Consider the following 71,633-nt stretch of genomic DNA (forward strand, 5'->3'; position numbering starts at 1 on the left):
ATGAGAGAAAATAATGGCACATATATATAACCTCACATTTTCACAATAGTACATATTTTTAATTTAGTTTTACTACGATATAGGAGAAAAATGAGCAATACACTACTTTTTAGTATGTTTTAAATTTCGCTAGGGTATTAGATTTTATGTACTAAAAAAACAGTACTGAATTTGTGTGTGTATCATGACAGGATGTTATCATTTATTTGCTTTTTTTAAAACACACTAGTGTAAAAGACAGTCCAATATTTTCCATAAATCTGGTAGATTAACACGTTTTATAAACATTATAAAGAAGACATAAAATTTCGGTTTGTGATTATATGGTAAACATGAAATTTTTTTATTTTATTTTAGAAAAAAAATAAAAAGTCAGTTGAAATGATATTGTTTCAAGAATTGTCAACCAGAAAAAAATTTAATAAAATAAAAACAGTAAACCAACAAAAATACTCAGATTTTTATTTTATTTTTTATTTCAGAGTAGGTTGTGTGAATGTGAATGGCACATTATTCAATTATTCAATTTCTACATCAGATAACCCACTTTCTTATATAATGGATCTAAGGATCTAAGCACAAAGTATAGAATACGTTTATGCAACAACTCGTGTCAGATCCAAATTGACACGTATTTTTTGAAATTCTACCTTCTATTTGAGAACCATAAAGATTAACCAATGAGAGAGAATTTGGAGCTGTAATTTGAAACCAAGAGGGTGTAAGAGGAACAGAAAGTTTCACTTTACATAGAAATTCCTAGCTCTCATACTCAGGAATTGATTCTCCCAAAGAAGATGGTGATGCATCCAGCCTCGTTAAAACTTCGGGCATTCCAGAAGTATCCCTAATAATCTGCGTTTTAAAGAACTAAATGAATAAATAAAGCATAAACACTAAGATATATGCTAGATTTGATTTAATTGTAGGTCAATATGCCATTACATACATTACAGCTAAGTCTTGTTTTATTAGCTGGATTCAACTATATGAATAAAATGAAGACATAATTCCCTGTCATGAATCATATTTGTGCTTAAATTATTTAAACTTAAATCTCTTTTAAATTATTTCATCTCAAGTTCTCTTAGATTTTTCTTTACCACTAGTTACAAAACTAAGCATCATCTTATCCATCTGACAGAAGGTAGTTTTAAAGAAACACTAGAAACTAAAATACAACTATGTGAATCCTATTGTTTGTTTTTCTTCCATGTTGCATTCAAGACTCTACCTAATTTTACCAGAGATCTCCTGAAGAAAAACATATTCCAATCCAAATCACCCTCCAAAAGACTCAGGTTTTGAAGAATAAATTTGGTTTTGTATCAAATCTACCAAAGGTTTATATACTTGTAAAGAAGAAAATTAGAGAGGTACTACAGCAGCAAGAAAGATGCATATATGTTTATTAGCTGGGAAAATGCATGTAATAGGGTACCATGAGAGATCCTACGGAAGATATTGGGGAAGAAGGAAGGATGACATATTTTTATATAATTAAGAACATGTATGATGGGTTACAAGTTACAACTAGTATGAGAATCCAAGGTAGTTTAGCACAGGAATTTCCAAATGGTGTAGAATTACATCAAGGATGATCTTCAAGCCCATACATTTGCTCGCTATTCTTGGTGTTGTTTACTGAGCATATCCAATAACTCGTACCGTGATACATGAATTTTTTGATAATATTGTTCTTATAGGTGAATTAAGGAAAATTTTATATGATAAGTTAGATTTGTGGAGACAAAGTGTGAAAGTTAATGATTTACTCATAAGTCATAATAACACGAAGTAAATGGATGGTAAGTTTAACAAGGAATGGAGGAGCTCAAACATAAAACTGAAAATTGGAAAAAACATTATAGCACCAGTCAAGACTCAAGAGGTTTAAATATCTTGAATGTATTATTCAAGACAAAGGAGCACATAGATGATGATGTAACCTAAGTAGGTTAATCAAAGTAGCAGATTGTTTCGGATTTCGTATGCAACAAAAAAAAAAGTAGCTTCAAAGCTTATGGGTAAATTTTATCACACTATTGCTATATCAAACCATCTATGAAAAATAGTGTAGGACAACAAAGGGTAAATATGAACATAAGCTTAGTGTGGCTGCTATGAGGATGAGTACCTATACTCAAATGGACTGAAAAAGAGACAAAGTATATGAGAGGAAGTTAGAGTGACATCTATTGTGGAAAAGATATAGAATCTCGTCTTAAGTTGTTTGAACATTTAGAAGACCAATAGAATATACAGTCAGGACGGTAGATCATATGGGAGACAAACCTGATAAGGTGGTCAAGAGAGATCTAAATATAAATGCACTTACATCAGATATGATAAATGATAGGATGTTATGATGCCATTTGATTTATACAGTCAACTTCACTTAGTAAGACAAGGCTTTGTTGCTGCTGTTGGAATTTAAAAATACAAAAAATAATTATGTCCCAGTTTCATATTGAATCAACCTATCAGGTATAACATTGTCACATAGCCATGACAATCCGTGATTCTAGGTGCATGCATCAAACTTTGAGATGCCACATTTGATTCATCATTATTAATATTTCTAGTAGAAACAGCTGTTGAGACCATTTTTAAGGAGCTCAAACGCTGAAATTATCTAAACTTGATTCCTGAATAAGTATATACTAAAAACTTACAAGTATTTCCTCATCGAGATAAGATATCATGAAGAGTCTTTGAATGCTGTTACCTTCATAACACGAGCAAAGTTCAATGTTAATTTCATAACAAAGTTTTGCAAACGAAACTGAGTTTTACATTCGTAACATGCATATTATTGTCATATAAGTAAATCATTCCATTTCTTGGCTGGATTTCAGTTTCACAATGAAGTTTTTATAAAAAGTGCATATTGAATTCTTTATTACATGGCAATATAATAGAGAGGATTTCTTAGGGTATAAAAGAATTAGCAATAGCTTACTTAGAGGAACTTTTAGACCACTGGAAACAGCATCGCGTATAGGAACGGGAAGCTGTTGTACAGCATTAACTGCCTGCCCAAGTGCACCTTTAAGCTGTTCTGGAACTCTGTCTTCAATGATTGTTGGTGACACAAGAGTCCCCTCAACATACTCCTCTTTCATTCTAAGTGGCCCCTCCACAGATAACTTGGTTGAGATAATTAATTTGCTTTCTATCTAAAAGATTTTATCAGCAAGTTAACTGTGATTAAAACTAATTAATGATAATGCCTTAAATATATTCAACCTCAAGACAATTTTAAGAAATGTGGTACCGAGTTCAACAGGTTCATGTTTGCAGTAATGTTAGCATTTCCGTCCTTAATGAAGACATCCATCTTTGACAAACTAGCTATGCTTGAAGGAAAATTTCTGCCAAAACACAAAGCCCACAAGTGCATTAGAAACTCACCGGTGAAACAACCAAAATTTAGCGGGGTCTTCTTTAAAAATTAAAAATATCTTCTTATACTCGAAAGCACCCAACCCTCACAAATGCCAATCAGCTAAGAGATTACTCACTCAAATATTAATCGTGCAGCAAACAACCCTGGACTTCCGGAACCAAACCACTCAAAGTTCCATCGTCCTTCCAAAAAGGGTGACCTGTGGCACAAAATTGAATGAACATCTCATAAAGAAGTATAGACATGAGCATTCTTATTCACTAACGTGGTTGGACGGGGTGTCGGGTTGAGCCGCTCGAGACCAGTTATCCTTTCATTCACATCAATCCTTTGCATATCAGTTGTCTTCCCAGAGACCAGTGCCTCAAAACCTCCTGCATCTTTAAACTGAAATGGAATCTCCAAAATAAGTACTATTGAATCCAACTTCATGATTTGCATAACAAGATTATAGGTAAAAATCATAACAATATAGAAAAAAGCCAAATTCGAAAATGATTCCTCACAATGTTCAAGTTACAACCCCATACACTTTTTTTTTTGTTGTCTATATACTTCATACTTTTCCCTGTCTAACAGTACATGAAGCCTTAAAACAGTATAGCACTAAAAACATAATTAAGACTGTACTATGTCTTGGTCATTAAAAATAAAATGTGCTCTAAATTTCCACTAGTAGATCATATTTATGTCAAGATTTTCCCCTTTATGCATAAGCAGGCATGAAAGATAAAAAACACTAGAGTGTGTTCGGATGGAAAAATTAAAGGAAGAAAAGTAATGTTAGAGAGGGATTTTGGATATTAAAATTGTGAAATTTTAATTCTCAAAAAAAATAATAAAATCAACTATATATTTTATGAATAAAAGTAATCTAACTCTTTTATCCAACAAAGTATTTAAAAGTACAACTAACATAATTCAACCAAACAAAATATTATAAAATTAAAGTAAAAGAAAATGTAAAAATATCCCAACCAAACACACCCTAAAAGTCATGACAGCAACACAGCATTGCAGCAATGAAATCTGATAACGAACCTAGACAGCAATAAGAATGATTCATATTCCAATCAACTACCAACATAAATAGCAATCCTCCCTCCATTTTCATTAACAAAACAAAAAAAAGGGGGTAGTCAATCCAAGCAAAGTCATTAGCCACTGTTCTACATCAATTCTAACCCATACCCGTCATAAAGACAAATTACGATTTTTTTTCTTTAATTCTTCATTGAAAAACTTCAAAAGGAAAAACAGGTCCTCACATCCACTCAAATCCAAGCCCATTATCCAAAAAACACGAATAAATTTTGTTCCCGTGAGGGTCAAAACGACAGGGAAATTCCCAAAACGCATTCAAGCTCGGAACGAAAAAGAAACGGAAATTAAAGGAAAGAAGGTACCAATTGAAGATACTGACAGCGAGAAGAAGCGATTCTTTGGCTGAAAGGCGCTCCATTTCCTTGGCGTAAGCAGCAGGGGCACCCTGAACGGCTTGCTGAACCATTGCCCTGACGCACGTGCGCCTAACGTGGAGGCGACGCGCTTTAGTGCGTTGCGGAGGTGCTAGCGCGAGGAATGGAGACAGTGAAGAACTGAATTTGGAAGAAGAAGAAGAAGAAGGGATGGTGATTGAGGAAAGAGAGGTGTGTGAAGTAGCCATTGACATTGATGTAGTGATTTATTTGAATTTAATTTGAAAAAGAAGGGGGAAAGGACTAATTATGGTGGTAGTGGTTGATATTGAAGGAAGTTAAAAGAGACATGAGGTGGGAACTAAGAGGCTCCAGATTTAACAAGACACCGCTTCGCTGGTCAAGGGAGGAAGAAGAGGGGTGGACTGCGGAGTACGGAGTAGTGACTAGTGAGTGGAGGGCGTTTAATATTTGATTAATGAATAATTACAGTTTTTTTTTTTTTTAAGATAATAGGTTATATTTCATTAATTATTGAAAAATAAAATACAAAGATGTCTAAAAGCAGGACAACATAATAAAAGGTAGGAATTTTCCAAAACAATACATCGAAGATATTTATTCAACGGTGTATGGTCGAAAAACAAAGAAAAATCTTAAAGAAGAAAGAATGATAAATCAAATTGAATGAAACTAAGAGATTGCCTCACGGAGATGACGATCTAAATTGGAAGTTCTTTAGATTTTACGGAGCAACTTGACAAAGCTTGCTAGAATGGCAAACGGCATTAAAGTAGAACGTTCAAAAATTAACTGGTTGCGAGTTTTCCAACAATTCTAACAAATGATGGCAAGCAATTGAGGATTACGGTCAGCATTCTTCAACGGGTTAAGCATCTCTGTTGATGCAGTCCACCATGTCCAAAAGTCGTTAGGGCTCTGGGGGAAAGACAGTCACGAAGATAACTCTGAGATCATACTTCTTTGATTCTAGAGCAATTGATCAAACAATGAGTGATTGTTTCTGTTGCTTCATGACAGCAGGGGCATATTAACGATATAGATGGGATGCGGTGGTGAATTTGAGCAAGCACCGGAACTCGACTATGGAGAGCTTTCCAAATAAATAGCTTAATTTTGTGAGGCAAGTTCAACTTCCATAGATCAATTTACGGTTTTTTCTGTTGCATATAATTAGGGCAAAGTTCTAGAAGTGGATGGTGAAATAAATAGCCAATTCTGTAACCTGAAACTGTATCATATTGCTTGGATTTGATCAAATTCCATTGCAATTTGTTCCTATTCTGCTGAATTTTAACTGACAAAATCCTGTCTGTAACGTCTTGGGAAAATAATTCTTGAATGAGATTCTGATTCCAATTCATGTTTTCAGTAATTAGGTCTTTAACTCTTGGAACTAACTCAGAAATAGCCTGTCTATTTGGCATGTCAGAAATTATTAAAGGATACGGAGGAGGCAACCAATGATCGTCAAAGGTTCGAATATTCTCTCCAGTACCCACAGTCTAGTTAAGACCTTTTTTAACAATCTTTCAGCCATCCAATATGCTCCTCCATCTCCAAGAAGGTAAGACTCCAATTTCTGCAATTATAGCATTACCATTGCTAAAGTATTTACCTCTTACGATTTTGGATAATAGGGAAGTAGGCTGTGGTACGAGTCGCCAAAACTGTTTGCCTAAAAGCGCCAGATTTTGGATTCTGAATCTTTAAATCCAAGGCTTCCTTCTCTTCATGGGCGAGTCATAGTGTCCCAACTAATCCAACCCATCCGTCTTTCAGAACTTTTTTGTCCCCACCAGAACTAAAAAAGTAGAGAGTGAATTTCCGAAATTAAACCATCAGGCAACTTGAAGCAAGACAATGTATAAACAGGAATAGCTTCTTCTACTTCTTTAAGCAATACCTGTCTACTACCCGACGATAGAAGATTACGCTTCCACCCTTGGATTCTTTTCCGAACCTTCTCTTTGATCATACTAAAAGAAGTATTTTTTAATTTAGAGACTGTAGAAGGCAAACCAAGGTATATATCCTGGGCCCAATATGATTAATATTCATAGAGTTAGCCAGTAGTGTACGAGTAGTGGAGGGAGTGTTGTGGCTAAAGAATACAGCAGATTTATTAAGATATACCCTCTGGCCACTGATGCTTTCATAAGAATTCAATAAATGCAGGATGTTTGAACATGCTTCAGGATTATCCTTACAGAATAAGATGGAATCATCAGCAAAGAGGAGGTGGTTGACCTTGGGACATCGCCTATGTATCTGAAGACCCTGAATTAGTCTGTTTTGTTCTGCCTTGTGTATCAAGAAGGAGAGACCTTCTGCATAGAAAAAAAAAGATAGGGAGATAGAGGATCTCCTTGTCGAATACCTCTATTTGGTTTGAAGAAACCATAGGGTTGTCCTACCACAATGACAGAATAAGAAACAGTTGTCACTAATTCTCGAATCCACATGATCCACCGGGAGTCAAAACCAAACTTCTCTAATATAAACCAAAGAAAGTGTCATTCCACCCTATCATATGCCTTACTCATATCTAATTTTAGTGCCATTTTATTTTTGAGACACCTTTTTTTGTTCTTCAAGTAATGCATACACTCATGAGCAATTAAGATATTATCATAGATTAATCTGCCTTTAATAAAAGTACTCTGCGTAGGGTTAATTAGTCTATTCATCATACCCTGAAGTCTATGTACAAGTACTTTAGAGATAATCTTGTAAAAGACTGAGGATTAGTTTATTGGTCTTATTCGAGTCATATCTTTAGCATCAAATATCTTGGGAATAAGACAGATCTGAGTATGGTTAAAACTCTTCAAAATTCTGCCCCCTAAAAAGAAGCTCTTAACTGCTCAAAACACATCACCACTAAGTATGTTCCAGAAGTTTTGAAAAAATTTTGCTGTCATACCATCATCTCCTAGAGCACTTTGAGGATGAATGCTAAATGTTGCACGTTTCACTTCTTCCATAGTCACTAGTCTTTGAAGCCTACGGTTCATGTGAGCTGTAACCTTAGGTTCAAAATCAGTAAACAGAAGTTCAGGATTCTCATGACAAGTGGAGGAGAAGATGTCCTTGAAATAAGATTCAGCCACAGAAGCAATACCAGCATTTGAAGTAGCCACTTCACCATCACTGCTAGTTAGTTGCCAAATTTTATTCCTTCGAGTTCGATTTCTAAATTTCTGATGGAAGAAAGCTATATTTTGATCACCGGATTTGAGCCATTTGACTCTAGACATATCTTTCCAATAAGATTCCTCATTTTGCAATGCTTTCTCAAGTTTGTCCTCTATTTCTAAAATGATGCCGCCTTTGTGAATTCCTGCTAAACGAAGTTTCTCTAATTCAGACTGTAGTAAATCAATCTCCACATTCGAATTTAGATATATGTTCTTGCTGTCATCTGACAATACTTTATTTTTTGAGCTAGGATATACATGACAGAACCATCAATCTGTTCGTACCAAACCTCTCTAACAATCTGCCTTATTTCATCATTAGAACACCATCTTTCTTATAATTTGAATCACTGTTTAGATCTTCTAGTTCTCGAATTAGAGTCTAAGAGAAGAGGGGAGCGATCCAATCCTGATTCTTACAGTCTAAGAACTGATGCATTGGAATAGAGATGCTGCCAATCAACTCCTACCAGAAATTGGTCCAGTCTTTCCTATATCAACTCATCACCACTCCGCCTATTCGACCAAGTGAATGGTCTTCCGACCATACCAATATCAATCAGGGAATTATCATCAATAAAACTGTTAAAAGTTTCAATAGAAGAAGGAGATTTAACACCCCCACTTGCTTTCTTCAACTGATTAGAAATGACATTAAAATCACCCATTAACACAACCTTACCATCGAACTGTTGGGTGACTGAAGTTAATTCAGCAAACTGAGCCATTCTATGTTGATCATTTGAACTGAGATAAACACCTAGAACACCATAGGGATCATTAGAACCAGCTGTCAAAACTGATGCCGCAATGAAGAATCTACCATGCTGTAAAATCTAAACAGTGCAACCATCCCTCCATGCTATTGCTAAACCCCCAGATAATCCATCCGGATCCACAATAAACCATTCCTTGAAACCACAAGATATTAGTTTTCCTTCAACTTGTCGAGATTGATTTTTTGTTTCATAGATAAAACCAACTTCGGGGGAGTAGAATTTACAAATCCCTTTAAGATTGTGGATTGTCAGGGGTCTCCCCAAATCCCGACAATTCCACGAGAGAATATCATTGAGACAATATCATTGAGACAAATTTTCTTTGAAATATCTTTCGTAACGTTACCTCCACTCCTCCGTTTGAAACCTATCACAGACTTCTGGTAAGTTATTTCAGGTTTGATTTTTTATTCTCCTTTCTATGCTTGGACATGATGTTGTTATTGTGTTGGACATTATTCATGGAATAGGATATCTCCAATAAAGCATTAGAAGAAGAATTAGTATCAGTAGTCGTACCAGTGTTTTTTGATTCACCCTCATTTTCTACTCTAGAACTCGAATTAGCAGCACTTTTTTCATTATTCTGTTTTTTCTGATCATCTTACACACTCAATTTTGAGAAACTATCAAAAAGACAAGCAAGTGGAGATTTTTTCTTCGGTTGAGCTGGAACAGAACCATCCCGAGGTTGATTAGGATTGAAGGAAGCTCTCTTTTCAGTTAAACGCCTACCGACTTGATCTGCCTTAAGCCATTCACCAACTCTATCTTCCTTGATATTATTTTGGGCAGAATCATCAATAAAAAATTGGCAGTTCTTAGGTTCATTCCCCAATTTTGCACAATAAATACAGAAAACACCTATACGTTCATAGCGTACTCCAATTTCCAGCATTTTTTTATTAGGATCAAGCAATTTCAGTGCATCCCTCACTCTTTTATCACCGTTCAGTTTCACCTTAGCCTTCACTATGCGTATATCTTTGCCTCTAACTTCAAACAGAGCAACATCTTCAATTTAACCAAGTCTCCCACCCATTTTTTGGCCAACCTCAAGCGTATTGTATTGTTCAAATAATTCCCAAAATTGTGCCTATACAGGAAAAGAAGAGATGTGATTATCCTCCATGTTTACTGACTGCTTTCATCTACGAACGTGAAGAACAAAACTCTTGAATAACCAAGGCGAACCCCTCTCAATTCGAGTCACATCAAAGTCATTCTCAAAGAAAAATTGAAACTGGTTCCTGGATTTTTTGACTACTCTGAATCCTTCTGGTTTATTCCATATTGCATAGAGGGCTCTTTCCATGGTACCTACAGAAAAGATCCAATCTGAGAAAATCCTTCCAGAGAGGCTCTGTGGACAGGCTTGAATTCCTTCAGAAACATCTTCATCAGCTAAAACGATCAAATCATCCTCCTGATCACTGTCAATTATATGGGGGTTTTGAGTATCTGATTTGTTGCTCATGGTGTAGAAAAAATCAGAATTAGTATTTGATGATTCAGGAGATAAAAGATATATGGAATGAGTGAATTAGAAAACGGAGTGAATTAAAAGAGAAATCTAGCGTAGGGATGAATTAGGAGAGGAAACGAAAAATAGAGAACCAAGTGGGGGTGAATTAGAAACAGAAAGGAAATTAAGAGAAGAAAGTAGAAGAAGATGAAACAGACTTTGAGGAAGAAAAGACAAAGAAAGATGAAACCATGGAGGCGGCACAGTAAAACCCTAGCAGAGCGTGGACGAACCAAGGAGCGTTATGTGGTTGATAATAATTATTTAAAATATAGTTTACTAGGAATACTATTGGACTATCAAATTTATTATTTTTGATGATCAGAGTATCAATTAATCATTAATATTAAAAAATATAAGATAAAATATATCGTTAAACTATTAAATTAAAAAAATTAAATTAATAATTAAATAATTATAAAAAAATAAATTCTCATAACCTTTTATATATATAATTATTAGAGAGCATATAAAATTAAAAATAAAATATTATTTTCCAAAAAATTATGACATTAATAAAAATAACTTAAAAAATTGTGAAAGACAAATAATTTTTAAAAAACTAATAAGAACGTTTAGTTAAAAAAAATGACATGGCAAATTATTAAAATTCTTTAATTATTTGGCATTGATAATTATTTTAAAATTATACAACCTGAAAATAAATTTCCAAAACAAAAAATTAGAAATTCTAATTTTCCAATTATATGAAATTCTAAATTTATATCCTTTGCGATATCTACATACATGTTTCATTCGTCACTTGGTCTCCTCTCTCTCCATGATATTTAGTTAGTTACCGTAATCATATATCTGTTAGTAAAATAATATACTTTAAAAAATGTGTTTATGCAATTTAGAGGTAAATATCAAATCGGTCTCCAGCAGCTTCTGGCGTTGATAAAATGATATTTGACTTTTGTTATCAATAAAATAGTTCCTGAAAAATTTTAAAATTTGACAGAATCATCCAACCATAAAAAGATGATGTCACATGAACGGAAAACCCTGATATGACTATTGGAAGAGAGCTCCGATGATGGCAGAGAGTTTCAGCAACGTTTGCCAAAGTGGAAGGGGACGCAGCGGCGAAGTGCTGCCATGGCAGAGGGAACGCTTCTTCTTATTCTTCTCTGCCATGGCGGAAGGGGACACAGCGGCGAGGTGCTGCCATAGCAGAGGGGATGCAAAAGGGATGCAACGGCGTATTGAAGAAGAAGTAGCGAATACGAAAACGTGGCGAGGTACTGCCATGGTGAAAGGAGATGTAGCGGCGTGTTGAACAAGAAGTGGCGAACACAAAAAACACGGTGTGGCATGATGGTCTTCTTCAGTTGCCATGGCAGAAGGGAATGCAGCGGCGTGAAGAAGAAGGAGGTCACTGGAAATGTCGCAGGAGCTCTCTGCCATCATCAGAGCTCTCTTCCAACGGCCACATCAGCGTTTTGCGTTTTTTGTTCACTGTAACATCATCATTTTCACGATTGGATGATTTTGTCAAATTTTAAAATCTTTTTAGGGCTATTTTGTCAATAACAAAAATCAGGTACTATTTTGTTAGTGTCAAAATCTTTCGAGTACTGATTTGGTATTTACCTCTACAATTTATTAACAAATATATATGACTCTTACTAGAATTCTTTTAATAAAAAAAATATTATATTAAAACAAATCTCAATAAAAATAATAAGTTTCACAAATGTTATCAATATAATTTTTATTTAAAAAATAATTACTAATTGATATATATTATTTTTATCTCTAATATTTATATTTTATTTTTATTTTATTATTAACATTTAATTTTAATTTTACGTATATTTGTTTCGATATGTTTCAATTATATCACGAGTTAACATATGTGACAATCTTATGTTGATGTGTCACTATTACTCAAGAATATAATTAAAATATAATTAAAACATTAAAGACAAAATTAAAACCAATTATGCATTAAAAGAGTTTTTTTAAAATCTTTGAAAAACTTTGAAAACAAAATATATCCTTTATGCTATTATTTATTGTATTTAGTAATAAAATATATTTTGGAAGAAAAATTTATAATAAAAAATTCAAAATATGACACATAACATAAATAATAATTTCAAAGATGTATATGATTGCTTTTTCCAATTCTTGTATATTTAAAAGCTTTTCATGTTACTGTGATAGAATTATAGAAATAATCTGCATACGTTAGTTAAGAGAGTGCAAAAACAATTGAGATTTTATTTTAAGTGTATAGAATTGAGTGATGAAAAAATTTTCACTAAATTTGTAGAGAATATTGTATTACACATAATAAATTTTTATATTTGGTATTTTTCCTATTATAAAATAAAAGATTTCCTCTCTTCATTGAAAGGTACAATACATTGTAATATTGCCCCAATTAAATTGGAGATGTGGGTGATCGTACTAGAAAAAGAAATTCTGTCCCCAAAAAAAATAAAATAAAACTATAAAAGGAAACCGTTAAGAAACAAGAGAGGCCCTGATGTTGTCTCATGCAAGAATCTCAATTTAATCCGTGCGGGAAACATAGCCATCCAATAAATTGTTTCTTGAAGTTTCCTAGTCACGAGCATTTGATATGGGTTATTTCCAAAATGCTTGCAGCAATACTAAGTATCATGAAGTTTATCAAAATCATGGCAATTGGCAAAGGTTCTTCTCAATTAGAACTTCAATGTGAATATTTTCATCCTAGTAACTATAGCAGAACAAGATTTTTCCCCACACTCAAACCAATCAATACATTACATAGTACATACATACCAATTATCTCAGTATATGATGCCCCTAAATATGACCAAACATGGGAAGTAAGTTTGAGAGTCCTCATATGATTAACTGCAAGCAGGAAGAGCATAAAACAGTTCTAGTCATCAAGCGCGGACACCAGATAGAGCAATGCAGAGCGAACTGCAGAGCACGGAGAAACAAATGAAATAAAATGAGGAAATCTATTAGTATACCATGAATGTTTGATACTTTGAATCCATGCAGATAGCCAGACACTATGCTTTTTTGTGTGTGGTAAAAGATACAATGCTTTCTACCTGAGTTGCAAATTAAAAATAGCAGAGTAAGGCAAATGAAGTAAACAATTATTGCATCTGCACAAAATTCCATTCGACATACCGAAGCCAGTTTCACCAGATCAGTGATTGCCCTCAGGTGCTTGAGCATTTGCATTGTAACTATCATAACCTCCAGTTGCTGGTGCTGTTGGATTGGCTTGATACATGGCTGGTGGAGCAATAGAAGGAGCACCATTGGAAGCTGGTGGTGCAGCGCTTCCAGGAACTGTTGGTGTGGGAGCTAATGTAGGTGGCCGGGGTAGGGAACTCAGCTGACCTGGCACCTGGGGAGCTCCAGGAGGAGGTACCATTGGTTGCATGGGAGGTGCAGACATATATCCTGTAAGACCGAACAAAACCCACTTATATCATATATATATGCTGCCAAAAAGCAAATGGCTGGTATGAATTAATATATAAAAGATTTTCTTAATCGAATAAATAATAGGATTTGTTAATATAAGGAAGGGTCAATGGAAATAGTAGCAAGATGGAAATAATATCCAAATTATTTAGGGAAAATATGATAGTGGTGTAAGCCGACAATAGTTCCTGGTTAACAATCAATGTGTATATAACCGATGTCATTCTAAAGCCTAAACACCAAAGAACGACAAAAATCTGCATGCACCAATTCCGAATATTTTAAAGACTGCTCAAGCACGAACAAATGCATCATCGAAAGGAGCTGCTGTTTGATTGAAATCATGAAAAGGATGGGAGAAAGCATATTCACCTGGTGCACCAGGAATCGGCCTAGGCAAAAGGGGTCGCATTCCTGGCATTAGCGGTTGACTTCCAGGTATTTGGGGGGCACCAGGAATAGGCAATCTCGGAGGTGGCAATACAGGGGGCATGGCTGGCCTCTGAACTAGAGGATTATAAGCCACACCAACCTGCTGAAATGCTGCAGCTTGCCCAAGATGTTCTTTGATCCTTTGATCGATTAAACTTTGAGTTTGTTGTTCTTCAAATTGTTGGTAGTAGGACCTCACATTTGCCTGAAGGCACGAAGATATTAAACATCAAGAATATACCATGACATACATTGGTACGCACGTATTTAACAGGTTTGACAATTTCACAATACCTTGTGTTTGTAACCTGCATTATGCTGCTTTCTCACAGATGGCTGGAATATTTCAAAAATACAGTGAGCAACAATTAAATGTGTGTTTGCAGCTAATTAACTTTCAAGACATTATAATAACAAAAAATAGTTCCTCAAATAATAATCTAGACACTTCAAATTATGTTGTACCTTAATAGGTGGTGGTCTAAAAATCAAGAATAGGGAAAGATTAAGAAGAAAGATAACACCTTTCTAGACCCAGGATTAACAATTGACTTCGTTTTAAGACTTTTTTACCAAAAACTTTGGCCATCTTGTGCGTTATTGTAAATATTCACATAGCTAAAAAAGAGTAGGGCTATGTTAGGCAATCAGCACCAATAAAAGGTGTTGGGTTAAATCATCATGAATATTGTTCAACTATGTGATTTACTCGAGATTTTGTCAAGTCTTGATAAATGCCGTATCCAATTCATCAACTCATCTACAACTGATCTTTACAATATCGTAACATCTCCATTTGACAAATTTCGAACACCACCTAATCAGCAGAGTAGTGTTCTTATATGTTTTCACTACGACATAATGTGAATCACAATGCGCTATTTTCAAATACATTTTAATAAATGGGTAAAACAAAGAAAGCGATTTAATATACAAAAGAAAACCCTACTTTCTTTCCATTGCCCCACCAAATTTCAACAAGCAATATCTCCATTGACAACTTATTACGAAAGGTGGACTATAGCAATTCGAAACCATCAAAATGAGGTTCAAAACCACCATTCACCGATGAAATAAATGGGAGAAGAAACTTACAGAATCGTGGGTTAAGTAGGTATCACAGTAGTCACAGTAGTACCTGCAAAAAGAAGGAATTGTTAAACTCATTCACAAAATAAGTGAAAGTTGGAAAAAAAAAAAAAAAAAAAAAAGAGTATCTGCCAATTCTCAAATGATTAACCGTACCTCGGCATCGCTGATTCGATGCGAAAAGCTGCTTCACATAAAAGACCCTAGAAATTAAACCGAACATGCTTTAGGACACAAACATTCAAGCACAACAAGATAACAACGGAACAACTATTCACAGAAGATAGCGATGAGATCCACTAAGATGCACGAAAGGAAGATTAGATTCAACAAAGCATTGACAAGAAAAAAGCGAGAAACGGGGATCATCCAGCACACCTGGTCGGCGGTCGCTTCTACAACGGTGGAGCGAGGAGAAGGGGGCGGCGAGGACGGTGGTCGGTGGGAAGGAAATGGCGGCGGCAGCTATGGCTTACTGAGGTGAGGATGCGGGTGAGGGTTTTTTTTAGTGAATGTTTTTAATGTTTTTTTTTTTTCCTTTTTTTTTTGTTTTTGAACGGTGTAGGGGGTGGGGCTACTGATTAAGTTTCTGGAAGGAAGGTCTTTTTTTTTTCAAAGGAGACTTATAGTGGGCTTGGGGCTGGGCTGGTAGCATTTAAAGTTTAAACGTCGAGATTGGAGAACTCATTTCCAATACTTTCATTCTCACTTGGAAACACCAAAAAAATTTAAACAACTTGGTCAATTGGTTAGATTACTGGTCCGGTTAAATAAGTGTTTAAATTCTGTCTCGTAGCAATTTATAAGATAAAATTAAAATAAAATAAAACTTATGAGTATTTTTAAAATTTTTACTCAATTTTGTCACCCAAAAAAATTTTGGTGTTTGCTACGGTACGATCATAAATTCATTAGTACCGATACGTTTAAAATGTGGACAAATAACAATTAAACAAGTGGAATTTATTTTCCACGTCAGCATTTAATTTTTTCTTTTTTAAATATATAATATATCACCACTTTTACTAAAATACCCTTTTAATTAAATAAAAATAAAAAATAAATTTTATTTAATTTTAATGAAAAGATTTAAACATCCTTCCTTTATTTGATTAGACAAAAATACCCTTTAATACCCCTATGTTAACAGCTTCTCCCCTAAACCCTAGCTTCTCCACCACCGCCGCAAGGACTGCCGCCGTCCGACGCTCTCAGGCACTACCATCGTCGTCTGGTCGTCCGTGCTTCTTCCTCCTTCAAGAATCGCAGCTTCTTCTTCCTCGACCTCGGCGCGTCAGTTCCTGGTATTCATCTGCTCCATCGCGCTCCTGCCGCCGTCCGTCCGGCGCTCAGTCACCATCGTCTTCGTCTGGTCGTCACAGATTCTTCCAACCCACCACCGTCTTCTGAGTTGTGTTCGTCGCCTGGCCTCTGTCTCCGTCACGATTCTGCCCCCCTCTTCTCAGACTGCTCAGTAGAAAAACCCATCTCCATTCCAGTTTCCTTCCTTCGAGTTCAGAGAGCAGAAGCTCAACCAAGAAAAAAACCTACTTCGACGGTCAGTATGTACCCGAAGCCATGCATCATATCCCTCCAACTCCTTCCATGGCTGCTGCAAGAGAAGAAGCTGAGAATGTTATGTTTGGTGCTTTGGATAATCTCTCTGCTAATACAAAGATTAAGCCTAAGGATATTGGTGTTCTTGTTGTGAATTGCAGTTTGTTTAACCCAACTCCTTCACTTTCTGCTCTGATTGTGAACAAGTACAAGCTTAGGGGTAACATTAGAAGCTTCAATTTGGGTGGTATGGGTTGTAGTGCAGGAGTTATAGCCATTGATCTTGATAAGGACATGCTTCAAGTTCATAGGAACACTTATGCTGTTGTTGTTAGCACTGAGAACATTACTCAGAATTGGTACTTTGGGAACAAGAAATCTATGCTGATCCCAAATTGTTTGTTCCGTGTTGGTGGTTCTGCTGTTTTGTTGTCCAACAAAGGCTCTGTTAAGAGAAGAGCAAAGTACAAGCTTGTTCATGTTGTGAGGACTCATAAGGGTGCTGATGATAAAGCTTTCAGGTGTGTGTATCAAGAACAAGATGATGATGGCAAAACTGGTGTTTCTCTCTCAAAGGATCTTATGGCTATTGCTGGTGGGGCTTTGAAGACTAACATCACAACTTTGGGGCCTCTTGTTCTTCCAATAAGTGAACAGCTTCTGTTCTTTGCTACTTTGGTTGTTAAGAAGCTTCTGAATGCAAAATTGTAAGGAAGAAGGTAAGGTGGTGTCAGATAGAAACTTGAGAATCATTCTTATTTAAGTTGCGTATGTGATTTCACTTGTGCATTATTGACCCTTGGTGAGTGTGTATTTATTGCTATGAACTAGTGGTCTATTAGTAAAATTGATCCATCAATATGATGTAGTTTGATTCAGTTGCCAAATAATTTGACATCAACTTAATTCACTTCTCTTTCTTGTCTTATTGGCTCAAATATTAATATTTCTAGTCGTATTTCATAGCAAAGTAAAAAGCTCCTATTGTTCAGGTTTTGCTCTTTGGATTAATTGATCGACCAAAACATAGATGATGTACACCTATCCAAACAATCTTAGTATTGATGCTATTTGGATGTAGGATGATATATCCAATCAATCAACATCTTGGAGGCAACTTGAATTAATGCTGTTTAACTGTGGTTAATCTTGTCTAATTAAAAAGTCATTTGATGATAATTTAGGCACGTATGGAAGTGAGGGATAAAATTTTAGTATTGCTGGACTCATGGCAAGAGGCATTTGGCGGGCCTGGTGGAAAGTATCCTCAGTACTATTGGGCATATGAGGAATTGAAGGTAACTATATCAACAGAGTTTCTTGAAAAAGTCTTATCATGCCTCGTTATAGTTGTACATGCAGAGCATTAATGCTAGACTGAAAATTGATATTAACTTGACATTTTGGGGGTATTTCCTCTCTTCTATTTCCATCGCGCTCCTGCCGCCGCCGTCGGGCGCTCAGTCACCATCGTCTTCGTCTGGTCGTCGCAGATTCTTCCAACCCACCACCGTCTTCTGAGTTGTGTTCGTCGCCTGGCCTCTGTCTCCGTCACGATTCTGCCCCCCCTCTTCTCAGACTGCTCAGAAGAAAAACCCAGCTCCATTCCAGTTTCCTTCCTTCGAGTTCAGAGAGCAGAAGCTCAACCAAGAAAAAAACCTTAGACTTCGACGGTCAGTTCACTGCTAACTTCTTCTGCGTTTTTTATTTATGCCATGTTCAATGATTATTTGATTACTGAATATTTGAATGTTTTGTGTTTTAATTTTTTATTGAATGATTATTTGATTACCAATGAGCTCTAGTTCTGCTGTGTTGCTATTTTTGTGTGTTGTGATATTTTTTTGAATGATCTTCTGCTGTGGTGCTGTTTTGTGTGTTGCTGTGTTGCTTCTTTATGTGTTCTTTATTTTTTATTGACATGCATCTGAGAGATATCACCACTGTAACTTAACTACTTGCTCTGTTGATGTGCTTTTGATTTCTGAATGTCATGCCACTTGTTATGTTGCTACTGCTGTTTGTGTTTTTTAACTTCTGAATCTGCTGTTTTTGAAATCTTGTTGATAGATTTATTGATTTTAGGATTTAAGGTGATTATATGTTGCTGTATTCTAATCTTAGATGCTGATTGTTGTTGATTTCTGGCTCTGTTTAGTATGTTGTGCTGATTGTTCTTGATTTTTGGCTCTGTGAGTTTTGTTCTGTTTTTGGTCTGTATTTGATCTTGTTCAAATTTCATAATTTTGTTACTGTCTCCTGAAAGTTGGGTTTCTTTTTCTAATATGCTTAACATCAGAAAGATTTGGAAAAATTTGTTACTCTTTGTTAAGAATGTGCTGAAACTTTGTTAAAATTTGGCTGAAAATTTTGATATAAGATAGATAGCTTTTTGATATGAATATCCAGTGGTTCCTCTTAATCTTGTATGTTTATTACCAGATCCTTTCGGTATCATTTTGTCAAGATTACATTGCTTCAGTATATGAATTAATTTAGTACTATATTTTTTATAACTGTCGCATGTTATGTTCGAATAGGCTTTAAGGCTGGCAGATTTATCAGCTGAGATTTTTCACATTGTCTAGAGTGGCTTCTTTTTACGGTATTTGAAGCAGATATATCCAGGTACTTCTCAGAAAGGTTAATAATGTTATCTGTCTAATTTGTGAATTTCAACCTGTGGTTGTGCTTATGACTATATGGATCAAACAATGTATGTACTCTCGTGAACCATATTGTTACTTCAAACAAACTTTATGCCAAATTTTATGAGGAGAATCTCTTGTTCTTGCTGCTTCATTGAACCGACTTTGCATATAACAAGCTCTGTTAAGCTGCACTTAAGGGTGGCATGAGCTCATTACAAGTGAAATGAGGTTCTCCTCTCATTTAAAATGACAAAATGGGTGACATTTGGGCAAAATGTTAGGGAAAATTCTTAAAGCATAATTTTATACACTTCCTGGATCAAGATTTTAGTTTTCTTTCCAAACCAAACACAAAATTAGATGCAGAAGTGTACATCATCAATGGGATCTCTTCATGGTTCTATATTCACAATATGAAACTGAATATTTATCTGATGTTGAAACAACCTGGTATTTGCCTGTAGTTTCTTTGTCATTTTCCTTTGAAATTTCATGGTGCTTAAACTTGATTTTTTAGTGTTAGGATCACATTGGGCAGATTTGCTTTGAGCATTGGGATGGCTGAGAAGCGGAATTTGTGGAGAATAGGGAGAGGAAGTATCTAGGGTTTGAAGACAATCGACTGAAAACTGCATAATGAGATTTCAGGGTTTGCATCTGAAGTTTAGGATGGAGAATGTTCCAATTTTGCATAATTGACATTTGACAGTGACACTTTTAAGGATAATGATATACCCAGTCGTACTGCACTTTTAAGGATCACACTCATGTATTTTTATGGACCAAATAGCGAGCTTATTATCGACAGTATTTATTTATTTATGTACTTCAAATCGTCTAACAGTTTTTGGATGGAAGTTCAGAACACAACAATAATAAAAGGTCGAGTCCTTATATATTGGACTAAAATCTTCCCTACTTGTAAAGCTCACAAGATCACAACGTTTTCTTAATTTTCAATATATAACAAGGCACCAAAGCCATGATAATGATACATTAAAATAACATAAACAGTAATGGCAACTGAACATGCTTCAAATATACAACCAAACTTCTAGGAGGCTACCCAGTTCACGCATGATCAAAATATGTATCTCAACTCTAGAAGCAGACAAGACCCCAAATAGCATGAAAATAACTATAACCATAACCATCATATGGCAGTTTTTTGCCTTCTCTGAAGATCCACTGATGAGCAACATACTAATTGTATCCAATATGGTCTGCTCTTGGCTTTCCTCTTTTCCCTCTTCATTTCCGTAGGATATCTTGCCGGTGAGTTCCATTCTTTTGCATCGTCGTTTATCAGAGCTTGAGCTGAAGGTGATTCTTCAGTTCTATCAACACTCGTAGGAAGGATATTAGAATTAGTATTTTTTTCTTCCTTTTCAAGTAAAGTCTGAGCATCACTAGAATTAGAAAACTGAACATGAGCAGACTCTAACTGTACATCACGTATTGAAGCATTTGTTATTACAACAGAATTTGAACCAAGTGGGGAATCATCTTGGCCAAGCATAGAAGGGAACTCGGCACTGTCTTTTTCCTTCAGATTAACAGCTCCACCAGCCACTTGAGACAATCTAAATTAGAATTGCACCATGTTAAAGCCCCTAAAATTTCAGCAATATAATTTTCCAATAGTTCCCCCATCTTATGTCAGCAAACTTGATGAAAAAGGTGCCATCAATCATCTATTGAAGTCAACAAAGCAAAAATTTCCATCAATAAATGTTTCTTGTACTAGTGGTGGAGCAGGCACAGAGCTTTAACTTTTTTGGAAGTTACTTTTTGAAAGAAAAATTGCATAATTACTTGGTATGGGAGTTAAGGGTTAAATTGGGAAAAAAATTGGACACTAACTTCACCCAATTCCTTTTATATATAGTAGATATTATTGCATATGCTATCAAATCAAACACAGAAATTACATCTTACCTGATTTTCGATATTCATAGGCTCTGGTTGTGAAGGAATTGGAACACTCAGCTCACCACCTTTTATCTTATGTCTTTCATAATCAAGAAGTGCCTGCAGTAGTACATCAGAAATATTAAAAACGAATAACACATTTGAAAAAGAGCATGCCTACATTTATATGCACATTTTCTGGTAAATCTTTCAGAAATCTTGAAAATGGAATAGCTAATAACAAAATAAGCATATATGTCTAAGGTATTAAATAGATTATATATAAATTTGGACAATGCCACTACTTAAGAGCCAAAATTTTCTCTAATAAAGCCATAACTTGAACACTCATCATCTTGACATCTTACAGATCATACGGTATGCTAACATGAAAATTTCCAGGAAAGTGACATTATCTAAAATAAACCAAATGTTAATAATAGTAATGTCCACACAAATAGCCTAAACAGAGGCTTCAAAGAAACACTAAGCATGCATAGACATTTCAACAATTTGAAAACAGAATTTATTTTATAAAAGAATTTTTTTTTCAAAAGATGAAGTCTAACATTAATCTAAAACCACCTTCTCATAAAACCCACGGAAAGTCCATGAAACTGTGGTACATGTCCTGCATGTGTTAAAAACAGAACATTATAATCAGTCATAAGCAATTAATTCATCCAAAAAGCTGTCAAAATTTGGCAGCCCTTCTCCCCACACATACCCTCCAACCCCCTAAAACAACCAAAAAAATACCACTTATTATATAATGAAAATAATAGCTTGAAAAGTATACTTTCCCATGCATAAGGAAATCGAGAAACCATTCATAATACATGGAAACAGTTAATTGGTCTCATCATCATAACCAATACACACTACCATTACCATGACATTACTTAGAAAATTAGAAAGAATGCATATCACAGATTTGAAATCTAATAACACAGAGATACAAAGTACTATAACTTGTCCATTTGAGGAGACTCTTCAATGAGCCATGAACACAATCAAGACAAGATATGGGACGTTGGTTCTTACTTAGGAGGTTTGAAAGATTCTCCCACTTGCCGCCATAGCTTACACGAGGTTACCTTTCAACAAAAAATTGTCTAAACATCAATGTCAATATCTAAACAACAAAGATATCTTAAAAAATGCCAACTTGTAAAATTTATCCATGCCAGCAGAGTTTGGCATGTAATTACCATAGACATTTAATCCTAGCATCCTATAGCTACATCTTGTGGTTTCCTATAGCTATGTTACTCTGGATTTGAGGAAAAGAATGCCTGTAAATAAATTTATTTAGTTTGATTTGTGTATTACGACCTTCAACTTGGAACCTTTCCCTTCTTCACAGTAATTTAAAAATTTGGATCATCCTCAACAAAGTTTAATAAAAAACTCAAAGCTGAGGTCTTACAATCAAGTTTGGTTTGGGAAACCCTCTTCATCATTCGTGAAATGAGCCTTTTGAGCTGTGGAATGCTCTAACCGTCGCTGCGCTCAACAAAAAGCTGCTTAATAGACTGCAATCTTGTTGAAAGTTCAGTATCTGATATCGTGGTGTCTTCAAGACTGCTACCATGAACACTTTTATTTGTATCCGTTCCATGCAAATTCCCATAAGTTGATTGGGTTTGACTCTTGGATGGTAAAGGCTCTTGTCCTGACTTATCTTTTGCTATTTAAACCCAATTTTGAAAACTTCATATAATCAGTATTTGATTAAAGGAAAACAGTGAACGATCAATTGATAATTTGCAACCAAGCAACACGGAACCCAGCGTATTTATACGCATGCATACAGAAGTGGTAACCAAATACTAAAAGGGAGTAAATGGAATCCAGAAGTTCTACAGATTCGTCACTGATGTAACATTCATGATTATCATGCCTCAGGTCCACTCATGATGGCTAAAACACCATTAATATTAGGTACAATTTGAATGAGTTCCAGATATTATAATTTATTAATTTTACATTGGAACATAAATAACAAGCATACTGTAAATGAATCTATCCATACCTCCACGTGCAACATCAGAACTCTTCTTAGTGTGCTTCAATGCTTCATAGCTCTGATCCACACTAACCTCTGGTTCGACATTACGAAGTTGAGCACTCAATCTAGTGGCAGTTCCCAGTTGTACAACGGGAGTAGCAGGGAATGTAGACCCCCTTAATTCATTAGACAAATGAACCGGGCCACCTTGGGCAGCAATCTTGTCACAGTATGCAACTAATGCTGGATCCATCTGTGAGATCATCTCATGCACCTGACAAATGTAAAGAGGAGAAAAAAAGAAGCAAGGTGAGTCCACAACTGAACATTTATAGACACTGGTCATCAGCACAAAACTCCAGCTCAAAACTAATCATAAAAGGAAGTTCATTTATACCACATCACGGAGCTGACAAGCTCTACTCACAATCCAAGCACCGTTGTAATCCTCTCCATTGTAAACCTGTGGGGAAAATAAAAAGGATCAATTTCAGATAATAAAGCACTCTCAATCATTTTCAACTATGTCACATCACAAGAATGGACATTGGATAGGACCCAGCCAAGTTAAAGGCCACAAGATGCATACCTTTGCAATGGAAACAATAAGATCAATGTCCTGCAGGAATGCAGAACGTGTAATATACCAGCCATTATCAACACGCTGTAACATGGTTACCATGTCCATCGGGTTCTGGATAATTGAGTGATAGTTAGGAGCATCTTCGTCTGAGACTGGATAATGGAAGAGATTATATCGCTTGTCATATAATATCCCGCCACAGAAACAGAAGAGACAAAATCAGAGAGCCAGAGAGAGAAGCTTTATGTGTTCAATTAAATATGACAATGGCCCAAGTGAAGCCAAGAATTCATGAATTTAGAACATATTAGTTGCACTTGTCCTACTTGCAATGCTTATTCGTCACATACTCACATCAGTTATATCAATTTAAAACAATTTATAGATATTTTGGTTGGTGTATTTTAGATAGCATTCAGAGCTTGGTTAATAAAACAAAACCCATTAAGGACTTTAGGATCATTCTACAACAATGTCATTAGAAGTTTAAGACATCAATCAGACCAAGAACAGGCCAAAAGGTTAAGAAAAAAATGTTTTGAGAATTGCATAGACCTAGTAACAAATCTGGCATACTGAAGCATCCACAAGTATGTTAACCTAAGAATCGTTTAGGAGTCATGTAATTTGTTTACTTAAGGGAATCACACAAGCTAGTGTTAACCAAAACATCACCAATCATGTTCTTGTCACTCCTTTTCAAGACATAAGCATGAGCCCACAAACCCAAAGACAAAGCACCCAATCCAGCACAGGAACTAATCACACTTTGCATGGTGTAACCGTCAGGATCATGAATCCTCTGCATCTCACAGAACATTCTCAATGCAGTGTCATACTCACCAGCACTTGCATAAGAGTCAATCATGATGTTCCATGAAACCTCACTTCTTTCGGACATTTTCTCGAACACCTTGTGTGCCAAGTCTAGAAACCCACAAGTTGCATAAAAATGAATCAAACTGTTCCAAATATGAGTATCCGATTCAAACCCAAGTTTCAATACATGAGCATTCACCTGTTTCCCTTCAGAAAGAGAGAACAAGTAAGCACATGCCTTTAATACAAAACGGTATGTGTAATTATTAGGAATAACCGCTGCACTTTGTTGTTCTCGTTCCATCATTAACATTGTTTTATAAAGTTCCATGGACTTGTGTTTTTGGTCTGCGGTTCTAGCATAGGCTCTTATGAGTGTGTTCCACGTGAAGGAAAAAGGAACAGAGATAGCGCCAGCGACGATGGAACAGAGCTGCACGACGGAAAAAGGAGGCGAGCCCCGCGACGATGGAACCGAGCTGTGTGACGGTGCTTTCAAAGCTGAAACAGTAGCTGCACGATGATGGAACAGAGCCGCACGATAACGACGGTGGCTTCGAAGCTCGTTTCGGCGACGTCGGTGGGAGATGGACGGAGGTGAGGGAGTGAGATCGATGACGGAGAGAGGAAGGAGGAGCTCGAGGGTGATGGGAGGGATGGGTTCGCATTTAGCTGTCGTTGGAGTTAAGGTTACTGGGTTAGGTAATTGGCTAGGACATCTCAGCAGATAGGAAGAGGAGAGAAGAAGATGAAGAAGACAGAAACCTTTAAAGAGAGGTGTGAACGAGAAGGTTCTTGAACTCAGTAGAAGAACAATTTTAGTTTTTTGTTTTTTTAATATGTTTAAATGAAGAACAATTTTAATTTTTTGTTTTTTTAATATGTTTTTGTTTTGTTGTTCTAATTATTTAAAATTATAAAATTAGAATTAATTAAATTCTAAAATTTGATTAAGTTAAAAGAGTATTTTTGTCTAATCAAATAAAGGAAGGATGTTTAAGTCTTTTCATTAAAATTAAATAAAATTTATTTTTTATTTTTATTTAATTAAAAGGGTATTTTAGTAAAAGTGGTGATATATTATATATTTAAAAAAGAAAAAATTAAATGCTGACGTGGAAAATAAATTCCACTTGTTTAATTGTTATTTGTCCACATTTTAAACGTATCGGTACGTATTAATTTATGATCGTACCGTAGCAAACACCAAAAATTTTTTACTCAATTTTAGAGACAAAAATTATATTTTATCTTTTATTATATTATAACTTTTAAAATACAAAATATGGATGAAGACAAAATTTTCAACTATGAGAATAATACTACATGAACAACAAAACTAGAAAACTTCAATCACGTTAATGGCTTAATTGACAAATACGTTTCATGCCTGCACTCATGCCAATCGGCATTTGAAGCTGGAGGAGCTTAAACAGGGGTGTCACGTAGTAGGAGGACAGTGTTGCAATGGCACAACCGCTCTTAATGGTGTTATAGGTGGTGTAAGAAAAAAGTTCTGCCCGAGTTTGTGGATAACGATGCATTTTGATGTTTCAGCCATCTTTGCTCTCTGTGTATGCATGCAAATGTGAGACCAATAAATCCATTCTTAATTAAATGAACATTTAGTGTTTGTATGACATGAAAATATAGAAAAAGATATAGGAAACTTTTTTAATTAACCAACATTAACTAATATTAAGGTTTAGATTTATAATTTATAATTTAAGATGATTTATAACATGTAGTTTAGAATCTTATATAAACAAAATAAATTTTAAAAGAATTGACTGATGTTGACTAGAAAAAATTAATTTTTTAACCTTACTCAAAAATATGTGAATACTGTGTCTTTGAAATATTTAAAATTGAAACACATGGACAATACCCAAACTTGTGATGCTCTCCTACAATTACATATTGGCATAATGGCATGTTTCATTAATGCACTGTAATCACTTCCACAACGAGTTCTTAGTCTTGGCACCATTCTCATTTCTCTCTAAAACAACTTTTTTTTTTCTTCTTTTATTCTCTTGTTTGTTTTCCTCAAATTCTTTTCTTTTAATTTCTATATCATTTCCGTAATTTTTGAGGTCCAAACGGCTGAGATGTTTGATTTGCTTAGTCGTGTTGCCAAATTTGGTTAGAATTTCAAAATGTGTCAACTCGTTTAAGAGGTTCCCTCTACGCTGGGGTGGAGAGGGAGGGAAAGGGGTGCTCAAATGATGTATCCACCTCAGAGACGATGTTGGAGTAGGTTTTTGACTAAATTTTTAATGTGGTCATTTTAGATTCATGGTTTTCACTTTTTTTATTTCTTAAATTCAAAATTTACTATACTAGTATATGAGATCCAACTTTAAGTACTATATTGATTCTTAAACTCTTTCTAGCATTGAGTCAACAAATGAAGTGTTGAGCTGGCTATGACTTACTAAGTTGAACACAGGACTAAACGGTATCATTTCGTTTTAGCGCTTAAACAAAACAAAAATGAAAAGAAAAAGAAAAAAAAAAGAGTTTATATAATGTACAAACCATTTTATCTTCTTTTATTATCTAAAACGACCATGTTTTTGTCTTGTTTAAGCGTCAAAATGAAATAATGTTATTTAACCATTTAACGTGACAAGTCAGAAATAGTTCAGTAATTTGTTCATTGACTTAATACTAAAAAAGATCCAAAAACTAATATCATGTCTGGAGCTCGATCTTGATGACTAATATAATAAATTTTAAATTTAAGGGACTAAAATAATAAAAGTTAATCTCAAAAACCACTATAAAAATTTAGTCGTAGGTTTCTATTATCTAATGCCAGTTTCTCTTTGAATGTTGCTCAAAATGTATTGTTCTGATCTTGGAATCTTTTGAATCATTTTAAATTCCAAGGAATTAGGATTCATGCCATTGTACCAAGGACTTAGTTAAGACTTATAATGGTGTCATTGAGGAGAGATCAGTTTATACTATGTTGAGTTTTATTGTAGGCTTAAACAATCTTAAGATAATTAAGCATGCTTTTGTTTCCCGTCCAATTATGGACATTTCGGCTGATGATCAAATAGACGAGAATGTTATTTGGTGAGATACATTTTGGTGAATTAAAAGGACAATTTAAACGTTGGAACATATGTTGAGAGTTTAGTTTGCGTGTTGAACTAGAGGACATGTTATGTCTTTGGTCAGTTTACTTATGATAACATGGAACTTTCTATGATGAAAAAAATATATTCATGACCTCTAAACACTAGATATAATTTAAAATTATAAAAAATTATAGGGATAAATTTATAATATTAATTTAATTAATTAAAAAAACTGAAGAAGACAAGTGCTCTCGGTGCCTGTTGACGCCAACAACTTCTAGTTTCCATAGTGGTCGTCCTCTCCATCCTTTAGCATTAGGAATGGAAACATGTCAGTCCAGATTAGGTTTTACTCTTAAAAGATTAGGTCTGTAATAGAGTATATTGGCCTAAATCTAGCTTATAGCCTGTTATAAGCTTTTTAATGAGTACTGAGTCTGACTTGTTGTTAAAGTTGACCTGGTCTGAAGCCTATCAATAAGCCTGTTTTTTTTTTAATAATAATTAAATTTAAGATATAATTTAATTTTAAAATTATAAAATATAAAATAATAAATTTATGGACAATATTGATACAAAATAAAAATAAAATATCGATAAATAACTATCATTGATTAAAAAAATAATATATATGAATATATTCTCACTTGGCTACTTCTAAAATATGTAATATATCAAAATAAAAAACTTCATCAATATCAAGAGTTGTAACAAACCAACTAAACATAACATCAAATAAAAGCTAATAACTACTTAAATCAAAACAAAGTAAAGGGAATGTTGGACAATTAATCGATTAACCCCCCAAGCTTGAAAGTGATTTAATCTTTCTGTTCCAACACCTTGAAAAAAAAAAGCAAACATACACATATCATTAGATTTTTAAATAATATAAATGCAACAAATACTTTTTTTATTAGTACAAAAGAGAATATTCAAAATAAAATTGTGGTCATAATCTTAATATAAATTATATGATGGTGGATACTACAATGAAGATGGCAAGAATATCTTCTCATGAAGATACTTTGGTTAAAAGTGTGGTTTATTTATTTAGCCACACTTTAAACAAAAACAACACTTTTATAAATATCAAAATGTAACCATACAATCCATTATCCAAAGGTCAAAAAAAAAATATATTCACATAAAGACAATTATAAAATCTTCATTGTAGTATCCACCTTATATGATACCTCATTTATATATCATGAAAATTTAATTTTATTATTTTAACTACTCACATCATACCAATATTAATATTCTCACATTTATAAAGAGAAATACTTTCTATAACATGGATACTTAGTCAAAAAAGAGAAATATTCGAAAGTTGATTTTTGTCTTTGGTTTTTTCTTCAAACCATACTTGTTCCGAAGCCAATCTCCTCCACAAATGAAAGCTTCAATGGACTCTTGATTTAGTCGAGAAGGATATTCATCAATAACTCTTCCTCCAGCACTAAAGACAGGATCCGCTGCTATTTTAGATAAAACCTTGAACTTTAGGCTATTATTTTTCCACCACTCCAAAGCACTAAAAGATTTAGAATTGCCTTCAGGAATGTAAGCACTCTCATCAAGATAAACTTCTAATTCTGATTTTGTTGGATGAATGGCTTCCTTTTCCCGAACCATATTCAACATTTCATCAATTCCACTGATTTCAGAACTAACCACATTAGAAGAAGCAATTAGACTATTAGTGTTAAACTCCACTTATTATTGTCTCACTATGACACATTTCAGCATATTCATCATACATTTTTTGTAATATATTCTTCACTTTTTCAACATTTTCAGCAGCCACATGCTCGTGTTTGTAAATTAAAGGAAAACAGAATTTAATAACATGTAATTTGCATCTAGGATCCAAAACACAAGCTAGAGACATTACCATATTGCATTCTTCCCAATATTTGTCAAATTTTTCTTTCATTGAGGTTGCCATTTCTCTCATGAAGGAATCTCTATCCTCAATAGCATCATCAATTACTTGTTTTACTCTCCAAACTTCAGGAAGGTACAAATTTACAATAGGATACTCACTACCAGAAATGGCATGAGTAGCAAGATTAAAAACTTTTAAAAGTTTGTAAATCTTCTCAACTTTCCTCTAATCCTCTGATGATGGTTTGTAACTGTAGTGGGGTTCTCTTTCCTTATACACAGGAAACAAAGATTTAAATTTTAAAGCTACAGATAACATGTTGTAAGTAGAATTCCATCTTGTGGGACAATCAATGATGAGTTTTTTCTCCTTCAAACGGTTGTTCTCAGCAATCTCAACAAATATTTTAAATCTTGAATCATTAAAATTGACGTACTTAACACTCTCACAAACTTTGTGAATAATACTTTTAATTTTACCTAACCCATCTTATACCAACAAATTCAGAATGTGTGCACAGTACCTAACATGAAACAAACTACCACCAATAGGTAATGAGTTGTTATCTGAAATAGTATCCTTAAAAGCCCTTAGACATGAATCATTATAGGAAGCATTGTCAACAGATACTGAGAAGACTTTGTTTTCAATTCTCCAAGTCTTCAAACACTTGAAAATACCATCCCCAACATCGATGTCACGTCTAGGAGTAGGTACCTAAACAAAACTCAAAACCTTTTTTTTGAAGATTCCACCCCGCATCAATAAAGTGACCTGTGATAACCATATATTCAACAATTTGATGGCTTGATCTCCACATATTAGTTGTCAAACTTATCTTTCTAACACTTTGTAACAAAGCCTTCAATTGTTTCTTTTCTGCCTCATATATTGCCAAGCAATCACTTCAAGTAGTTTTGCGGGAAACTTTATGAAATTCAGAATTAGCGTATTGAAAGCCCCACATCCAAACTTCATCCTCAACAATCCTGAAAGGATCCTCATGAACCATAATTGCTGTAGCAATTATTTGTCTTATCTTCTCTTGAGAATATCTTACACCTAGTGTTGCAAAGGGATTAACACTTGAATTGGAAGGTTGAAATGGAATCAATGGTTGCTTCTTTTGTGCAGCAATATGCAATCTCCTTTGTAAGCAACTACTAGAATGCCTCCATGAGAATGTGAAGTACTAGCTCCTTTTCCTGCGTAAGAAAACATAGATTTGCAATACTTGCAAATAGCTTTTGTACCTTCAGAACTTTCAACTTGATCAAAATCTTTTCAAATTGGTGAAGTTTTCTTTCTTTTTTTTGTAATAACGGTTTCATTACTAGCATTTTCATCCGTGACTGATTGATTTGTAATAGTTGTTGTCTGTGTTGGTGCTGATGTAGTTGTTGGTGTTTGTAATGGAGCAATGCCAGTATCTGTTGTTGGTACTGACTGATTAATTTCTTCTCCATTTAAAGAAATAGAATTGGCCAACGGATAACTCGGAGTTATAGATTCAGCCATTTCTAAAGGCTATTGTAATGCCTAAACAAAAATTAACAGACATTATCTTATGATTTTTTTGACAGAATAAAATCCTAATTGATGAAAAATAAAAAATAATAAAATAAAAATTAATGACATGAGAAAGAAGAAGAAGTACGTACAGTCAAAGGAAGAGAAGATGAAGAGGATGGTAGTCTGGTAGAAGAGCGTGAAGAGTGGAGAAGGGAAGAGAAAATGACCGTGTGTATGCTTGTTTTTTTATTAATGTGGAGGAAAAGTTTTTAGAATTATTTTATTTGATTGACTTTTGATATTCCAATATCAAAGATTAAAGATATTAAGAAAATAAAAATACACATATATAATTAAAGAGACAAATGGCTTAGTGGATAAAGGTATTTTAATATGATAGAAAAATTAAGTTCAAATCTTTTTAAAAGTATTTTTACTAGTATAATAAAACTTTATATATGTATTTGGCTATTTGCAGGCTCAGACCGGCCTGACAGGCCCAACAGGCTATTTCAAAAGCCTAGGCCTGGCCTTTTAAAGAATATAGGCTTTTTTAGTAGCCTAAGCCTATTTTCTATCAGGCCAGGCCAAACACAAGCTAGGCTGCAGGCCCCTGGCAGGCCGCCTAGCCTATTTTCACCCCTATCTAGCACTGTCTTGAGAACATCCTTTTTCACTTCGTCACTGCCGGTTCCTCCTCCACTTCATTCCACAACACCACCCACTTCTCCTCCTTCCCCCACCTCAGGTGGAGAGAAAGCAAATTAATTTTGAGTTTGAACGAAAACTGAATTAACGGATCTCTAATCATCAATTTTAAATTTGAAATTTCCTCAACAGATTTCATTGAATTCCTTTTGAAACTCTTCAATAATAACAATAATAATAATAATCCAATTACATTGAGAAGCTTTTGAAAATTATATATAAAAAAAGGAGTCAGTGGAGATCGATTCTTGTCGTCCTTCATCAACGGCACAAAACATGCCAACAAAGTTGGAGCTTCTTCGCTTCCGTCGAGAAAGACATCCATAAAATATTTCAAGAGAAGTACGGTTAGAACATGGGGAAGAAACACTTGTGTAGTGTTTAAATGAATTGGGACTCGAACTTTGGAACGGCGGCAAGAAGCAACTATGGAGCAACAACGAATCAAATTTCTCGTTTAAAATGAAAAGATTGTTGATGCTTCAGGAAGCGGACCACCCGCAGTGTCCAGTGGAGTTGTGGTTCTTATGGCATCGATTGCTGTATTTCTATGGAGGCTGAGAAGAAGACCAGGTGATCTGAGTGAGATCTGCAAATACATTTATATTTGGGTCAAAACTAGCATTTCCAACAATTATTGTACGACAGTCATCCCAACCTTTCATTTGGAATCTTATTGCATGGTCGTTTAAGGACCTGATTATTCTTTCCCTAGTGAAGACATTCCCTGATAACATCTATCACACAAGTATTGGGCAACTAAAGAATAAATTAAGAGAATTTAAGCTAAGATTTTTATAGTCGAAAGTCGACAAAAGAACTAGTTATATGGATCAAAGACAGAATATGCTGCCACTACAATAAATATGGGCTTTAACAACGTCAAAATTTGTAATGCCTTAAAACAGTTCTCTTTGATGGTTTTAGACAATAATTTTTTACAGTATTACTATTGAAGTTTAATTTTTCATTATTTTATAGCAACAAAATAAAATCATTATCTTTAACTATTTTAAAGAACGATTTTATAACCGTTACAATGATTTTTTATTAAGCAACAATTTTATAATGTTATTAAAATAATTATACAAAAGATACGCACAAAAACCATTTCCTAAGAATACTTAATTTATAGTACATATAAAAATTATTGGCAAAATTTGCTACACTTTAAAACTATTCTATTAAAAGGTCTTAAAAAGGGTTTTTATAGTGTTGTTGTTGAAGTTTAATTTTTTATTATTTTAAAGCAACAAAATAAAATCATTCTCTTTGACTATTTTAAAGAATGGTTTTATAACCGTTACAATAATTTTTTTTATCAAGCAACGATTTTCTAATGTTGTTTAAATAATTATGCAAAAGATATGCATAAAACTCATTCTCTATAACAAATTTGTAGTGTAAACCCCGTTAAATTAGTAAATAATTAGTCGATAAATTAGTTTTTAATAAAGAGAATTGGAAATGTGAATATTATATTAAATTAGGATAAAGCTCATCGAAACGAGAATTTTGACACTAATTTCGAAGAAAACGGCCCAAGATTAGACCGAACGGGCCGAACCAGTTGAACCGGGCCCATGGGTCCAACCGGGCCCATGGGCCTAACCGGCCCAGCAATTAAAATGAACCCAACCTTCTCATCTTTCCCAATTCAGCAATATACAGCGCTGAAACAAATAGGGGAGAAGGAGAAGAGAAGCTTGCCGAAGACCCTTACGGTAATTCAAAACGCCGTAACTTCTCCGTCCGAGCTCCGATCGCCGCACCGTTTGCGTCCACGCATCTACCGCGTCGAGCTCTACATTTCTACCGATGGTGGTTTTAGGTTATGATTTGAAAGTGCATAACGCTACTCATGAAGCTATGGTGACTAGGTTAGGATGTCCACAAGTTCCATTTCGAGTACAACAGCGTGAATTTGTGCATGATTTGATTTGTTTACTGATAACTGGTCTTGATCTCATCTTGGGATTGAATTGGTTATCCAAGAATCATGTTTTGCTTGATTGTTCTGAAAAGTCAATACAGTTTATGCCGGAAAGGTCGGAAGCGCCGGTTGTGGTGAACAGTTACTATTTGAACTCTATGATAGTAAATTGTTCTGGAACTGAATGTCAGGGTATTATGTTATTAACTACGGGAGTATCAGGTGATGATCAGAGTTTAGAGCAGATTCCGGTTGTATGTGAATTTCCAAACGTGTTTCCGGATAATATTAATGAATTTTCACCTAACCGGGAGGTTGAATTCGCGATTGAGTTGGTGCCTGGAGCCAGTCTGATTTCAATTACTCCTTACAGGATGTTACCTTTAGAAATGTTTGAACTAAAAGCTTAGTTGGAAGATCTGTTGGGTAAGCATTTTATCCGATCAAGTGTTTCTCCGTGGGTAGTGCTAGTGTTACTAGTAAAGAAGAAGGACGGAAGTATGCGCTTGTGTGTCGATTATTGGCAATTGAATAAGATCACTGTGAAGAATAAATATCCGCTACTTAGAATCGACGACCTAATGGATCATTTACAGGGTGCCGGTGTGTTTTCTAAGATTGATTTACGATCAGGTATCATCAGATAAGGGTTAGAGATGAAGAAATTCCGAAAACTGCTTTCAGAACACGTTATAGTCATTATGAGTATACAGTAATGTCTTTCGGATTAACCAATGCTCCGACAGTATTCATGGATTATATGAACAGGATTTTTCGGCCGTACCTGGACAAGTTTGTCATTGTCTTCATTGATGATATTCTTGTTTACTCTAAGACTGAGGAGGAGCATGCTGATCACTTGTGAACTGTGCTGCAAATTCTAAGTGACAGGAAGTTATATGCTAAGTTATCTAAATGAGAGTTCTGGAAGAGTGAGGTGAAGTTTCTCGGTCACGTGGTGAGTAAGCAGGGAATAGCTGTGGATCCTGCTAAGGTAGAAGCAATGATGAATTGGGAGCGACCAACTTCAGTGACAGAGATCAGGAGTTTCTTAGGTTTGGCGGGGTATTATCGGAGATTCATTAAGGGATTTTCACAACTTGCCTTACCTTTAACTAAGTTGACTAGGAAGGATACACCTTTTATCTGGACTTTAGAGTGTGAAGAGAGTTTTCAAGCATTGAAGCAAAGGTTGGCCACTGCACCCGTGTTGGTATTGTCTGAACCAAGTGAACCGTTTGAAGTGTACTGTGATGCATCATTAAAGGGTTTGGGGTGCGTTCCGATGCAGCACCGAAATGTTGTAGCATACGCCTCATGGCAATTAATGCCGCATGAGATGAACTATCCGACTCATGATTTAGAACTTGCTGCTGTTGTGTTTGCTCTGAAAATCTGGAGGCATTATCTCTATGGCGTTAAGTTCCACGTTTTCTCAGACCATAAGAGTTTGAAGTATCTATTTGAGTAGAAAGAGTTGAATATGTGTCAGAGGAGGTGAATTGAGCTTCTGAAGGATTATGATTTTGAATTGAATTACCATCCTGGAAAAGCGAACGTTGTGGCAGACGCCTTAAGTCGGAAGTCTTTATATGCAGCTTGGATGATGCTACGGAAAGAAGAGTTATTAAAGGCATTTCAAGGTTTGAAACTAGGAGTTAGGGAAGAATCCGGAATTCTGTGTTTGAGTCAGTTGCAAATTTCAAGTGATTTTAAATCAGAACTTCTGAAGGCTCATCAAGATGGTGAAGCATTACGTATGGTATTACCGGCAATTGAACAGGGAAGACAGAGGAGAGTGTCAGAAGGTAAGGATGGTTTATGGAGGTTCAAAAACCGGATTATTATGCCAGATGTCGGAGATTTATGGCAAAGTATCTTGGCAGAAGCTCATAAGAGCGGGTTTTCAATTCATCCAGGAAGCACCAAAATGTATCAGGATCTGAAAGCGATGTTCTGGTGGCCAGGGATGAAGAATGATGTGGCAATGCATGTATCTAAATGTTTAATGTGTCAAAAGGTTAAAATCGAACATCAGAAACCATCAGGAACCCTTCAGCCCTTAGAGATTCCATAATGGAAATGGGAGAGTATCGTAATAGATTTTGTGACAGGTTTGTCTAGGATCCGGACTGGTTGTGATGCTATTCAGATTGCATGGTGTGCCTTCTACCATTATATCTGACAGGGATCCTCGTTTAACATTAAGGTTCTGGGGAGCCTTTCAGCGTGCATTTGGGACTCAGTTAAGTTTAAGTACTGCATATCACCCTCAGACAGATGGTCAATCAGAGAGAACTATTCAGGCCTTGGAGGATATGCTAAGGGCTTGTATTTTGGACCATTCGGCGAGCTGGAATCGGTATATGCCATTAGTGAAGTTTGCTTATAACAATAGCTACCATGCGAGCATTGGAATGGTTCCGTATGAGGCTTTGTATGGCAGGAAATGTCAATCCTTGCTATGTTGGTATGAAACTGGAGAAAGAAGCTTACTAGGGCCTAAGATGATAGTTGAAACTACTGAGCAGATAAAGAAGATTCGTAGTCGAATGTGAAGGTTGTGGTAGGCTTAGAGAAGGGGGGGTTGAATCTATGCCTTCCTTTTAATTACTGTTGTTACCCTTTTAAAACAGATTTGCAATTCTGATTCTGTTTTAACTTAGCAGCGGAAATTTATGAGACAATTTATTTTTGTCTCATGAATATCAGAAAACAGAACACAGCAGAGAAGAGAAAAGCTAACACCAGCATGTATCCTGGTTCGGTTGCCTTGTGCTATGCAACCTACATCCAGTCTCCTCCACAACTGTGGAAGAATTTCACTATAGTAAACAGTATTACATACACCAATAACACAGGATTGACCCAATCCTTTCACACTCAAGTTCTAACCTAACTTGACATTGGCTATGCTAATACCTAACTATACCTCTTAGTGCTAACCCAACTAAGAAAGGGATACCATTCAGATACTAGATACAAGACACTTAAACAACCTAAAGAAATCAGAAAATAACTCTAGGCTTTTCTCTCAAGTGTATCTCTCAGCCTTTTTCCACTCATGGCTTTTTCTCAAGCTTTCTCACAATGCCTTTTCTCTCAAGAAATTACAGAAAGATAAGCTTAGAAAAGTACATTACAATCAGTAAAACATGAAGGAGATTGACTTCATCAACAGCCTCTGTGCTATGCGAAAAACCAGATTAGCAAGCCTCTGATTCAGTTCTTCATACTGGCGGAATGCACCTTTGATTAGGTTACACTGTCCAGTTAGTTGAACTTCTTCAAAGAGCTCTCTCAGAACAATAACCTCTATTCACTGGTTTTCTCTCCTTAGTTTCTGAATGAACAGCAAACTTCTTATATCTCCTTGCATGTGGTTGAGTTCTTCTTTCAAGGTCAACACCTTGAGCCTTGAGCTTCACCAACCCACAAGCTTACCTTTTCTTCTCAAGCATCAAAGTAGAACCTTTGCTTCTGACTTTTCCAACTTGACCGAAAGCCACAAAACAGTAACAATAGAACTCTTCTTGTGGTCAACTTGATCTTAGCCATTGAAAAACTACTTGGTCCCCAAGTATCACTTGTGACCGTAGATGTGAAGCAGAATAGGGCAGAGACCAACTTTTCCTTCAAAGCCATTTTCGGGTAGTGCAGAGAGTTGGGAAGAAGGGATGAGGATCTTGATGCATGCAAGATGAGATGGATTACCTTTCTTAAGCTTGATTTAGCTTGGGATTTCTGTTTTAGCTTCTGTGCTTCAAGCTTCAACTTTCTCTCTCTTGCTTCTTTGGTTAATGGCTTATGGAAGAAGCTTTTCTTCTTTTTCTCTTTCTTGCTTTTTCTGAAATCTTGATGTGACTTGATTAGAAGGAAGAGGAACGTTGCTTTTGGTTGAGCAAAATGGTGGGAAAATGAGAAACAATTGAGCTTGGATCGGGTTCTTCTCTCTTTAGCCCATGGTGTCTTGCTATGCTTCTTTGATGAATTTGTTTGAGATGAATGACTTGGGCTTTATTTATTCATACTTACCATTCAGCCCATTAGCCTTGTTTTGTCATTCATTCAACTTGGGCTGCTTAAATTTAATTATGGCCTGCAACATAACATAAATAATTAGCAACATACACTTATTAATTAAACAACTCTAATTATTTATTTTGCCAAAAATAATGTTTGTCATCACTAATTAATTTAGTTAATTTCTTAACTCAACAATCTCCCCCTTGATGACAAACATGATTTAAGCAATAATCAAAAGGAAATGAGTTTGAGTAAGGTTTTAGAAACTCCCTTTGAATGATGTTGCTTGCTAATGTGTTGCTCCCCCTTTCCTTTTCAACAGTAGCTCCCCCTGAATCTATGCTCGATCCTTTTGTTCCTGTTTACATTAAGCTTAAAAGGAGCTATTCAAGATGTAACTTGACAAAGAGATTCTATATAACCAGCAACACATATTCAGCCCAGTAATTCTTATCATGACAACAGCCAAGGCAAGTTGTAAAACAAAATTAATTTGCAAGAACAGAGTTCAGTTCTAATCCGAAACAAAGTTCAGAGGAGAATTATCAGCATCAACATATCAGAAAAATTAGCAGGCATCATTCAACTGAATTAATCAGAATCAATCAGAGCTATTACTCCCCCTTTTGTCATCAAGGGAGGACAACAAAAACAGCACCATAAAACCTGCAAGAAAGGTTAGTGCATAGCCAAAATAGCTGAATAAATAGCTAAAAGTGCATCAGCAATCAAAGTTATTACAGTTATCCAAGACAACAAAGGTATATTAAACAGTAGCAAAATAAAACAGAGTTTATGAGACAAAATGAGCAGCGTCAGCAGATTTTATGAGACAAATCCTAGGCATCAGAACCATTCCCTTCCGAAACAGCATCCTCTTCAACATCAGTGGCAGCATCTTCATCATTTTGAAGGTTATCAATGAAGGTCATCAGTACAGCCACCCTATCCCTTGACTTCTTCAGGAAGTTCTCATGCTTGCTAGCCAGCTTCCTTTTCTCTTTGCTCAATTCAATCAAGTGGTTCGATTGAGAGACAAACTCTTGAGCAACATCCCTGACCACATTCAGCAGAGTGGATTTCTTCCCAGTGGAAATGGAAGTACCCTCAGTGGAAGGAGCAGTAGAATCCTCAGGGACAAACTCCTCATCTTCATCATCTAGGACGACTCGTTCAGATCGAGTGGGTCCTTTGTTCTGTTTCACTGAACCACCCCCCTTTAGGTATGAATGTCTATTCTCATATTTCTCATTGGTCAAGTCAACACCAAAATACTCAAAAATACAAGTTAGAAACATGCCATAAGGTAGAGCTTTGTCCTTTTCACTTCTAACAGAATCAAACATGTATCTTACCATCAAATATGCAAATGAAATTTCAGTTTTGGTGAGAATGGCATATAAAACAAGAGTGTCAGTGTATGAAACCCTTTGATATGAACCACTTTGAGGAAGTATAATGTGGTTGACCATGCGGTGCAACTGAGCACGTTCATATCCTAGGGCTTTGTGTGTGGGTGTAATACCATTTATCAAGGAGATATGTTCACAAATACTAGCCAGGGCATCATTGTAAGAGACACCAACTCCTTCATCCCACTTAACTGACGTGTAGGCACAGGGCCCAACATCAGTATACTTCAAGGCATCACTGATGGTCTCATTGTTTAAAACGATATCTCGACCCTTGACATACGAATGAGCCGTGCCCTCATGATAAGTCATGTTTGCATAAAACTCTTTAACCAACAAGGGATAAACAGGTTTTTTGATATCAAAAAGGTGATTCCAGTCCAGAAAAATCAAGTTATCAACAAAAGGAAAACCTTTTCTTTTCAAAGATGGCAAATCAGCGAGAAAAGAGGGACAAAGGGTACGATACTGGATAACCTTCTCAAAAAAATCATTGTTCATGGCAGATTTGAATCTATAAGGGTTATAGTTCGAATGAGAAGTCAAAAAGTGAGCTTTGTGATCAAAAGGTCCAATGTCTGGTTCTTTAACATTCTGGAGAGGGACTTGAGTGTTACCTCGTTGAGATCGCATTGGAACCGACCTGGATTTTGGTTGTGTTGGTTCGGGTATGGGTTCCTCAGTCGCCTGACGTTTGCCTTTGGAGGAGCCAGGCTTTGCTGAACTTGGTTTTGAGGAGCCAGGCTTGGAAGGTGTGGCCTTTGGTGGTGGCGTCGGCTTGGCAGAGGCAGGAAACCTGGGAGTGTTTTTGGTCCGAGCCATGGGGTCACAGCGATGAGGAGAGGTAGGAGGAGAAGGAGAAGGGGTAAAGGTGTGGTCTTGAGAGCGAGTGGATGGCTTTGTGGGTAGCTTGAAAACCTTCTCTCGAGGAGCCCTTTTTGCAATGGTTTTCTTCCTCATTTGGTTAGTTTCAATTTAAGAAGAAGAGAGAGCAGTAAGGGTAGTGGTGAAAACCGAAGTGATGGAGAAGGAGTTATGGAGGGAAGAGAGGGAGTGTTGGTAACCGTACCCAAAAAGCAATTTTTCAAAATCATGCAACTGCATCACCATTTGAAAAGACTTGAAAAGACATGACCTCATTCAAAAAGATTTTATTTGATTTTAAAAAATAATTTTAAAATTTTTAAAACAACAATATTAACCTGAAACACCCTTTTGGGCCAAAATTAGATCCTCTTGAAAAACTTTTGGGCCACAAAACCTTTATTGAAAACTTTTCATGAAACACATAAGTCATCAAAAAACTAACACACAAGATTGTAACATTCATATTTGGGCCTTGAGGTGATTTAGATTTAATGAAACATATAGGACAACCCAGATCCGAATTGAGGTTGGTCCAGATCAATTTTTCACTTGAAGCAAGCCCAGAACACGTTGACATGAGGGAAACGTTCATCACCTGCCCAGAATTGTCTCATACCTGTTTATGAGACAAAAAGCTCCAGCAAATACATTAGCATTTTTCAAACAAGGACTCATAACTCAAAATTCCTAAACAAGTCCTAAGCATGCAGAATCTATCCTCAGCTAATGGTTTTGTAAAAATATCTGCTAATTGCTCCTCTGATTTAATAAATTGAATACTAATATCCCCCTTTTGCACATGTTCTCTTATTGAGTGAAATTTCACTTCAATATGTTTAGTCCTAGAGTGCAAAACTGGATTTTTGGAAATATTAATGGCACTCATATTATCACACAGCAGGGGAATATTTTCAGCCTTTAATTTGTAATCAGCAAGCTGTGTTTTTAACCATAAAAGCTGAGAACAACAAGAAGAAGCAGCTATATACTCAGCCTCTGCAGTGGAAAGAGCCACTGTTGGTTGCTTCTTACTTGACCATACATTTAAGGACTTCCCAAGGAAGCAACATAAACCAGAAGTGCTCCTTCTATCAACTCTATCACCAGCAAAATCTGCATCACAATAACCAACTGCAGAAAAAACATCAATCTTAGGATACCAAAGACCAAAATTGGATGTGCCATGAACATATCTAATGATCCTTTTAACAGCCGAAAGATGTGACTCTTTTGGTTTGGATTGGAACCTAGAACACAATCCAACACTTTGCACAATATCGGGTCTAGAGGAAGTTAAGTACATAAGAGAGCCAATCATTCCTCTATACCTAGTCTCATCAACATCTTTCTCAGTTTCTCCCTTATCTAATTTAGAATTAGGATGCATGGGAGTTCCCATGGGTTTGGCATTTTCCATACCAAATTTCTTAACTAATTCCTTGGCATACTTCTCTTGATGAATGAAAATACCTTTTTCAGTTTGTTTAATTTGCAGCCCAAGGAAGAAATTAAGTTCACCCATCATACTCATGTCAAATTCACTTGTCATGAGTTTTCCAAATTCAGAACAAAGGGATTCATTGGCTGATCCAAAAATAATGTCATCAACATATATTTGGACTAGGATAAAAGAATCATTAGAATTCTTGATAAATAGAGTTGTATCAGTGGTGCCTCTTTGAAAACCATTTTTTAAAAGAAAAGAGCTAAGTCTCTCATACCAAGCTCTAGGAGCTTGTCTTAAACCATAGAGAGTTTTAGATAGTTTGAAAACATGATCAAAATGCTCTTTATTTTCAAAACCAGGAGGCTGCTCCACATACACTTCTCTATCTATCACTCCATTCAAAAATGCACATTTCACATCCATTTGGTATAATTTAAAACCACAAAATGCAGCATAAGCTAAGAGAAGTCTTATGGCTTCCATTCGGGCAACAGGGGCAAAGGATTCATCAAAGTCGATTCCTTCTTCTTGGTCATATCCTTGTGCCACCAGCCTTGCCTTGTTCCTTGCAATGCTACCATCTTCTCCCAACTTGTTCCGGAATATCCACTTGGTGCCGGTCACTTTCTTTCCACTTGGCCTTGGAACCAACGTCCACACTTGGTTCTTTTCAAACTCAAGAAGCTCATCCTCCATAGCTTTAACCCAAGAAGGGTCAATAAGTGCTTCCTTGACATTTTGAGGCTTTATTTGTGAAAGAAGGGCAATGTTTAAACCTTCATTTGCCTTTCTAGTGGAGGACCTTGTTTGGACTCCATGAGAGACGTCCCCAATGACAAATTCCTCAGGATAATTCTTCAAGAATCTCCATTCACGAGGTCTGGTGGACTTGGAGGCAGATTCAGTCACCAAGGGATTCTGTGTGCTGCTGTCTGCAGAATTTCCTTCAGATTCATGAGACAAAATGGAATTGTCTCTTGAATTTTCATCATTTGCTGTTTCTGGTTCAGCTTGTCCAGAATTCTCTTTTCCATGATTCTGAGCAGTCTCATCCTCCTTTTGAGCTTGATTTCCTGCATCAACATCTTCCAAAATGCTTTGCACCAAGTTAGTATCACAGAATGTAACATGTATGGACTCTTCAATAATTCTAGCATCTTGATGATAAACCCTATATGCTTTACTAGTTGTGGAATATCCTACAAACAAACACTCATAAGCCTTTGGATCAAATTTTCCCAAATTTTCTTTGTTATTTAAAACAAAACATTTGCATCCAAAGATGTGCAAGTAATCTAAGTTTGGTGGGTAGCCTTTCCAAAGTTCATAAGGGGTTTTCTTCAAAAAATTTCCTTATGATTGTTCTATTTAAAATGTGGCAAGCTGTGTTAACCGCTTCAGCCCAAAGGAATTTTGGAACATTGCTCTCACAAAGCATAGCTCTTGTCATCTCTTGTATGCTTCTATTTCTTCTTTCCACAACACCATTTTGTTGTGGTGTTCTTGGACAAGAGAAGTTGTGAGATATTCCAAATTCCTCACAAAAGGATTCAAACAAATTATTTTCAAATTCAGTTCCATGATCACTCCTTATAGAAGAGATTTTCAAATCCTTTTCATTTTGAATTTTCTTGCAAAAAGGTTCAAAGGCCGAAAAGGCTTCATTTTTGTGTGCAAGAAATAAAACCCAACCAAACCTAGTGTAGTCATCCACAATTACTAAACCATAATGTTTACCACCTAGGCTTTGAGTTCTTGTTGGACCAAATAAATCAATGTGTAGCAACTCAAGTGGTCTTTTAGTAGAGATGTCTTCCTTTGGTTTAAAAGAACTTTTTGTTTGTTTTCCCATTTGGCAAGCATCACAAGTGATGTCTTTGTCAAACTTTATCAAAGGAAGACCTCTTACTAATTCTTTCTTTACAAGTTTGTTTATTTGAAACATACTTGCATGGCCCAATCTCTTGTGCCATAACCACTTTTCAGATTCTTTAGAGTGAAGACAAGCTACATTTTGATTCTTTAGTTCATCAAGAGTAAGTCCATACATATTATTGAAACGCTTGGCAACAAACATCACTTCATTTGTCTTTTCATTGACAACACAGGATTCAAGTCTTTTGAAAACAACTAAATATCCCAAATCACACAGCTGACTTATACTTAAAAGATTGTGCTTTAAACCACATACTAAAAGTACATCATCAATGAAAGTAGATTGCTCATTACCTACTTTTCCAACAGCAATGATTTTACCTTTACCATCATCTCCAAAGGTCACAAAACCTCCATCATACTTATTTAGTTTGATGAAGTAGGTTGACCTTCCAGTCATGTGCCTTGAACATCCACTATCCATGTACCACATGTCCTTTTTGTTCTTGGATGCTAGGCAAATCTGCATGATGAGTTTCAAGTAGCCTTAGGTATCCAAATTAATTTGGATCCTTTGAAGTTAATCCATCTTGGTTGCCCAAGTGCATTGAAATCACAAACAACATTGTAGACTTTGTTTCCTACAACTCTCTTTTCAATGAAGCATTGTGCATATGAGTGACCAAATTTCTTGCAATTAACACAATGATTTTCTGGTGTGTGTTGCTGAAACTGATGTGAGTTATATTGCTTGAAATGATTAAAGCTTTGAAATTTTCTGGTTCTTGGAGGAGATGCATTTCTTTTGACAAACTGATTTTTAGTAAAGTTATTCCTCTTTGCAAAGGCATTTTCACCAGAATTTTTTTGAAAATTTTTGCCTTTCGAGAATGAGGTTTTGTTGTAAAAAGTTGGTTTCTTGAAGGCAGCCTCATTTTTTGAAATGTAACCCAAACCTGGCCGGTTTGAACTCGGTTCAGTTTTTGGTGAAGGGTCAGTTTCACTTGTGTATACTTCATCAAATTTTTCTTCAATTGTTTGAGCATTTTCAATACCAGATTTGTTTGGTATGGTTTTGGTATTTGATGAAGAAGCCACAAACTTTATAGAGGAAATATTAGAAGATGCATCTTCCTTGGCTATGTAGCCTAAACCAGATTTTTCAAACAATGGTCTTTGACTTGCAAGTAATTTGTCCAAGTTACTAGAACCTTGAGCAAATTTTGCTAAGTCACTATTCAGCCTTTTAACCATATCATTTAATCTTTTATTTTCAGCAATTAACTCATGTGAAGGATCCACAATATGCTTTTCTTTTAATTTTTCAAGTTCAGATTTTAGAAATCTGTTTTCTTCAATGATGTCCAAAGCACATTCAGTTTCCTTCACTTTTTCTTTTAAAAATTCATTTTCAGCTCTTAACACATTTCTTTCAGATCTGCATTCATTGTATTTATCAAGCAGTTTTGATGTGTTTAAAGTGAGATCATCAATAATAACATGCAAGTCCTCAATGGTCAAATCATAATAGTTTACCTCATCAAGATTGTTGTTTCCAGCCATGAAGCAGTCTTTGTCATCTCCTTCAGATTCTTCTTCTTCATTTGAGTCATTCTCAAGATCCTCCCAAGCTGCCATGAGTACTCTCTTCCTTTCCCTCTTGCCTTTGTCCTCCTTTTTGAGCTTTGGACAGTTTGACTTGAAGTGTCCAGCCTCCTTGCAATGATGGCATGTCACCTTGCTCAAGTCCATCTTTTGCTCCTTTGAACTTGAACCCTTGTATTTGCTCTTGCTTTTCATCATCCTTCTAAATTTCCTAGCAAAAAACAAAAGTTCGTCATCTGAAATACCATCACTAGACTCATTCTCTTTTGGTTCTATTTGTGACTTGAGGGCTATTCCCTTTTTCTTTGAGTCTGTGTTTGTGTGTGTGGCTTCATAGGCAAGGAATTTTCCTCTCAGCTCATCATAGGTTATGGGACTTATATTGTTACTCTCGGTTAGGACAGTGGCAGTGTTTTCCCACTCTTTTGTGAGGCTTCTAAGGAGTTTTCTCACTAAGGTTTGTTCTGCATAGTTTGTACCCATAGCATCAAGGTTGTTGATTATGATTGAGAATCTCTCAAATGCTTCATCAATGCTTTCTCCATCCTTCATGCTAAACATCTCATACTCTTTTCGCAGCATATCAATCCTCGTTTCTTTGACTTGTTTAGTGCCTTCGTGTGTAACCTGGAGTTTTTCCCAGATTTCTTTGGCTGTCTTGCATCTAGACACCTTCCGGTACTCTTCAAAGCTGATAGCACAGTGAAGAAGGTTGATTGCTTTAGCGTTCAGCTCTATCTTCTTCTTGTCATCTTCATTCCATTCAGCTTCTTCTTTCGGAGTCACCACTCCATCAGCACTTGTTTTTGTTGGGATCTTGGGGCCACTCACAACGATCTTCCATAAGTTGTAGTCAATGGATTGGATGAAGATCCTTATCCTTTCTTTCCAGTAGGAATAGTTCTTTCCGTTAAAGAAAGGTGGCCGGTTGTTTGACTGGCCTTCAGTGAGGGTGTAGGCAATTGTGGTTGTGCCCAGATTGTTCGCCATTGGATCTTTGCTCCAAGCGGTTAAGCTTGATTCTTGAGACCTTAGCTCTTGATACCAATTGAAGGTTGTGGTAGGCTTAGAGAAGGGGGGGTTGAATCTATGCCTTCCTTTTAATTACTGTTGTTACCCTTTTAAAACAGATTTGCAATTCTGATTCTGTTTTAACTTAGCAGCGGAAATTTATGAGACAATTTATTTTTGTCTCATGAATATCAGAAAACAGAACACAGAAGAGAAGAGAAAAGCTAACACCAGCATGTATCCTGGTTCGGTTGCCTTGTGCTATGCAACCTACATCCAGTCTCCTCCACAACTGTGGAAGAATTTCACTATAGTAAACAGTATTACATACACCAATAACACAGGATTGACCCAATCCTTTCACACTCAAGTTCTAACCTAACTTGACATTGGCTATGCTAATACCTAACTATACCTCTTAGTGCTAACCCAACTAAGAAAGGGATACCATTCAGATACTAGATACAAGACACTTAAACAACCTAAAGAAATCAGAAAATAACTCTAGGCTTTTCTCTCAAGTGTATCTCTCAGCCTTTTTCCACTCATGGCTTTTTCTCAAGCTTTCTCACAATGCCTTTTCTCTCAAGAAATTACAGAAAGATAAGCTTAGAAAAGTACATTACAATCAGTAAAACATGAAGGAGATTGACTTCATCAACAGCCTCTGTGCTATGCGAAAAACCAGATTAGCAAGCCTCTGATTCAGTTCTTCATACTGGCGGAATGCACCTTTGATTAGGTTACACTGTCCAGTTAGTTGAACTTCTTCAAAGAGCTCTCTCAGAACAATAACCTCTATTCACTGGTTTTCTCTCCTTAGTTTCTGAATGAACAGCAAACTTCTTATATCTCCTTGCATGTGGTTGAGTTCTTCTTTCAAGGTCAACACCTTGAGCCTTGAGCTTCACCAACCCACAAGCTTACTTTTTCTTCTCAAGCATCAAAGTAGAACCTTTGCTTCTGACTTTTCCAACTTGACCGAAAGCCACAAAACAGTAACAATAGAACTCTTCTTGTGGTCAACTTGATCTTAGCCATTGAAAAACTACTTGGTCCCCAAGTATCACTTGTGACCGTAGATGTGAAGCAGAATAGGGCAGAGACCAACTTTTCCTTCAAAGCCATTTTCGGGTAGTGCAGAGAGTTGGGAAGAAGGGATGAGGATCTTGATGCATGCAAGATGAGATGGATTACCTTTCTTAAGCTTGATTTAGCTTGGGATTTCTGTTTTAGCTTCTGTGCTTCAAGCTTCAACTTTCTCTCTCTTGCTTCTTTGGTTAATGGCTTATGGAAGAAGCTTTTCTTCTTTTTCTCTTTCTTGCTTTTTCTGAAATCTTGATGTGACTTGATTAGAAGGAAGAGGAACGTTGCTTTTGGTTGAGCAAAATGGTGGGAAAATGAGAAACAATTGAGCTTGGATCGGGTTCTTCTCTCTTTAGCCCATGGTGTCTTGCTATGCTTCTTTGATGAATTTGTTTGAGATGAATGACTTGGGCTTTATTTATTCATACTTACCATTCAGCCCATTAGCCTTGTTTTGTCATTCATTCAACTTGGGCTGCTTAAATTTAATTATGGCCTGCAACATAACATAAATAATTAGCAACATACACTTATTAATTAAACAACTCTAATTATTTATTTTGCCAAAAATAATGTTTGTCATCACTAATTAATTTAGTTAATTTCTTAACTCAACAATCTCCCCCTTGATGACAAACATGATTTAAGCAATAATCAAAAGGAAATGAGTTTGAGTAAGGTTTTAGAAACTCCCTTTGAATGATGTTGCTTGCTAATGTGTTGCTCCCCCTTTCCTTTTCAACAGTAGCTCCCCCTGAATCTATGCTCGATCCTTTTGTTCCTATTTACATTAAGCTTAAAAGGAGCTATTCAAGATGTAACTTGACAAAGAGATTCTATATAACCAGCAACACATATTCAGCCCAGTAATTCTTATCATGACAACAGCCAAGGCAAGTTGTAAAACAAAATTAATTTGCAAGAACAGAGTTCAGTTCTAATCCGAAACAAAGTTCAGAGGAGAATTATCAGCATCAACATATCAGAAAAATTAGCAGGCATCATTCAACTGAATTAATCAGAATCAATCAGAGCTATTACTCCCCCTTTTGTCATCAAGGGAGGACAACAAAAACAGCACCATAAAACCTGCAAGAAAGGTTAGTGCATAGCCAAAATAGCTGAATAAATAGCTAAAAGTGCATCAGCAATCAAAGTTATTACAGTTATCCAAGACAACAAAGGTATATTAAACAGTAGCAAAATAAAACAGAGTTTATGAGACAAAATGAGCAGCGTCAGCAGATTTTATGAGACAAATCCTAGGCATCAGAACCATTCCCTTCCGAAACAGCATCCTCTTCAACATCAGTGGCAGCATCTTCATCATTTTGAAGGTTATCAATGAAGGTCATCAGTACAGCCACCCTATCCCTTGACTTCTTCAGGAAGTTCTCATGCTTGCTAGCCAGCTTCCTTTTCTCTTTGCTCAATTCAATCAAGTGGTTCGATTGAGAGACAAACTCTTGAGCAACATCCCTGACCACATTCAGCAGAGTGGATTTCTTCCCAGTGGAAATGGAAGTACCCTCAGTGGAAGGAGCAGTAGAATCCTCAGGGACAAACTCCTCATCTTCATCATCTAGGACGACTCGTTCAGATCGAGTGGGTCCTTTGTTCTGTTTCACTGAACCACCCCCCTTTAGGTATGAATGTCTATTCTCATATTTCTCATTGGTCAAGTCAACACCAAAATACTCAAAAATACAAGTTAGAAACATGCCATAAGGTAGAGCTTTGTCCTTTTCACTTCTAACAGAATCAAACATGTATCTTACCATCAAATATGCAAATGAAATTTCAGTTTTGGTGAGAATGGCATATAAAACAAGAGTGTCAGTGTATGAAACCCTTTGATATGAACCACTTTGAGGAAGTATAATGTGGTTGACCATGCGGTGCAACTGAGCACGTTCATATCCTAGGGCTTTGTGTGTGGGTGTAATACCATTTATCAAGGAGATATGTTCACAAATACTAGCCAGGGCATCATTGTAAGAGACACCAACTCCTTCATCCCACTTAACTGACGTGTAGGCACAGGGCCCAACATCAGTATACTTCAAGGCATCACTGATGGTCTCATTGTTTAAAACGATATCTCGACCCTTGACATACGAATGAGCCGTGCCCTCATGATAAGTCATGTTTGCATAAAACTCTTTAACCAACAAGGGATAAACAGGTTTTTTGATATCAAAAAGGTGATTCCAGTCCAGAAAAATCAAGTTATCAACAAAAGGAAAACCTTTTCTTTTCAAAGATGGCAAATCAGCGAGAAAAGAGGGACAAAGGGTACGATACTGGATAACCTTCTCAAAAAAATCATTGTTCATGGCAGATTTGAATCTATAAGGGTTATAGTTCGAATGAGAAGTCAAAAAGTGAGCTTTGTGATCAAAAGGTCCAATGTCTGGTTCTTTAACATTCTGGAGAGGGACTTGAGTGTTACCTCGTTGAGATCGCATTGGAACCGACCTGGATTTTGGTTGTGTTGGTTCGGGTATGGGTTCCTCAGTCGCCTGACGTTTGCCTTTGGAGGAGCCAGGCTTTGCTGAACTTGGTTTTGAGGAGCCAGGCTTGGAAGGTGTGGCCTTTGGTGGTGGCGTCGGCTTGGCAGAGGCAGGAAACCTGGGAGTGTTTTTGGTCCGAGCCATGGGGTCACAGCGATGAGGAGAGGTAGGAGGAGAAGGAGAAGGGGTAAAGGTGTGGTCTTGAGAGCGAGTGGATGGCTTTGTGGGTAGCTTGAAAACCTTCTCTCGAGGAGCCCTTTTTGCAATGGTTTTCTTCCTCATTTGGTTAGTTTCAATTTAAGAAGAAGAGAGAGCAGTAAGGGTAGTGGTGAAAACCGAAGTGATGGAGAAGGAGTTATGGAGGGAAGAGAGGGAGTGTTGGTAACCGTACCCAAAAAGTAATTTTTCAAAATCATGCAACTGCATCACCATTTGAAAAGACTTGAAAAGACATGACCTCATTCAAAAAGATTTTATTTGATTTTAAAAAATAATTTTAAAATTTTTAAAACAACAATATTAACCTGAAACACCCTTTTGGGCCAAAATTAGATCCTCTTGAAAAACTTTTGGGCCACAAAACCTTTATTGAAAACTTTTCATGAAACACATAAGTCATCAAAAAACTAACACACAAGATTGTAACATTCATATTTGGGCCTTGAGGTGATTTAGATTTAATGAAACATATAGGACAACCCAGATCCGAATTGAGGTTGGTCCAGATCAATTTTTCACTTGAAGCAAGCCCAGAACACGTTGACATGAGGGAAACGTTCATCACCTGCCCAGAATTGTCTCATACCTGTTTATGAGACAAAAAGCTCCAGCAAATACATTAGCATTTTTCAAACAAGGACTCATAACTCAAAATTCCTAAACAAGTCCTAAGCATGCAGAATCTATCCTCAGCTAATGGTTTTGTAAAAATATCTGCTAATTGCTCCTCTGATTTAACAAATTGAATACTAATATCCCCCTTTTGCACATGTTCTCTTATTGAGTGAAATTTCACTTCAATATGTTTAGTCCTAGAGTGCAAAACTGGATTTTTGGAAATATTAATGGCACTCATATTATCACACAGCAAGGGAATATTTTCAGCCTTTAATTTGTAATCAGCAAGCTGTGTTTTTAACCATAAAAGCTGAGAACAACAAGAAGAAGCAGCTATATACTCAGCCTCTGCAGTGGAAAGAGCCACTGTTGGTTGCTTCTTACTTGACCATACATTTAAGGACTTCCCAAGGAAGCAACATAAACCAGAAGTGCTCCTTCTATCAACTCTATCACCAGCAAAATCTGCATCACAATAACCAACTGCAGAAAAAACATCAATCTTAGGATACCAAAGACCAAAATTGGATGTGCCATGAACATATCTAATGATCCTTTTAACAGCCGAAAGATGTGACTCTTTTGGTTTGGATTGGAACCTAGAACACAATCCAACACTTTGCACAATATCGGGTCTAGAGGAAGTTAAGTACATAAGAGAGCCAATCATTCCTCTATACCTAGTCTCATCAACATCTTTCTCAGTTTCTCCCTTATCTAATTTAGAATTAGGATGCATGGGAGTTCCCATGGGTTTGGCATTTTCCATACCAAATTTCTTAACTAATTCCTTGGCATACTTCTCTTGATGAATGAAAATACCTTTTTCAGTTTGTTTAATTTGCAGCCCAAGGAAGAAATTAAGTTCACCCATCATACTCATGTCAAATTCACTTGTCATGAGTTTTCCAAATTCAGAACAAAGGGATTCATTGGCTGATCCAAAAATAATGTCATCAACATATATTTGGACTAGGATAAAAGAATCATTAGAATTCTTGATAAATAGAGTTGTATCAGTGGTGCCTCTTTGAAAACCATTTTTTAAAAGAAAAGAGCTAAGTCTCTCATACCAAGCTCTAGGAGCTTGTCTTAAACCATAGAGAGCTTTAGATAGTTTGAAAACATGATCAAAATGCTCTTTATTTTCAAAACCAGGAGGCTGCTCCACATACACTTCTCTATCTATCACTCCATTCAAAAATGCACATTTCACATCCATTTGGTATAATTTAAAACCACAAAATGCAGCATAAGCTAAGAGAAGTCTTATGGCTTCCATTCGGGCAACAGGGGCAAAGGATTCATCAAAGTCGATTCCTTCTTCTTGGTCATATCCTTGTGCCACCAGCCTTGCCTTGTTCCTTGCAATGCTACCATCTTCTCCCAACTTGTTCCGGAATATCCACTTGGTGCCGGTCACTTTCTTTCCACTTGGCCTTGGAACCAACGTCCACACTTGGTTCTTTTCAAACTCAAGAAGCTCATCCTCCATAGCTTTAACCCAAGAAGGGTCACTAAGTGCTTCCTTGACATTTTGAGGCTCTATTTGTGAAAGAAGGGCAATGTTTAAACCTTCATTTGCCTTTCTAGTGGAGGACCTTGTTTGCACTCCATGAGAGACGTCCCCAATGACAAATTCCTCAGGATAATTCTTCAAGAATCTCCATTCACGAGGTCTGGTGGACTTGGAGGCAGATTCAGTCACCAAGGGATTCTGTGTGCTGCTGTCTGCAGAATTTCCTTCAGATTCATGAGACAAAATGGAATTGTCTCTTGAATTTTCATCATTTGCTGTTTCTGGTTCAGCTTGTCCAGAATTCTCTTTTCCATGATTCTGAGCAGTCTCATCCTCCTTTTGAGCTTGATTTCCTGCATCAACATCTTCCAAAATGCTTTGCACCAAGTTAGTATCACAGAATGTAACATGTATGGACTCTTCAATAATTCTAGCATCTTGATGATAAACCCTATATGCTTTACTAGTTGTGGAATATCCTACAAACAAACACTCATAAGCCTTTGGATCAAATTTTCCCAAATTTTCTTTGTTATTTAAAACAAAACATTTGCATCCAAAGATGTGCAAGTAATCTAAGTTTGGTGGGTAGCCTTTCCAAAGTTCATAAGGGGTTTTCTTCAAAAAATTTCCTTATGATTGTTCTATTTAAAATGTGGCAAGCTGTGTTAACCGCTTCAGCCCAAAGGAATTTTGGAACATTGCTCTCACAAAGCATAGCTCTTGTCATCTCTTGTATGCTTCTATTTCTTCTTTCCACAACACCATTTTGTTGTGGTGTTCTTGGACAAGAGAAGTTGTGAGATATTCCAAATTCCTCACAAAAGGATTCAAACAAATTATTTTCAAATTCAGTTCCATGATCACTCCTTATAGAAGAGATTTTCAAATCCTTTTCATTTTGAATTTTCTTGCAAAAAGGTTCAAAGGCCGAAAAGGCTTCATTTTTGTGTGCAAGAAATAAAACCCAACCAAACCTAGTGTAGTCATCCACAATTACTAAACCATAATGTTTACCACCTAGGCTTTGAGTTCTTGTTGGACCAAATAAATCAATGTGTAGCAACTCAAGTGGTCTTTTAGTAGAGATGTCTTCCTTTGGTTTAAAAGAACTTTTTGTTTGTTTTCCCATTTGGCAAGCATCACAAGTGATGTCTTTGTCAAACTTTATCAAAGGAAGACCTCTTACTAATTCTTTCTTTACAAGTTTGTTTATTTGAAACATACTTGCATGGCCCAATCTCTTGTGCCATAACCACTTTTCAGATTCTTTAGAGTGAAGACAAGCTACATTTTGATTCTTTAGTTCATCAAGAGTAAGTCCATACATATTATTGAAACGCTTGGCAACAAACATCACTTCATTTGTCTTTTCATTGACAACACAGGATTCAAGTCTTTTGAAAACAACTAAATATCCCAAATCACACAGCTGACTTATACTTAAAAGATTGTGCTTTAAACCACATACTAAAAGTACATCATCAATGAAAGTAGATTGCTCATTACCTACTTTTCCAACAGCAATGATTTTACCTTTACCATCATCTCCAAAGGTCACAAAACCTCCATCATACTTATTTAGTTTGATGAAGTAGGTTGACCTTCCAGTCATGTGCCTTGAACATCCACTATCCATGTACCACATGTCCTTTTTGTTCTTGGATGCTAGGCAAATCTGCATGATGAGTTTCAAGTAGCCTTAGGTATCCAAATTAATTTGGATCCTTTGAAGTTAATCCATCTTGGTTGCCCAAGTGCATTGAAATCACAAACAACATTGTAGACTTTGTTTCCTACAACTCTCTTTTCAATGAAGCATTGTGCATATGAGTGACCAAATTTCTTGCAATTAACACAATGATTTTCTGGTGTGTGTTGCTGAAACTGATGTGAGTTATATTGCTTGAAATGATTAAAGCTTTGAAATTTTCTGGTTCTTGGAGGAGATGCATTTCTTTTGACAAACTGATTTTTAGTAAAGTTATTCCTCTTTGCAAAGGCATTTTCACCAGAATTTTTTTGAAAATTTTTGCCTTTCGAGAATGAGGTTTTGTTGTAAAAAGTTGGTTTCTTGAAGGCAGCCTCATTTTTTGAAATGTAACCCAAACCTGGCCGGTTTGAACTCGGTTCAGTTTTTGGTGAAGGGTCAGTTTCACTTGTGTATACTTCATCAAATTTTTCTTCAATTGTTTGAGCATTTTCAATACCAGATTTGTTTGGTATGGTTTTGGTATTTGATGAAGAAGCCACAAACTTTATAGAGGAAATATTAGAAGATGCATCTTCCTTGGCTATGTAGCCTAAACCAGATTTTTCAAACAATGGTCTTTGACTTGCAAGTAATTTGTCCAAGTTACTAGAACCTTGAGCAAATTTTGCTAAGTCACTATTCAGCCTTTTAACCATATCATTTAATCTTTTATTTTCAGCAATTAACTCATGTGAAGGATCCACAATATGCTTTCCTTTTAAATTTTCAAGTTCAGATTTTAGAAATCTGTTTTCTTCAATGATGTCCAAAGCACATTCAGTTTCCTTCACTTTTTCTTTTAAAAATTCATTTTCAGCTCTTAACACATTTCTTTCAGATCTGCATTCATTGTATTTATCAAGCAGTTTTGATGTGTTTAAAGTGAGATCATCAATAATAACATGCAAGTCCTCAATGGTCAAATCATAATAGTTTACCTCATCAAGATTGTTGTTTCCAGCCATGAAGCAGTCTTTGTCATCTCCTTCAGATTCTTCTTCTTCATTTGAGTCATTCTCAAGATCCTCCCAAGCTGCCATGAGTACTCTCTTCCTTTCCCTCTTGCCTTTGTCCTCCTTTTTGAGCTTTGGACAGTTTGACTTGAAGTGTCCAGCCTCCTTGCAATGATGGCATGTCACCTTGCTCAAGTCCATCTTTTGCTCCTTTGAACTTGAACCCTTGTATTTGCTCTTGCTTTTCATCATCCTTCTAAATTTCCTAGCAAAAAACAAAAGTTCGTCATCTGAAATACCATCACTAGACTCATTCTCTTTTGGTTCTATTTGTGACTTGAGGGCTATTCCCTTTTTCTTTGAGTCTGTGTTTGTGTGTGTGGCTTCATAGGCAAGGAGTTTTCCTCTCAGCTCATCATAGGTTATGGGACTTATATTGTTACTCTCGGTTAGGACAGTGGCAGTGTTTTCCCACTCTTTTGTGAGGCTTCTAAGGAGTTTTCTCACTAAGGTTTGTTCTGCATAGTTTGTACCCATAGCATCAAGGTTGTTGATTATGATTGAGAATCTCTCAAATGCTTCATCAATGCTTTCTCCATCCTTCATGCTAAACATCTCATACTCTTTTCGCAGCATATCAATCCTCGTTTCTTTGACTTGTTTAGTGCCTTCGTGTGTAACCTGGAGTTTTTCCCAGATTTCTTTGGCTGTCTTGCATCTAGACACCTTCCGGTACTCTTCAAAGCTGATAGCACAGTGAAGAAGGTTGATTGCTTTAGCGTTCAGCTCTATCTTCTTCTTGTCATCTTCATTCCATTCAGCTTCTTCTTTCGGAGTCACCACTCCATCAGCACTTGTTTTTGTTGGGATCTTGGGGCCACTCACAACGATCTTCCATAAGTTGTAGTCAATGGATTGGATGAAGATCCTTATCCTTTCTTTCCAGTAGGAATAGTTCTTTCCGTTAAAGAAAGGTGGCCGGTTGTTTGACTGGCCTTCAGTGAGGGTGTAGGCAATTGTGGTTGTGCCCAGATTGTTCGCCATTGGATCTTTGCTCCAAGCGGTTAAGCTTGATTCTTGAGACCTTAGCTCTTGATACCAATTGAAGGTTGTGGTAGGCTTAGAGAAGGGGGGGTTGAATCTATGCCTTCCTTTTAATTACTGTTGTTACCCTTTTAAAACAGATTTGCAATTCTGATTCTGTTTTAACTTAGCAGCGGAAATTTATGAGACAATTTATTTTTGTCTCATGAATATCAGAAAACAGAACACAGAAGAGAAGAGAAAAGCTAACACCAGCATGTATCCTGGTTCGGTTGCCTTGTGCTATGCAACCTACATCCAGTCTCCTCCACAACTGTGGAAGAATTTTACTATAGTAAACAGTATTACATACACCAATAACACAGGATTGACCCAATCCTTTCACACTCAAGTTCTAACCTAACTTGACATTGGCTATGCTAATACCTAACTATACCTCTTAGTGCTAACCCAACTAAGAAAGGGATACCATTCAGATACTAGATACAAGACACTTAAACAACCTAAAGAAATCAGAAAATAACTCTAGGCTTTTCTCTCAAGTGTATCTCTCAGCCTTTTTCCACTCATGGCTTTTTCTCAAGCTTTCTCACAATGCCTTTTCTCTCAAGAAATTACAGAAAGATAAGCTTAGAAAAGTACATTACAATCAGTAAAACATGAAGGAGATTGACTTCATCAACAGCCTCTGTGCTATGCGAAAAACCAGATTAGCAAGCCTCTGATTCAGTTCTTCATACTGGCGGAATGCACCTTTGATTAGGTTACACTGTCCAGTTAGTTGAACTTCTTCAAAGAGCTCTCTCAGAACAATAACCTCTATTCACTGGTTTTCTCTCCTTAGTTTCTGAATGAACAGCAAACTTCTTATATCTCCTTGCATGTGGTTGAGTTCTTCTTTCAAGGTCAACACCTTGAGCCTTGAGCTTCACCAACCCACAAGCTTACTTTTTCTTCTCAAGCATCAAAGTAGAACCTTTGCTTCTGACTTTTCCAACTTGACCGAAAGCCACAAAACAGTAACAATAGAACTCTTCTTGTGGTCAACTTGATCTTAGCCATTGAAAAACTACTTGGTCCCCAAGTATCACTTGTGACCGTAGATGTGAAGCAGAATAGGGCAGAGACCAACTTTTCCTTCAAAGCCATTTTCGGGTAGTGCAGAGAGTTGGGAAGAAGGGATGAGGATCTTGATGCATGCAAGATGAGATGGATTACCTTTCTTAAGCTTGATTTAGCTTGGGATTTCTGTTTTAGCTTCTGTGCTTCAAGCTTCAACTTTCTCTCTCTTGCTTCTTTGGTTAATGGCTTATGGAAGAAGCTTTTCTTCTTTTTCTCTTTCTTGCTTTTTCTGAAATCTTGATGTGACTTGATTAGAAGGAAGAGGAACGTTGCTTTTGGTTGAGCAAAATGGTGGGAAAATGAGAAACAATTGAGCTTGGATCGGGTTCTTCTCTCTTTAGCCCATGGTGTCTTGCTATGCTTCTTTGATGAATTTGTTTGAGATGAATGACTTGGGCTTTATTTATTCATACTTACCATTCAGCCCATTAGCCTTGTTTTGTCATTCATTCAACTTGGGCTGCTTAAATTTAATTATGGCCTGCAACATAACATAAATAATTAGCAACATACACTTATTAATTAAACAACTCTAATTATTTATTTTGCCAAAAATAATGTTTGTTATCACTAATTAATTTAGTTAATTTCTTAACTCAACAGAATGCTTATAGCCCAAAGCCGTCAGAAGAGCTATGCTGATCAAAGGCGAAAGCCTACGGAGTTTGAAGAAGGAGAGCATGTATTTCTGAAGGTTACACCGACCACTGGAGTAGGAAGAGCTATTAAGACTAAGAAATTGAATTCCTGTTATATTGGACCGTTTGAGATCCTGAAAAGAATTGGGCCGGTGGCTTATAGGATTGCTTTACTACCATATCTTTCAAACTTGCACGACGTGTCTCATGTGTCACAGCTTCGAAAATATACCCCTAACGCAAGTCATGTCCTGGAACCAGAACCGATTCAAGTGAGAGAAGATCTAACACTTCCAATAATCCCGGTGAGAATTGATGACACTAGCATTAAATGATTGCGCAGGAAAGAAGTATCACTGGTAAAAGTAGCTTGGAGTCGAGCTGGTATTGAGGAACATACTTGGGAACTCGAATCGGATATGCGGAAGGACTACCCACATCTCTTTTCAGGTAACCAAATTTGAATTTTGAGGGCAAAATTCTTTGTTAGGTGGGTAGGATGTAAACTCTGTTAAATTAGTAAATAATTAGTCAATAAATTAGTTTTTAATAAAGAGAATTAAAAATGTGAATATTATATTAAATTAGGATAGAGCTCATCGAAATGAGAATTTTGACACTAATTTCGAAGAAAACGGCCCAAGATTGGACTGAACGTGCCAAACTGGTTGAACCGGGCCCAACCGGCCCAGCAATTAAAATGAACCCAGCCTTCTCATCTTCCCCAATTCAGTAATATACAGCGCTGAAACAAATAGGGGGGGAAAGAGAAGAGAAGCTTGCCGAAGACCCTTACGGTAATTCAAAACGCCGTAACTCCTCCGTCCGAGCTCTGATCGCCGCACCATTTGCGGCCACGCGTCCACTGCGTCGAGTTCTACGTTTCTACCGGAACAATTTCATAGTTAAGCCATTAATCACTCTCAGCCACTCCTTTCCCCCAATTTTCAAAAATATTGTAGGGGTACTGAATTTCTTAGCTTTTTGATGTTTTAGGATCCAATTAGCTTAAGAAAAATGTCCACTCTTGCTTATATGAAGCTTGGGTAAGGTGAGGATACCATAAATTCGATTTAAATTACTGAATTTATGTTTTGAGTATTAAATTGGGTATATATGTGTTATGAAAATGTATTAGGTTGTGAATAAATAATTGGAGCTTGAAATTGTGGACGTTGAAATTTTTGTGGAGGCTGGGCATTAGTATTTTGATTGAGCTTTAGGGCTGTGTTTGTGTTGGGTGAATTGCTTGGTCGCTACGTGGGAATCGGCCAAGTATGATTTAGGTTTCTTGCATGTAATATATAATGTTCTGTGAAAACTTAGGCTAGATGACCGTAGGATAGGTTGAAATGCATGTATATATATTTATTGTTAGTATCTTGTGAGAAAACATGTTTGGCTTGGTGCTGGTTGATTAATTGATGATTTGGAGAAGTATGGGCTTGGGGTATGTTTATGATGGTGGTTGTTGGGATGATAAGGAAGGCTATACTATGTTATAGGTCTAGGATTTGTAAACTATGGTTTTTGGTTGGTTTTGGTTGATGGATTTGAATATTGTAAGTGCATTATTGTTAATTTGAGGTAGGTTTATTGTGATGATTATTAAAATGATGAGAAAGGGGTATATGGTATTGAAGAATGCAGGTTTAGTGGTGAAAGGAAGGGAGTTTTTGAACTAAAATTGAGGTTTGGAAATTTTTGCAAAAGTTGGTTTTTGGCCAAATTTCGGCAAGGCATAACTTGGCTTTCATACCCTCAATTTGCTCTCAAGTTATTTTAAAGTAAAAATTGGGTTCGTGAAGTTTATGCCATTCGAAGAACGGGAGAAAAATATTTTAAATCGAAGAAGTTATGGTTGTTGGAAGATTGTACCTAAAAACTGTCTTTTTGCAATTCTGCAGCTTTGCTACTGAATCTGTTTTTTTTTTAAAGAACGTACGTTCATGCGTACGCGTGGCCCACACGCACGCGTGACATGGAATTTTGGTGATGCATACGCGACTGGTCATATGCGCACGCGTGACATGAAGTTTTCACCTACGCGTACGCATGACAAAGGGACGCGCGCGCGAGCTGCAATTTTTACACTCCCACGCGTACGCGTGGCCCTTGTTCCAGCAAACATGATTTTTGAGTGTTAAACCCTATTTCAAACTTCTAAAACCTCTATTTTCATTCTTTTAGTCACAAATAATAATGTTAAACTTGGAGATGAAGTTAGGAAAAGATGATAACTTGGAGGTGAAGTAAGGCTGAAAAGTGATGAATTGATTATGAAATGTTACGGATGATCATGTATGATACTTGGCTTGTTAATCAAATGAATGATCATGTATGATACTTGGCTTGAATGATTAAAAGATCTGAGATACGAGATTCTCTAGATAAAGTACCGTAGCTTGTCACCACGTGTACCAGGTTGAAAACTTGATACGCTGTTGACCCTCTGACATAAGGGTGACCAGGCACTTATAAATTCCCGAGAATGGTACCCCCATTGAGCGATTTGATATATGTATGAGAAAAAGCTATGCATAGACTCATGGGATGCACGTCGGGGGACAGTCCAATGGTTTAACAAACCGGACTTGTCGGGTTGGCTGTATAACCGATAGATGAGCTCATTAGCCATAGGACAGGCATGCATCATATGCATATTACTTGAATTACTTGTTTGTGCTCTAACTGGATTTGCCTAAGTGCATTTACTATGTTAAGTGTATATTTGCTACTTGCAGTACTTGTAACCTTCTTGTGTTTGCTTTTATCTGTTTATTTGTCTATGAAATGCTGACGGAGATGGAGGTATAGAGGAATGACAATATAGGACTTAGATTTAAGATTAAGATTAAGTTAGGCTTAGATACTCTTAGAAAATCACCTTTTATGGCTTCTGTTTAATACTTCAAGCTCTATAATCTGAGTATCGGCGTTCTAGGATTGCCTTTGGCATTCCCAGGACCTTATATCTTATGTGTGTGGCACCTTTACCATACTGAGAACCTTTGGTTCTCACCCCATACTATGTTGTTGTTTTTCAGATGCAGGTCGAGAGGCATCTCGTTAGGCGTCTGGACTTCTGAAGCGAAGTGGTTATCGGGTTATTTTGTTGTATAGTATTGTTTATATATGTACTTAGCTTTCTCTCCGCATAACTTGTTCCTTTTGATCCTCTTAGAGGCTTATGGAGAAACAGGACTTTGTTTATGTACATTCATGTTTTGGATATGTATATATGTATGTGTAAATATTCTCCGGCCAGCCGTGACTTCGCGGGCTGAGTTAGGAGCTTGTTATTTTGTATCTTTGGCTCTCTATTCCTATTTTTATTATCTTATGTTCGATAGTTATAGTTTTCTTAGCACGCAAGTTAACTCGTTTCTTGAGCGTTGCGTTTTTATTCTGCAACTTTTATTTCATCTATTCTTCAAGGTTCCTTGTATATTATACTCTTTCTGCTATTATACGTATACATTATGTTGTAGAGGTCGTAATACCACACCACCTTTGTTTTGCGGCTTAAGCGTAAAGCTCAGTGTGGTAGGGTGTTACATGTAGAACACCCAAAAACTATTGTTATAAACGTATAACAAATAAATTTTAGAGCGGAAAACGAAAAATTTATTCCCTCCATAAATAATAACATAATATCTATTTTTATACATAGAAAAAATATTAGTAAGCTCCCTAAACCAAAACACGCAGCTCTTTTTCCCTCCCTCTAGGCCTAACCCACCACTCATCATCTGAGTCATCATCGTACAAAATCAAAACTCATCACGCAGCCTCACCATCTAGCCCTAACTCACCACTCGTTGAAGGAAGCAATTCACTGTGCGCTGTCGCTGCGTCTCTACTCTCCTCGCTGCGCGTGTTATCGCTGCTTCTCCCCTCCTCGCCGCATGGGTCATCGCTGCTTCTCCCCTCTCGTCGTGGGTCCCCTATCCTCGTCGTGGTCGTTGCTGCTTCTCCTTGTTGTTTGTGGGCTGTCACCTCTTCTGCTTTTGCTTTGCTACTTCTACTGTCACCTCGTCATTTGCCTTTCTCCTTGTCCCTGCTTCTACTTCGCATCCTGTCTCACGGTCACTAGTTCTATGCCTCCTCGTCATGGCTCAACCTTTATTTAAGTAACTCAAGTATCTCTTTTCCTCTGATTTTAATGTATTTAGTTTTTGTTATGATTTTAATATTAATTTAGTATAATGCTGCTCTATTTTGTTATGAAACTAACTACTAATTATTATATTGTAACGATTAGTTATTACAACATTTACTTCTTTATGTTCTCTGGAAATGCATTTTTTGTTAATTGTTATTTTACTATCATTGATTCAAAATAAGAAAACATTACCACAATTTTGTAGATTTCTATATGGATGATTGACTCGGTGGCTTATACTCATGTGCTATTATTTTCAATATATTTGAATTGTCCAATGCAAATAAAATTAATTTTGTTATTATTTTTTGGATGTCATAAATCAAAAAAGTTTTTTGGTTCACTAAGTATATAATTGTTGATTTGCTAATGGGCTTGTTAATAAGGATAGAAAATGTGGTAACTAATGTCTTTAGTTGTTTTGTTTGATTTATAGGTGCTAATGCTAGTATGTAACCATATAAGTCTTAATAATATTAATATTAGGATTATTGTTATGAATTGCTTATATTTTTATTCTCTGCTACCGTTGTAATTAATTTATCTTTTTGAATATTAAGAATTACAATCAAATAATCACAAAATAAGTTCAAAATTTAGAATAATGATAGCAGGAAGTATTTGTATATATCATTTAATTTGTTTATATATATATATATATATATATATATATATATATATAATTAACAATAAGATAAAGACTTATATTTCTATCTTTAAATTCACTTCTCTCGGTGAAGTTTAATTTATATATCTATAAGAATTGGAAAGTGAAAATTAGAAATGTTGTTTGTGATTTTTTTTCTCATTTTTTCAATTATACTTTTTTTTTCCACTCTTAGCTTAGTTTTTTTATCTTTGTTTTTTATTTATTTTGAATTTTGTTGTTATAGGTTGAAAGTCTTGGTAGAAGTGGCAGTTTATGCTCACGCACATCATTGGGGCACTTTCAAATCGATCCATCGTTATCAATTCTTTCCAATTCTCTTTTTAGTTCTAATATATACCAAGATTGAATGATTATAATTTTTGGTCTCTTTGAATATATTGTTGTAATTTTGTTAATCATTTTGTATAGAGACAAAGGTAAAGAGAACACGAGAACCTACACAATGCTTGAAGCTTCATGCAAGATAGTTGGAAGATAGAGAAAAAATTACTCTAGATGGTAAAACAGAGGCAATTGGTCCTACTGATGAAGTTGTAACTAACTTGAGCAAATTTTTGGATACAATGGTAAAGAATTTAGATTTTTGTCCATTAATTTACACAAACTAATTTACACAAACTGAGAGGGGAATAAAGATAAAGAGGATATTTGGGAATACGTTCTAGTGAGAATATTAGAATTGTTACTTTTCATCTCTTTAAGAAAACATACATATTTTATTCTTACTAGCTAAAAATATTTGTGTTTTGTAGGTTAAATTCATTATTCCAATTGAAGGAAAAAGATAGTATTTGCTCATATCAATGACAGTTGGAGATGGTATAAGAGCACAATTAAGCAAACTCATTTTTTGCCATATAAATATATGAGCGAGATGCTGAAAAGTCGTCCTAAAAGTATAAATGAGATTCATTTTCAAAAGTTAATTGCTTATTAGAGAAATGAGGATATTAAAGTAAACTATGTGAAACCTAATTTAATTGTGCATGCAATTATATATATATATATATATATATGAGCAAAATACGATGACTTTTTTATAATACTTGTCTCTTGTTATGTAGAAAATGTCTGTGCAGAATGCGAAAAATAGGGCACAACAGAAATTTAGGCATCAAAAGAGACCAATAAATTTTGCAAGAATATATGCAAAATTGGTACACATTTTTAAAAATTATTGTGCATTTGTGTATGCGTGTGTGATGTGTGTCTGTGAGTATCAAGTATGTGTTTATTTTAGAAATAAAATTAACTCTCTTTTGCTAAATGCTATTTGAACTAAACTTACAGGTTACTTCTAAGAAAAATAATGAACCACCTGCTCAAACAGAAATGCTTGTTGAAATTCACCAAAACACAAAGGACAAATCATTAGATAAAGACATTTTGGATGTAATTGTAAGTATTGGGAGTTAATTTGGTCAAAATAAGTTATGAGTGTTTTGTGTCTTGGTTATTTGCTAATCAATTATTATTACTTTTATGCTTGTAGTTTAGTTAAAGACTCTTGATGTTGTTCTTAATTTGTAGTATTTGCTTTGATGTTGTCAAATGATTTATATTTTTAGTTCAATTGTGTAGTTATTTTTCTTTTTTTTTTAATTATTCTTATTTTTTTTTCAAATTAACATAGATGCATCTGCAAGTTGAGAATAAAAAGTCTAAAGAATCAATAATTAGAGCTTTTCAATTCATATTTGGGAAAGAGAAGACAGGGCAAGTGCGATATCATGAAAAAGTTACCACACCAACTTTGTTGAAGAAAAATGAAGAAATTGCTACCCTTAAACAGCAATATGCAAATGAGAAAGCAACATTAGAGGGTAAGGTTGATGTGAAGCAATAAGAAGTAGATGAACTAAAATCTCTTGTTAAGATATTGGTGCAACAAAAAAACTCAGGAGTCAACCTTGAGATGTTAGTTGCTAAGCTAGGAAACACTTCAAGCAATCCAAACAATGATGCTAATGAGGAGGTATCATTTGTTGTTAAAGTTTCTATAAGTTATCATATCTTAAATAATGATTGATTTATGTTTATGTTAATTCTATTATCTTGTATATCCAAATAAAGAATGTTATATATATGTTTGTCCCCTCTCTCTCTCTCTCTCTCTCTCTCTCTCTCTCTCTCTCTCTCTCTCTCTCAAACATTTTTTAGCAAGCATTATTTGTATTAGAAAAGTGTAGTTTTATATTTGATTTACTATTTTTTGTTTTGTTTTGTTTATAGAAAAATCATGTTGAAGGAAAAAACAAACTTAATTAACATCACAAGATTTGAAGATCAAATGTTAGAGAGTAAAAGTCATGAAATAGTGGACATGATGATAAACCTACTTGCTATTTAATTACTTCAACTCTCTTTTGTTATTGAATATTTTGCAAAGATGATATAGTTAGAGGTTGTAATTATGACTTAGACTAGTATTATGATATTTTGAACAATAATGATATAATTAGAAGTGGTTATGACTTAGACTAGTATTATGGTATTTTGCAATGATGATGTAATGTGTGTGTGGATCTTACAAAATACTTTATAAATCAAATTTAATAGTAAATGTTTAATTAGTTTTCTTTAGTAATTTGATTCAAATAGTTAAGGTTATTTATTAACACTAAATTAAAAAAAATAGTTGGAAGACTAATTTCAATGCAACATGAAAAAACTATTGTAAATAAAGAAATATATAACTATAAAAAGCTGTTGTTAAAAGTCACAAAAGGCAATGGTGTTAAAACCGTTCTCAAAGGCAGCTACAAAATGGGAATGGTATTAAAACCATTGAAAAAACAAAAAAAAAAAATGGTTTTTAAACCGTTGTCCAAATTAGTAACAAAGCTATAACAGAGAAAAATTGTTGCCTATCCAATTACAGTTCTAAACCGTTACATAATGACAGAGAACGGTTCTAAACCATTGCCTATCTAGTTATAATTCTAAACCGTTCTTTAAAAATGTTGTAAAAACCATTGTCTATTAGGGTAACAAGGGCAACGATTTTCTTTGTTGCTGTTATCTTAGGTAAGAAACCGTTGCCTATTAGCATTGGTAACAGCTGTATATACAACAGTTTTAAAAACCGTTACCAAAACATTGCTTAAAATTTTAGGAACGATTTTCTAATCTATAACAACGGTTTTCAATTGTTGCAAAAATCCTTATTTATTTGTTGTAGTATGTAATTTGAAAGATATGACCACAAGTCCTTAAAAGTTATCCTTACTACAGAGGTTGAAAGAGTTATCAAGTCCAAAAAATTGAATCTCCATTATATTGACTCATTTAAATTTTGAAGAAGATTAGTCTTGTAGCGTATCAAATAGTTGTATCATCATATCTCTCGAACCTACACGACGTATTTCATGTCTTATGGTTTTCAATTTATTATTTCTCAAACCTCAAAATCAAAATCAATAGATGAGAATCATTTTGAAATATACCAATCCGAGCATGAGTTAAGACAAGACTTAAGTCTTTGGTGCATTGAAGTTAGCAGAGACCAATACGAATTATGGAATAAAACATTAAGGACTAATGAATTAATTAATTTTAATTAGAGACTAAAATATTTGGTTCAAAATTTTTTAGGAACTAAAATGAATAAATACTCTAGATTATAAATCATGGTTAACTTGAAACATTTACCCATGGAACATGTCAAACGCATCCACCATTATGTGTGATAGGTGTAGTTTGTCAATTTGTTGATTATGGGTGTTTATGTCTCTTCTAGAGCAGGTGGTTTTACCATGAGAGCATGTAACTTTGTGTCAAGTTTTGCTTTGCTATTATTCAGTTTTGTTGTAACGGTCTAAACTATCTTCATATTTGGATTGTGTTGAGACTTACTTTCTTTTCTTTTTCCCCTAAAAAATGCTAGACATCTTAAAAGGCGTCGCTAAATGGATCATAAATGAGGCCAGTTGAGATTGGTAGAATTGAGGTAAGCTTTGGGGTTTGACAAATGAAGTTCCGATTATGGTAGAGGTAGAGCAATGAAATCTCAGTATGAAATTGCCCATTCAAGCCTCTACGATGTCATGTCACAACCCATGTGACAATAATGAAAAAGAAAGGATCAAATGGTCCAGGCCTCCTAGGTAGCAACCACAAACCTTTAATGCAACTGTAACATAACAAATTAGGGATTGGATTGTAAAAAAAAATTAAAAAAAAGGAACAAAAATAACGATCACTTTCACATGCCACATGTGTGTGTGCAAGTGACTTTCCCTTTTCCTTTGGAAAACAACATGCCCTCTACTCCGGCAACGCTATTTTGCTCCTTTTAATCCATCCAAACATGTTGCACAATTTATAAGCCACAACTACTCAATTACACGTGTCCATTTCTTCTCTTTTCATTGCAGTAGAGGGGGGAAATACCATTTATCTTGTGGCCATTGTTCTTCCAGCTTCATAATGTGTACTCGTATAATTTCTGTAAACACAACAATTATTGGACCTGAAATTTAATGAACCAAAACATATGGCAATTCAAAAATAATATTAAATTCAAATAAGAAATTTTTGCCAAAATCATGAGTTGAGATTTTTAAATTGTAAATCAAACAAGCCATTATCCAATAAATTATAGTTCAAATGGTATTTTCTTTGTTCGGTAAAAAAAAAATCAAACAAGCCATTACTAAAATTGTGTAAGACTTTGTAAACAATATATGAAGATCTTCTAAATTCAGATCAAATGTCATCACTAGACAAGAATTGTCAATTGTGATCTGAATCAGTGCTTATCTTGTTGAACTTGATTTTGATTGTCCTTTTTTTCTTTTTTTGGGTAAGTAAACTTTGAATCAGCCGTTCCCATTAATTAATGTGTGATATCAATATTCAATAGTGAAGGAGTGAGGGAAGTGCATAACCGCTCTTGGTGGGTGGAGCAATTCGAAGCTTCGGGTCCACCTAATTCCAACCAAATAAAATCCGGGGCAATTAGGTAAATATATCCAACTTATCAACTTGAGAGAAAACAACAAAAGCAAGTGTTACAAATTAGAGATGTCATAGGAAGACACGAAAATTGTTAGACCATAAAAAATAAGAATATATTAAATGTATATTAAAATTAATCATTAAAATAAATTATTAGTATAAAATATATACTAAAATATAAAATATATATTAAAAATAAATTAAATAAAATATATATTTATATATAAATATATAATAATTATTTTTTAGTAACTAATTTTAATATATAAATAATATTTTTATAAAAAATATTCGTGTACTTGTTTCATTTAAAACTACTCTTCAAAATTCAATCATCCTTTATTATGAATTCTTTATTTTTGTAACTTAAATTTTTATGTATTAAATCTTTTAAACTTTTGTTCCATCAACAAGAAATAAAGTTCACTACAGGAAAGTCGTCGATACCGACAAATTTATTGACAGATTTTTTCGTTCGTCGCTAATTACAGATAAATTTAGAGGTGAATATAAACTTTTAATTGTAAAATTCTAGAGCTTATTATCGTCAGATTTTTTTCTAATAAATTCAACGGTAATATATTATTTATTATTAATAATTAAAATAATAGTTACTGACGGATTTAACCAATAATAAATTCGACGATAAACTTAAATTTTAATTTTTTTTGAAAATTCAATATATATTTTAAAATATTTAAATTTAATAATTTATAAACTAAAAAAAATTAAAAATTTACAATTATTTTACAATAATTTGTTTATAATTTTTAGTTAAAAGTTCAAAAAGAAGTTTAAATATCAAATTTTATTATTAAAAAAAGAGAATTCAATTAAGCAGAAAAATCAGATTTAAAATGCACCAAATCCTCAATTATAAAAATTGAACAAAATTAAATAATAAATCGAAAGAGCAATACTGATGAGTATTAGAGGTTAGACTATGTTAATACTACTATATTACATAAAGAATTAACCATACTAAATTATTTATGATACTAACAATTAACTAATTTATCGTCTTTCCCCATTTTTCTATCTTAATCCCAATTTTTTGACTAATTGCAAGTGTGGTTGAAGAATCAAAGGATTAGTGTAGTAAACCTGTTATGTTACCATAATCTTACACTTTACATTGTTATTATTACAAAAGTGTATTGAACCTGTTACATTATTATAATCTTTTGAAAAACTTTTAGTGATATTGCTAACATTATATTATTTGTTCATTTTTCATTTCTATAGTAGTAATTCTGGACCGAAATAAGTAGTGCTAATCATATCTTTCTAAACCAAGTATTTAGAGTTACATTCTTCGTGTTATTTACTAGATGATGATCTTATTGTTTCTTGGTCCACTAGTTATCACTATGGGTCGTTAAGGAATCAGGAAAATACATACATAAAGTACCGAATAACACACAATAAAAAATGATAAAAAAACATGTATTATATGTTTATAAATGGATGAACCTTTGAAATTTGCTCGTGAAAAGCATTCATATATGCAAGGAAACAAAAATTAAAGCCTTACTATTATGATAAGTGTAGCATTTCACCAAATACTTGGATCGCATGTGAAAAAGAATAAGATGCATAAATATTAACAAGGGAACGAAAGAATAAAACAAACCATAGTGTAATCGACAAAGGACCCAAAATCCTAAGGTTCCATCAACACTGTATATGCCAATAGTGTGTCTCATCAACCCGGAACAAGGCTTTGCATCAGACCTCATCAGCTCGCCATCGGAATAGCCGACTTATACTAAAATAATATATAAAATATAAATAAACACAGAAAATATAATTATATTCTAATATAAGCCTTAAAATCTCATTCAAATTAAAAATTTTACATCAACCAAAGTGTTATAAAATTTCATCCAAGTCCGCACAAGTCAAATAACAAAAAATATCCAAACAAGATTAATAAGTAAACAGTAATTAGTATGCAAATAAATAATAACTAGAACAATAAGTAGGCAGCAAGAACAATAACAGCTAGGCAAATAAATTCAATAACTACATAGCAAAAAATTTAATAACACCTAACAAAAAATTAGCAAAAAAATTATTAGCAAGAATTGAACAATTATTAGCAAAAAAAATTAACAAATTAACAAGAACAATGACAACAACAACAATCACTAACAAATCAACAAGAACCATAATAGTGATAACTACGAAAACTGAACAATTATTAACAAAAAATTTAAGTAATCAAGAATAATTACAGCAAATAAATTCAATAAATACAAGAATTAAACATCTATGCAACAATAACATAACAATTAACAAGAAGAATCAGCAATAAGAAGAACAACTAACAGATGCTGAAGAAGAACTGTAACATCCTACAACACAGAGTCTTATACTTAAGTAATAAAACTGAGGTGGCGAGGTATTACGACCTCTAAAAGTAAAATTATATATATAATATACTTGAAAGGAAGTTTTGTCTAGGAGCCTTTGAAGAAAAGTTTAAAATAAAAGTCGTAACGCTCACATAAATGGAAAACTTGCATACGAAGAAACGTAAGATATAAATATGAATAATAAAAAGGAAGTGTCAAAAGATACAAAATATTCAAGCTTCAGGCTCAACCTGCGAAGCCAAGGTTGGCCGGAGAATATTTACATAAGTATACATAACCCAAAATATCCCAAAACAGATAAAATAACAACCTGTTTCTCCACATCGACCTCTAAGAGAGACAAAATAAAGTTAAATATACAGAGGAGAATCTAAATACAGAATAATAAACATATAAGCTCAAAATACAGAGTCCCAAGATATTACACTTCACTTGCAGAATGAACTCTAGACGCTTACCGAGGTGCCTCTCGACCTGCATCTGAAAAATAACAATATCGTATAGGATAAGAACTGGGGTTCTCAGTATGTTTAAGGTGTCCACATATATAATAAATAAGGTCCCGGAAAAGCCAGAGACAATCCTAGAATGCCGACACTTAGATTATAAAACTTAAGGGAATGAACTGAACCATAAATTTGGTAAAACTCTCTAAGGTACCTAAGTCACAATATAACTCTAACCCTGCAATTTACTTTTTGTCTCATTTAACTCTAACCTTTGCTTTCACTTTCACCTAACATAACATTCTATACATTTTACCGCTTACTAATATATCATTGTTAACCCACCCTTACTACTGATTCAACCAGTCATGGCCTATGGCCCAAATAAAACCAGCTTGGCTTCCGGCCCAAATCAACTTAACCCGATCTCCGACCCATTTCAAAACAAATCATTATTATTATCAATCCACCACCAAAGTACTCAAAACAGAAAGGCAATCACAGACACAAGCAAATACAAGACAAACATATTTAAAGAACAGTTACAGCAAGTATCACAGTTACCAGTTAAACAGAATTTATCAGGTAGACAAACCAAAATAATTATGCACACCCAAACAAAGCAAACAAATGCAACATAATGCATGTCTGTCCTACTAGCCGTGAGCTCACGTGTTGGTTAAATCGCTAGAACCTGACACATCTGGTAGCTAACCCAGACATTTGTCTCTAGGTTGTGCATCTCCAGGAGGATCATAAACGAAGGAGAGTACCTTTCCACATCGAAGGAGCGTGCCTTTCCACTTTCTCCTGGAGGATATACGAAGGAGAGTGCATTTCCATATCGAAGGAGAGTGCCTTTCCACCTTGCAACCAGAGAAGAATGTGGGGAAAACAATACGAAGGAGAGTGCCTTTCCACCTTCCCCACATCCATGTCACGACAAGAGAGGGAAATCCTCTATCCTCAACTTGTCACACATTCACATCACGACAAGAGAGGGAAATCCTTCGTCATCAACTTGCCATCCGATAAGATTATCAAGTTAACACGCAAGCAGGTTCGCACCTATACCTTGCCATCTCGACTATTCCAGCCATACTCAATCTTCGCCAATCTCAACATTCATCCCTCAACTCAGTCACATCACAAGTTAAACCTTTCTTCACTTCCAAGTAACCTCCCTTTTTATAGCTTAATCTCGCCACTACACTTAAAACTAATCCTTAGGGTTTGAAAGAGTAAAAATAGAGGTTTAGAGGTTCAAAATTATGTTTTAATACACAAAACTCACTTTGTTGATTTCAAGGGTCACGCGT

The 71,633-nt window shown here is 35.4% G+C and overlaps 4 protein-coding genes and 1 pseudogene across 10 annotated transcripts; 1 reads left to right on the plus strand and 4 right to left on the minus strand.

Moving 5' to 3' along the window:
* Positions 1 to 488: 488 nt before the first annotated feature.
* Positions 489 to 5,280, minus strand: LOC107617333 (putative plastid-lipid-associated protein 13, chloroplastic). 2 transcript variants are annotated; one of them, XM_016319075.3, is made up of 7 exons: positions 4,833 to 5,280; positions 3,675 to 3,796; positions 3,525 to 3,608; positions 3,278 to 3,374; positions 2,963 to 3,179; positions 2,676 to 2,728; positions 489 to 855 (listed from the first exon to the last, which is right to left on the minus strand). In XM_016319075.3, exons 1-7 carry the CDS (start codon positions 5,079 to 5,081, stop codon positions 760 to 762), a joined length of 918 nt encoding a protein of 305 aa, XP_016174561.1. In that variant the 5' UTR covers positions 5,082 to 5,280; the 3' UTR covers positions 489 to 759. The 2 variants fall into 2 exon arrangements, with proteins under 2 accessions (XP_016174561.1, XP_020966508.1); XM_021110849.2 differs by having other exon boundaries at positions 4,816 to 4,954.
* A 7,730-nt stretch (positions 5,281 to 13,010) lies between these two features.
* LOC107617335 (C2H2 and C2HC zinc fingers superfamily protein) lies at positions 13,011 to 15,947 on the minus strand. 2 transcript variants are annotated; one of them, XR_001614905.3, is made up of 8 exons: positions 15,699 to 15,916; positions 15,477 to 15,523; positions 15,327 to 15,369; positions 14,526 to 14,567; positions 14,172 to 14,436; positions 13,497 to 13,775; positions 13,331 to 13,414; positions 13,011 to 13,205 (listed from the first exon to the last, which is right to left on the minus strand). XR_001614905.3 is itself a non-coding variant. In XM_016319077.3 (7 exons), the coding sequence occupies exons 2-6, from the start codon at positions 15,482 to 15,484 to the stop codon at positions 13,516 to 13,518; spliced, it is 618 nt and encodes a 205-aa protein (XP_016174563.1). In that variant the 5' UTR covers positions 15,485 to 15,523; positions 15,699 to 15,947; the 3' UTR covers positions 13,011 to 13,277; positions 13,497 to 13,515. The 2 variants fall into 2 exon arrangements, 1 of the variants encoding a protein (XP_016174563.1); XM_016319077.3 differs by lacking the exon at positions 13,331 to 13,414 and having other exon boundaries at positions 13,011 to 13,277; positions 15,699 to 15,947.
* A 549-nt stretch (positions 15,948 to 16,496) lies between these two features.
* LOC107617334 (3-ketoacyl-CoA synthase 4) lies at positions 16,497 to 20,444 on the plus strand. 4 transcript variants are annotated; one of them, XR_002354385.2, is made up of 5 exons: positions 16,497 to 17,596; positions 18,062 to 18,175; positions 18,342 to 18,550; positions 19,418 to 19,505; positions 20,046 to 20,444. XR_002354385.2 is itself a non-coding variant. In XM_021112208.2 (2 exons), exon 1 carries the CDS (start codon positions 16,899 to 16,901, stop codon positions 17,586 to 17,588), a length of 690 nt encoding a protein of 229 aa, XP_020967867.2. In that variant the 5' UTR covers positions 16,499 to 16,898; the 3' UTR covers positions 17,589 to 17,596; positions 18,062 to 18,189. The 4 variants fall into 4 exon arrangements, 2 of the variants coding, with proteins under 2 accessions (XP_020967867.2, XP_016174562.2); XR_015900040.1 differs by having other exon boundaries at positions 20,052 to 20,176; XM_021112208.2 differs by lacking the exons at positions 18,342 to 18,550; positions 19,418 to 19,505; positions 20,046 to 20,444 and having other exon boundaries at positions 16,499 to 17,596; positions 18,062 to 18,189.
* Positions 20,445 to 20,472: 28 nt separating this feature from the next.
* Positions 20,473 to 25,615, minus strand: LOC107609459 (ATPase family AAA domain-containing protein At1g05910). 2 transcript variants are annotated; one of them, XM_088500244.1, is made up of 9 exons: positions 24,877 to 25,615; positions 24,040 to 24,185; positions 23,848 to 23,913; positions 23,475 to 23,724; positions 22,869 to 23,129; positions 22,484 to 22,536; positions 22,025 to 22,070; positions 21,467 to 21,559; positions 20,473 to 21,222 (listed from the first exon to the last, which is right to left on the minus strand). In XM_088500244.1, the coding sequence occupies exons 1-5, from the start codon at positions 25,181 to 25,183 to the stop codon at positions 22,936 to 22,938; spliced, it is 963 nt and encodes a 320-aa protein (XP_088356370.1). In that variant the 5' UTR covers positions 25,184 to 25,615; the 3' UTR covers positions 20,473 to 21,222; positions 21,467 to 21,559; positions 22,025 to 22,070; positions 22,484 to 22,536; positions 22,869 to 22,935. The 2 variants fall into 2 exon arrangements, with proteins under 2 accessions (XP_088356370.1, XP_088356371.1); XM_088500245.1 differs by having other exon boundaries at positions 20,974 to 21,111; positions 24,877 to 25,575.
* A 3,634-nt stretch (positions 25,616 to 29,249) lies between these two features.
* LOC148543867 (zinc finger BED domain-containing protein RICESLEEPER 2-like) lies at positions 29,250 to 31,353 on the minus strand (annotated as a pseudogene).
* Positions 31,354 to 71,633: the final 40,280 nt, after the last annotated feature.

This window comes from Arachis ipaensis, chromosome B9 (assembly GCF_059453495.1).
Source record: "Arachis ipaensis isolate K30076 ecotype BB chromosome B9, ASM5945349v1, whole genome shotgun sequence".
In the NCBI taxonomy this organism is placed as follows: Eukaryota; Viridiplantae; Streptophyta; class Magnoliopsida; order Fabales; family Fabaceae; genus Arachis; species Arachis ipaensis.

Bases quoted from the DNA above. Each gene is read 5' to 3' on its own strand.
- LOC107617335 (XM_016319077.3), bottom strand. The intron at 14,568-15,326 runs GTAAGTTTCTTC...GAAATATTCCAG, and splicing joins CCTACTTAACCCACGATTCT to CCATCTGTGAGAAAGCAGCA. The intron at 14,437-14,525 runs GTATTGTGAAAT...TCGTGCCTTCAG, and splicing joins ATGCAGGTTACAAACACAAG to GCAAATGTGAGGTCCTACTA.
- LOC107617334 (XM_021112208.2), top strand. From the start codon at position 16,899: ATGCATCATATCCCTCCAACTCCTTCCATGGCTGCTGCAAGAGAAGAA.
- LOC107617333 (XM_016319075.3), bottom strand. From the start codon at position 5,081: ATGTCAATGGCTACTTCACACACCTCTCTTTCCTCAATCACCATCCCT. The intron at 3,609-3,674 runs GTTAGTGAATAA...TTTGTGCCACAG, and splicing joins CCGACACCCCGTCCAACCAC to GTCACCCTTTTTGGAAGGAC. The intron at 3,375-3,524 runs GTGAGTAATCTC...GTGTTTTGGCAG, and splicing joins GCTGCACGATTAATATTTGA to AAATTTTCCTTCAAGCATAG.
- LOC107609459 (XM_088500244.1), bottom strand. From the start codon at position 25,183: ATGGAACTTTATAAAACAATGTTAATGATGGAACGAGAACAACAAAGT. The intron at 23,914-24,039 runs GTATGCATCTTG...TTTTCCCCACAG, and splicing joins TTATTGTTTCCATTGCAAAG to GTTTACAATGGAGAGGATTA. The intron at 23,725-23,847 runs GTATAAATGAAC...TACATTTGTCAG, and splicing joins CTTGTCAGCTCCGTGATGTG to GTGCATGAGATGATCTCACA.